Below are 72089 nucleotides of genomic sequence, written 5' to 3'. Positions count from 1 at the left end.
TGCCCCCTTCTGGCCTCCTTAGGAAACTGCACTCGTGTGTGTGTGTGTGTGTGTGTGTGTGTGTGTGTGTGTGTGTGTGTGTGTGTGTGTTGAGCCTAGTGCCTGATACCTGTAATCCTAGTCCTAGGGCAGGAAGATGGGGAGTTTGAGGTGGCCTGAGCTACATAGTTAAGACTCTGTCAAAAAGAAAAAAAACCCCACTATGTATCTTTATGTACATGCACATACACAACATACAGCTGAGCAATGGTGCTCAGAATACCCTCATTACTAATCCCTTAAAAGAGAAGGAATATTTCATGTATTTCATGGATATTTAGTAGGGTCCATTGTACTTAACGTTTGTTTGAGTTCTGTGTGTATATAAATTTAATAAATAACATACATATACTTAGTGTTTTAAACTAATATTTCAAATAATAAAAGAGCAAGGTTTTTTTTTAAGATTCATTCATTTATTATATATAAGTACACTGTAGCTGTCTTCAGACACACCAGAAGAGGGCATCAGATCCCATTACAGATGGTTGTGAGCCACCATGTGGTTGCTGGGAATTGAACTCAGGACCTCTGGAAGAGCAGTCGGGGCTCTTAACCACTGAGCCATCTCTCCAGCCCCAAAAGAGCAAGTTTTGATCAAAAGGTACTGAGTTCCTAAAAATACTATTTTAGCAATGTAACTTCATGCTACTGGATAGTTAACATTTACATTATACAATATAATCAAATTTAGATTTAACACAAATATTCTCAGAAAATATCTTACCCAATCATGGCCAAGGGCATGTCATTGTTACTGATGACAGTTCCTAAAAGTGGGACCTTCCCTGTCATTTCTCAGGTACTTGTTTATTAGTTACCCTCAAATGGCAGCCTGCTACAAGACTGGCCCCCTACAAGTTTAGTGTCCATTCTTCCAACCCTTGAGTCCCTTCCATTACTCAGCCACTATTCCACTCACCACACTCTCAAGAGGGGCTCTTCGTGCTTTCACAGGATCTCCTCAAGTATAACTAGCATGAGAGAATGACAAGACGGAAAGGAACAATTCCAACACAATACCCAGTGAGTGTGAATATCCAGTGTTCCACATGATACTGCCGCCGTTCTCAGAATATTTCTGTCCACATGGATGCGAAACCAGACGGCAAGCCTGTGGAGCGCCACTCTGGTACCCGGCCTGAGCACAGCAAGGCTCACAATGCCCGTCATTACTACCAGGTCCTTATTACATGTGTTTCATGGGGATTCATGTGCATAGATCATTAGTGGGGTTCACTGGAATTAATGTTTCACTTAGCTTACACTGTAAAATAGAAAGCAAATTCAATGGTAAAGAAACAAAGAACATAGTTAACCCCACATTACTCACTTGGAGTACTCAAAGAGTGAACGTGCACACACACACACATGCACACACACACACACACACACACACACACACACACAGTTTCTGTGGACCCGTCTTTTTGTCATTTAAAATGTTAATGAAATGTAAATTTTTGGTACAAGATTCATGAATGTTCATCCTTCAGCTGTTTTGTGCCCAACATGGTAGGAGCCCCTTTAGTCATTTTTGTTAGCCCCCCAGTGTCTCCTGTGCTTCCCTTTGGTCTCAGCATCTCCAAAGAAGATACAGTCAACACCTACCATCAGAACAGGAGCAACAAAACACAATTTCAGTTTGGAAAACAAAACACCCCTTGCATTTTTTATAATGAACTCAGGGTTTTTTGGGGGGTGCCAAGCTATTCATGGTGAACAGAGTGTGTTTAATCTGATGTGAAGCTGGTTACCCAGCCTCTACTCATGCTGCAGAATGTTTAACTCTGGGTCGGTAGGCTGCCAGCCATTCGAAATGTTTTCACAGCACAATCGAGAATTAATTAAATCTCTAAGTCACAGCTGATAGGGCTGTACAGAGGACTGATCTCACCGCTCACAGAGCCAAGCAAGCGGCCTTTGGAGGGAAAAGCCACACTCTACCTCGGGTTTCTCCTGGGGTGAAATGGCCTTTCAGTCAACTGTCAACTCTTTATAATTGAATGAATTTAAAAAAAGAAGGGAGGGAGGGAGGGGGAGAGGAAGGGAGGGAGGGATGGAGGGAGGGACGGAGGCCAGCAACATGGGTAAGCTTGTCACTGGCCTGACCACCAGAGTTTAATCCCTGGGTTCACATGGTAGATGGAGGGCATGGTCCTCTGACTTCTGACCTTCACTGCCAGGCTCACATACACCCACAAATAATGTGATTTAAACTATGGAATACGTGAGCCCCACACTAAGGAAACTACAAACAATCTTGCAGAGTTAGTTCTCTTCCTCCTCTACTTCCGGAGATCAAACTCATTCTTAGGCTTCTGAGGTAACTGTCTTCACCCACTTAGCCATCTTGTAGGTCCCAAAGAAAAGATGTGGCTCAGGCAGACCTCAGACTTGTAATCCTCCTGTCTCTGCCTTCTCTGCATAACCTGCCACCACACTGCTGAGACTGTACACTGTTTTGCTGTTTTAAGGTTGCTCGGGGGTTGGGCCACTCACTCTTGCCAACTCTGTAGTCAGCTCTCTCCTACTACCTATATGAGGTTCTGGGGGCCAACTCAGCTCACTAGGCTTATGCATAAGCACCTTACCCAGTAAGGTGGCCCAAGGCTCTGCACCCACCACTCCAAGAGATAACTTTTGCAATTTTTTAACTTTCTCGGTCTAACTAGGTTAGAATGGGAGAGAAAAAAATTATCATACTTGAGAAAAATATACATCTCTCCTTCCTCTCCTTTAAGTTTTCTTACACATCTAAGGTAGATGGGGGGGGGGGAGGCTGAGGTGATGTACTGCTATGTAGCCCATGACAATGCCTAGCTGTGGCCTTCTTTCTCCTTCAGCCTCCCAAGCCCTATGCACAAACAACTACCACCAGCTACTAAAACATATTTGTGTGTATCACAAAGACAAATGAATAGATACAATGCTGCACTGGGCTGACACAGCCTTCAGGGTTGATCCTCTTTCCTCTGTGCATTCTGTGAATAGAATTGTGGGGTGTCAGGCTTGGTGGCAGGTGCCCTAACCCACTCAGCTATCTCATCGACCCTTTAAAAAAATTTATGTATTTGAGTACACTGTCGCTCTCTTCAGCCACACCAGCAGAGGGCATCAGATCTCATTGCAGATGGTTGTGAGCCACCATGTGGTTGCTGGGAATTGAACTCAGGACCTCTGGAAGAGCAGTCAGTGCTCTTAACCACTGAGCCGTCTCTCCAGTCTTCACTTTTTAATAATGAGGATTATGGCTGAAGAGACAATGCTGACAGAACTGGGCAACAAGATAATGCTTTCTCCACATATGCTTTCCCTGGACTAATATCAGGGTGCTAATTATTGGTAGTTCTGACAAAAGCGATCATTTGTGCTTCCTGAGGGTCTATTCCACCCTTGCCCCATGTAAGGAATGCTCTCTTTCTGAGGGTCTATTCCACCCTTGCCCCATGTAAGGAATGCTCTCTTTCTGAGGGTCTATTCCACCCTTGCCCCATGTAAGGAATGCTCTCTTTCTGAGGGTCTATTCCACCCTTGCCCCATGTAAGGAATGCTCTCTTTGGGATCCTGAGCATCCCACAAAGGCCCACATGTGGGCATGTTCCCAGAGTGGTGCTCTGGAGAGACGGCGGACTTGGAAGCGGTGAGAGGATTTTCAGTCACTGAGGGAGGAGGTGGGCGCTGGCTTCTTCCTCTTTCTTCTCCAGTCACATGCAAGTGGCTCCACCTGCCCCACCAGGTCCTCTCTGCCAGCGAGCGCTTTCTCACCACAGACAATGGAGCCTCCCAACGCTGAGCCTCAGTAATTCTTTCCTAGGGTTTGTGTTATGGTGACGCGAGACTAGCATTTGCAGAAAGTAACACTTGTAAGACAATCGAGGCAGAGTGGTTGATTTCCTACTCCTACTTTAGTTCGAAAGTCTTAGCAGAATTGGGGTACGCAGCTCTGTGGGGTACTTGCTTAGTCAGCAAGCACGAAGGCCTCAGCTTGATCCCCGGGTGCAGCCTCTACCCAGAAAAATTATCAGGAGTGTGTTGCACACAGGAGACTGAAATGCTGGCTTTGCAGAGCTCAAAAACCTTGGAATATGTCTGTTACAATTCTACATTATCTTTGTGAAATGGGTTTTTTGTTTCATTGGTTGTGTGGAATAACCCATGCTGTGCACATTTTATGGCCCTGGAGATGTAGGTTTCCCTGTGCAGGCCAGACTCTCCCAGAATAATCTTAATCTTTTTTAATACACCTATCTTTATTAGCAAATTTCACCTATAATCCTTAGCTGTTATTCCAGCTTCAGAATTCTTTTTTTTTTTTTTTTTTTTTTTTTTTTTGAGCTGGGGACCGAACCCAGGGCCTTGCGCTTCCTAGGTAAGCGCTCTACCACTGAGCTAAATCCCCAGCCCCCAGCTTCAGAATTCTTAACTTCAGCTTTATTTTCTGAGACAGGGTCTCCAGCCTAGGCTGGCTCTGAGCCCCGTGGAGCTGTGGATGACACTGAACTTCTGTCTCCACATCCCCAGGGCTCTGGTTACACGGATACCAACGTGCTTGTTTCATGCAGTGCTGAGGCCTCAATCCAAGGCCTTCTACTTGGTGAGCGAGAGGGCTGAGCTATACTCCCCAACCTCGACTTCAGCTTTATACAACAGAAGGTGGTCCTGTGACTCTACAAATCATCGACAGGTATTACCAGAACTACCATGTTAGAAAACGAGCTAAATGTACAAATATTACAAGGGAAAAAACCCAAACCACAGCATTTCTTGACAACTGACAAAACTATTTTGTCTGGAAAATTGGACTTTAGGCACAGTGGTCAACAAGCATCTTGGATGTCGGAAAATGCACTAAAAAGGTATGGTGAAGAAAGGAATTTCTATTTCCCAGTGACAACAGGACGCCTCTAATTATCTTGCCAGATTACTTGTTACTGAAGAACCAAATTTATGCTTTTCTTTTGCAAATTAACACACTATTAGAACTTTCATCTCCCAATAATTCAGAAAATACGTGGAGTGTTTCCTTTATGACCAATGGCTATAGCAATTTTTTCACCATGTTTCCACTACGTTTGACTTTGGTCTCATGAACTCCAGGCTGGCCTTGAACTTACCATAGAGCTGTGGAATACCTTGACCTTCTGGTCCTCCTGCTTCCCCCTCCCCTATGCTGGGATTACGAACGTCATTTGTGTGGTGCCAGTGGTTAAGCAGGCCCTACTGCACACTAGGCAAGCCCTCTAGCATCTGAGCCACATAGCTACACCTAAACGTTACAGACAGTTAACGTTAAAACATGATTCATGTTACCATGCTAATGGGGTCTGAACGAGTCCAGGTAAACACGTCCTCCACAGAGGTTCTCTGGGCTTTCATGTACTGTGCAGCTTACAAACAGCTCAGCCTGGTGTCACCTGCTCACAGAGCTCCTGAGTGTTGTAATGAAAAAAGGGCTTTGGTGTCTGGGATGGGGTACAAAGGAATAGAAGACTAAACCTAATGTCTTTTTCCAAGGTTTGAGTACGTCGGTCCTGAGGACCAGAACTCACTCATGGAGGACTTCATTACAACGTAAGGTCCAAAGGTACACGAAGGCGGTCTGGCCTACATAAGCTCTCTTGTCTGCTTGGGAGCCTTGCTCACTTTTAAGTGGTCCTGTGTGGTGAGGTAATCTATGGAGTGTCGGTCTGGGCTCCAAAAGTGGGTGGTCTTTGCAGAGGGAAGTACTGCCTCCCTCCACCTCTGGCTGGAGCCAGTTCCTGCAGCTGGCCTGAAGGCAGCCCACAGACTGCACTGGCACATTTCTTCATTTCTCACTTGAGTGCCCTTCTTTGGGTCCCTTTCAACTGCCCACTTTAGATCGGCTTCATTACACCACCGCTCCATTTGTCATGTAAATTGGGGGACTCGGGGAAGTTTTTCTTTTGGCCTTGTCTACTGAAGAATACCAAGAGGTATTCAAAACGTATTAACACAAATCAATGGCACCAATAAAAGCGAAATCTCCTTAGCAACATAGTCTTGATTGCAAAAGGAGAACGGAGAGCATTTAGTAGAACACTGGCCCACATGGAAGACGCATTTGTCTGGAAGAATCCAGCAACAAAGCCTAAAAGAGAGATTTTGAAAAAATCCAAAATTAACTCACAGGGAACAGTTACTCTTTTTTCAAAAGTCCACAATTGGCTACATTAAATCTATCGTGTGCTCTTGGCTCAGCAACATTGTATCTCAGCGCTTTGCAAACTGAAATTACAACACCCTGCATGCTTCACATGAGTTACAGGGTGTTTTTTGTTTGTTTTGTTTTTTGAGTTTTTTTTTTCCTCGGTTGATTTCTTTGGTAGAGCAAACAAAAAGTCTTAAGAAATATTCATCTCACACATAATGTGAAGAAAACTGAATGGCTATTTAACAATATCTAAGACTGTAGGTACAAAAGGTTGGGCTATCTTAGGCTTTCTGCAGCGGATTCTAAGATACTAAGCCCACCGCAGACAGCAGTGGCATTTTGCTGCAGTCTCCATTTGTGAATGAAGACGTGGAACACGATTCCGAGAAAGCGCTCACTTCTGTTAGGATGAAAACAGTAAAAAGAACAGAAATTCAGAAAATAAGGTAGCAATTTAACAAAAAAAGACCCCCAAAGCCCCTCTAATAGAGATGTTTCAGCAAAACAAATAAAAAAAATTCAAAAAATTAAGCTTCTTTCTTAAAATGTTTCGTGTAGCATTTCATTTTATATCTTAAGTAAAACAATTCAGGCAAGGGAGGCAAAAACATCTTCAGTGCACACTACAGAATCCTGAAGTGAATGAAGATGGGTGTTTTTGTCAGAACCATACCTCTGTGTGGCTTATCTATGTGTACACACATGTGCACAGCTGAAAACAAAAACTGACTTTCTTATGGCTGTGAACTGACTAGAGGCGGGGGGGGGGGGGGGTCAATGTCAGAGCCTAATTACAATTTCTCTTGGACTCCCTCTATCACTAGCCGTTTAGTGGCCGTTTCTCACACTCTCGTAACAGGTACAACCTTTCAAGTGTATTAACACAGCACTGGCTTCCACCAACTAAAAGGCTAAGAACGTCATCAGACAGCGTCTGAGACCCACACCTGACTGCTGCATTCCACCTACCTGGTATTTCCCCCAATGTGTCTGACAACTCTGTTGTGTTACTGTGAAATGATGAGAGGCTGCCACATTAAATCGCACACTTTGGAGTAAGTCGCACCTACGCTCCCAGGCCATGGCTGCTTATATTTGGCTACAGAAGAAATTTAGTCTCTTTGAGGTAGAAATTGCTTTTGCATCGGATGTGTAGGCATGTACATGTCCTGGAATCTCTATGTTCTGAGTCACTAGATACAATGCAACGGACAGGCACTGCTATGTTCACAGTGTGTGGCTAGACTTATTGCTGACTTCGCCTGAAAACCTGAGAGCCCAACAGGGCAACTGACAGTGTAAGGACAGCCGAGAGACCTCTGCAGCACGGGGTAAGATACAAACGACAATGGTCCATTTTCCCTTTCTTTCATAGCAGAAGTCAGGGCCTCAAGCACGCTAGCCAGCTAACTTCCTCACCACGACGTGGAAAGTTCACAAGTGCCTACTGCAAAATTTTCAAGTTCACCATGCCAAGCCCTGAACTCAAATTCATACGGTTGTCAATTTGTGCTATTCCCAGTCGTTTTCGAGAGTGCTGTCCACTGTAGGTGTTCGCATGGATGCGGACTTACTCAGTCATGAGTTTCCTTTGAAATGATTGTGATGAACTCATTGTTTTACTTCATCGCCTATGTAAGCTCTGCAAGGATAAATGCTTTAGTTTAATTTGGTCACAGTATTACCTGTTGAAACCACATGCTACAATTGATTCTGCTAAAAACAGCACTTTCCCACAGGTGTGGCAGTACACGTCCATACCCCTAACTTAGGAGGCTGAGGCAGGAAGAGCATGAGTTTGTGGCCAGTTTAGACTTCAGAGTCTGTCTTCAGAAAACCAGACAAAGTCTTCAGATGACCAGTCAGAGTAAGCAAATGCACACAGCATACATTTGTAATTCTCCAGTTCACACTAGATCCCTGTTTGAGTGTGACTCTTGTTATTTAGTTATTCAGTCTTGTTATTTAGTCCAGAACTCATTTTGTAGCCCACGCCGGGGCTACCTTTGAATTTGAAATCCTCATGGCTTAGCCTTTCAAATGTGGGCATGACAGGTGTGCGTTTCCACCCCTGATTTGAAGAGTTAATTTTATCAGAAAAGTTTATAGTTTATAACATTTAATTTTATTAAAATATTTATACATTTTACTATAACCTACAAGAGATGATAAACCATGCCACCATAACTATAATCCAGCAGCATAACCCTCTACATGTCTACTTAATCATGGATCAAAGTCTTAACTACCCAAAAGGAGAGTTTCTAAAGAAAAACAGACTGTGTTTGTTCAGCGGCTTTGTTAGGGATGACAGTAAAATATATGTGGTTTTGAAATTCACCTTTGTCCTTTGTCAACTTTGAGAAATGTTACCAGCCTTCCTTCCACGCATAGGTTACCTGAATGCTCAAGCAGAAGGGCCCCTTTACTCAGCAGGACGGTCTGCTCAGCAGAGTTCTGAAGACTACCTGCCACTTAAACATCTAGAAAGATTTTCCTACAATCTGCCGAGTTTTTCTGTAAGTTATCACATTAAAAAATACACAATAGGGGTTGGGGATTTAGCTCAGTGGTAGAGCGCTTGCCTAGGAAGCGCAAGGCCCTGGGTTCGGTCCCCAGCTCCGAAAAAAAAGAACCAAAAAAAAAAAAAAATACACAATAAAAAGAAGTAGTCTGTTTCCAAGGTGGCCTCCTGCTACCCTCTCAAAGGGTATCAAGGGGAGGGAAGCTCCATCTGCAGTAGTGTGGTTTCAGATAATTCCTCTTAGGAGACTGTATACAAGAAAGCAAAAGGCTCTGTGCACTCCTGGCCACCCTGGTAAGCCAGCCCAGGGTAACAGTGCAGTGTCTTCTCTGGGTGGGAAGAGGATTTTACCATCTTGTCTTCTGGTTCTGCCTAGCTTATTCCTATTGCCACTACTAGTAAGTTCATAACACCAGAGTTTTTGTTGTTGTTTTGTGTTTGAGTTGGAACCCACCATGTGGACCAGGGTGGTAGAACGCCTTATCCTCCTGCCTAAGTCAGACGACTCAATGCGGGACTCTAGACATTTGCCTGGCAATGGTTAACTCTTCTGTGAAGCCATAACACTAAGAGCTTCAGCAAATGAAAAGAAACAGAATTTAAGGGGTTTTGATAATGTGAGAGAAGGCAAGTTCTTTTGATGAAGACTCCATCCATAGCAATGTTATTATCTAGTTAAATCAACTTAAATGGAGGGAATTTTAGATTTTTTTGTGGGGTTAATAAGAACCTAAGGCAGGTTCTCACTTTGGAGCCTTGGCTGGCCTAGACGGAGCTCATTACGTAGACCAGGCTAACCTCTAAATCACAGAGAACTTCCTGCTTCTGCCTACTGAGCTACAGCATTAAAAGGCATCACCACCATACTCAGCTTTTCCTTCTGACTTTTAAGTCTGTTTACATCAACAGAAAAAACCAGACACGTTTCACTAAACTAAGAACCAGGAGGAAGTAGCACTCTATTCTCTCTTACTGCTGTTGGTGACTGTCTAGTTTCAAATACACCAACTAGCCAAGCCTGCAGAGCGCTGGTCTCCCAGACCTGCACCAGGTCCCAAGGGAGGGAATCTTCTGTTGGAGGTTGGTGATACAGTTTCTTGACACAGCATTAACAGAGCAAAAGACAGCTAATTCACCAACACCAAAATACTTGGGTGTTCAGTTCATTAAAATATTTGAAACACAAAGCTAAGAAGACATATTATTTTCAAAAACAAAAAAAGAACAGATAACTTTCAAATTAAGAACATTGTTTCTAGGAGGGAGTGCAAAGGGAGAACATAGGTCTGTGTATCTCAGATGTACCTACATTTCCTTTCAATATTATAGCCAATACTTTCCCAATCTGTAAACACACAAAACCTTGTAAGTTCATATGGGGAGTACCCAACCTCTTTTTAAACACACAATTTAACAATAGTATGCTGACATTGTTAAGTACATCCAAATCATTACCACTGAACGTCTAAGTAAGCACTCACACATAAAACTTAAGGGAAAAAAAAAAGCAACAGCCGAAGAAAGATTACATCATGAGGTAGTCATAGCACCATCCTGTTCTGGCAAAGAAAGTAAAAATAAGGAGGCCAACTAATTTCATGACCTTGTAGAACATCAGAAACGTCCTGAAATCAAGACGGGCATCTTTGTTGGCGTCATGGCTGATGCCTGTGATCCTTAGTTCCATAAAAGGTTTCAGGCCACCCTGAACTTCAGAACCCATTTCAAAACAAGACAGAACACAAAAAACATGACCAGCATCTTGAAATCTTGTTTTCAGGGCTATCAAAATAATGGAAATCTTAGCCTAGCAAAGCCTGTGAGCTCGGTACCTGGTAGGGTAGAAAAGGGGACTAAGAGGAGAAGGCTAGCTCAGGTTGCACAGTAAGACTCTAAGAACAGAGCAGAACAAGAGTAAAAAAGAACTGACATTTTCAATGTTTTCAAGAATGAAGATAAAAGGCTATTCTTAACTACTCCCAGGTCGAGGTGAAAATTCTAGCTCACCAAGAGGACAGCAGTGCTTGAGAATATGGTTCAGTAACAGTGCTGCGAAATCACCAACCAGGCCTCAGAACACACCCAGCTCAAGTTTTGTGAAGACAGAAGGGCTGTGACTAGATGCTGGTGTAGTGCCAATAGCAAGTGAAAGCAAATGTGTACAGTAAAGTATCAGGCATGCAGCTAAACTTCACAGCGCCAACTGTGAAGCCGAATACCATGGGAAAGTCAGAAGTCTGACTATGGACAGAGCCACATACAAACCCAGTGTAACTGAACTCCGCAGACACAGGTCCAACTGCATATCTAAGTCAGAACTGCATAAGTCACCACCTTACATGTGACTGCAGCAGGAGTCCTCCAAAGCCTGTATGGCTAGCCTGCATCTACAAGGAAACAATCAGATACATCCATAACTACCACACAAACAACCACAAGGATGTGGTTCCAACTGACTGAAAATTGTTCACTTAGAAAACTATCCTAATAATTAATGAAAATCATTGTTTACTATCATTCAAGGTTTTGTTAAATTTATTTTGTGGATTTTAAGATAAAATTACATGGTCTATATTCTACATGACTGGAATCTAGTCATTAAAGAGTGTGGTACAGTATCTGCTGGTAATTTGGATACATACAGTGAGCCCTTCATGAGGAAAGAGCAACAGTCACCTCAAAGCTAAAAATGTCACATCAGTTTTACCACTGCTACTGGACTCTGGAACAGCCATTTTAACCCAAATATCCACAGTTGTTTGGAAAATACATTGTCTAAGAAAAGAGTTTATATAGAGTAATAGTGACTACCTGTAAAAAGCCAGTGATATACAATAAAAGACCATAGGTAATTTATTAGCTTATAAATAAACATTGGAATTTCTGGACAGTAATCCATGATTTTTGGCCAGTCTAAAAACTACATGTGGTTCATGACTTAACAAACCTAAAATCAGAAACAGGAGGAGCTAAGGAACATCTTAAATATTTCCTTGGACATGTAACAAGGTCACTGTAACAAGTGTGCCTCAGACGTGATTTCCAGTACATGGGCACTTGGATTCTTGATTTAAGATGAGGTACTGTAAGCTATTAACTGAAGCTCTAAGTCCTGGAGGCATGGCTGGCTGGCACACGGTGATGCATATATAATGCACCCTAGCTCCTCTGTGTGTGTTTGCAGTATGGGAATGCGCATTTCTAAAGAATTGTTTCAGCACTGAACACATTTTTAATTATAGTTATAAAAGTTTTTAAAGTCTTATACTTAATATTAATTGTGAAAATATTCTGACAATATAATTTTGAAACTATAATTGACCAAAAATAAGGGGAAAGTGACCTCTTGGCTAGGCCAGTTTCCTCTCAAGCGCATAGCTGTGGCATTCTGCAGACTGACAGCTATCTACAGAGCCCTGGCATGGTCTACATGGTCATCGTTGATTTCCGCCCGTTCTGACGCCTGAGGCTAATTCAGTACGGTGTGAATATACAATCAGTTCACACTCCAACACAGACAACACTGCATTTTGGACCGGCACTACTCTGAACTGCACTAATGGTGGCAGGACACACCCACCCTGGCTAGACAAATGTTAAATGAAGGTGTAAAACCATTAAAACCCTTTGTACGGGGCTGGGGATGTAGCTCAGTGGTAGAGCGCTTGCCTAGGAAGCGCAAGGCCCTGGGTTCGGTCCCCAGCTCCGGAAAAAAAAGAACCAAAAAAAACAAAAAACCAAAAAAAAAAAACCAAAAAAAAAAACAAAAAAACCCTTTGTACACCGAGTGTGTCACAGAAAAGTGTTCTATGGACTCAAGCTGTTAGTTCCTGTGGTGTGCGAAAGACTGGGGGTGGGCACAGACAGGAGACTGCATTGCGTCAAAGTTTTTAAGACAATTTCGAATGTCCCATATAGGATATGAGATACTGGCATTTAGGTATTAAATGTGCGTGTGTGTAACACAGTACTTCAGAGAAGTACAAAGCAACACTTTTAAAAAACATAGGTATATAAATTAACAAAATTGGTATTTAAAAGGTTTAATACAAGGAGAGTACCAATTCTTTTTACAAATTATTAAGCATAGTTTATATAATTTCAAATGTTATTCACATTATTGCTCTATACCACAACTGTATGGAACGAGTTCTTGACACACATTAAAATGTGTGTAATTTTAGGCTTATAAAACCAAAGTCTACACATAGGCCACTCAGAAACATACAGTGTGGAGCTATGTACAACCAGACAGGAAAAATGCATGTATGTGCACATGTAAATCAACACACTAACCTGATCAATCCAAACAGCACATAACTAGATTGAAAGTGAATGGGAGACTGGAAATAGTGCTAAAGTGCCCTCCGTTTCTTAGTAACGATCTGCTCTATACCCATATACCAGTGGGGTCTCAAATATCAGATGATTTTTAATTCTAGAACTTTGTTTCCTTTCCAAAGTATTCAGAAACATATCTGTTCTACAATTATGTTAGATTGGGAAACATGTTTAACTTCGAATTTTAAAAAGGACAATTCTCTACTCCTGTAGGTAAGATCTGCAGAACAACAGACAGTAACTGGAGCACAGCTTCCTCACTGCCCTGCCCACTGGTACTCGGGAAACTGATGCCACTCTACACTGAGCCTGAACTCTAGCGGACTGTAGGTCCGTGCACACCATTGTGTCTTAGTCTAGAGAAATTAACCACTTTTGAAGACAGGTATTTTCAAAAGGGCAGCCAGTTCTTCATAAGGCTAAGTTGTATCTACTGAGACATCACATCAGGAACTGCGGGGTTCCTGGGAAAGGTCAGCTCAGGGCCCAAAGACTATGTATGTGAGAAAACTTAGTTTTCAAATAACTATTGTGGCAAATTCTAAAGGGAAGAAAAAAAAAAAAAAAACAGCACAGGAGCATGTTATAACAGATAATAATATGTTTTTCTATATTAAGGAATTGACAAAGAACTATGTATGTGAAACTTGTTGACAAAATAACAAAGGCTGGCCATTTTTATGCTAAGTTCAAATGTATTTTTTTTTGAGAATACAAAAAGTAATCCTTGAAAATCAGAATATATAACAGAAAAGAGCACAATAACTTAAGTATTAAACATCTGTATGAAATAACTTGCAAAGTTTGACAACTATGCACACATAGAACATGCGGTTATTTAAAAAACAGAACAAACAAAAACACCACCCGATTCTGTAGAACCAGCATCATTTCACCAGCAGGAGAGCACCAAGCAAGGCACCATTGGAAAGACAACACACTTGGAAAGTCTCTATAAATAAAGCAAATGCTAATCTGGTCGAAAAATCGGTGTCTTTGGTAAAAATTCTATGAGGATGACCTGTAAAAGGAGAAGAAAAAGATGTTTTAAACAACTTAATACACACACACACACACACAGACACACAGACACAGACACACACACACACACACACACACACACACACATATTTTAGGGGAAAAAAAAGACCTAAGGCTAGAAGGAGCTTCTGGGAAGACCTGGGAAGAGTGAGAAGGGCAGGAGGCACGGTGTGAGCAGGAGGGCACAGGAAGGTATGGAGGAGTGCAGATACATTATATACAATAGAAAGGTCAGAGGGAAGCTCAGACACAGCTGATACAAGCTGACAAAACACAAAGTGTTCTTTTGGAATCCATGCATATTTCAACTTTAATTTTATCTTTTTTAATGACAGGTTACTATGTGATCCTGACTGGCCTACAGCCCCTATGTAGGCCACATTGTTTTCTTCCCCAGTGCTAGGATTAAACATATGTGCCAGCATGTCCACCCAGATTTTATCGTTATTAAAACAGACGTTTATCTGATAACCCAGAACCTCATCAATGAAATGATTTTTGGGGCAGAGGCAGGCATTTCTTTGAGTTTGAGGGTAGTCTGATCAGCACAACCAGTTCCAGTTTAGTCTCACCACCAGTACCCCAACCAAAGGAAAAAAAAATCTTTGACAAAAAGGGAAAACATTTTATTGTATTTGATGTGAATAATTTGAATAATTTCTAAGGTTGGGAACTCATTTTTCTCACAGACTTGTTTTGACAAGGGGAATCTGATTGTACGCTTAGTTAACCTTTTGGGCCGGGAACTTGCATTTTCTATTGGCTTGCTGGTTTGTCTCAGAAAAGAACACTTCCATTCTTGGTTAAAAATACTTTTCTTTCTCTAGTTACCCTACAGGAAGCCTTAGGTGTCAGCCAAGCCACTTTCCTGATCTACTGTGTACTGGGAAGACACCCTTAGCCTAGTACAATAGTTCTCACTGAGGCTGAGGCCTGCTGAGTGCTCGGCCCTAAGCAGAGCATCTCCAGTGTAAGGAAGAGCCCCGTCCTCTGGACACCATGCTGCTGTACTCCTGAACTCACAGCAGCTGTGGTGACCTGCACTCGCTTTGACAGGTCCAGATTCCAGGGCACACGTGGAACAGGGCTCACATAGCCTCACCCACCCCTTACTGAGGAGTTCCTGCAAAGCTGCTGGGAGAGGAAGCATCTCGGAGTCTCTGCTAAGTTGCCCAATACCCAGTAAATGATCTGTACCAAAGCACAGGCCAGCAGCCTGACTAAACCCAACAGGTTATTTTTAAAAACAAAGAAACGGTAAGTACACACAAACGGGAGGAAGCAGTGCTGGGAAGAAAGGTTACAGAGGAGTTGGGAGTGGAAGAAGACAAGGAAACTGAGAGAGAAGGGTGACAAACACATCATACACGTTTGAAATTGTCCAATTATTAACATTTTTCCTCAGGGCTGGAAAGAGAGCTTAGTAGTTAAGAGCATTGGCTGCTCCTACCGAGGACCTGCGTTAGGTTCCCAGCACCCACATGGGAGCTCACAACTCCCAACTCCAGTCCTAGTGAATCCGATGCCCTCTTTTGGCCTTCAATGGCACCAGGCATGAATCTGGTACACAAACATACATGCAGCCCAAACACTCCTACATATAAAATAAAAGTATATCTCTTCAGAAAGTACTTTTTCCTTAACCCTGCGTCTTTGTGCTCCTCTTCCCTGTATCTCATGGTGTTCACCTATAATAGATTGGACCGGATGAAAAGGTTCTTTGAAGCTCTGAAAGTTAGTATTTACTACTTAAATGCTTGCAGGCTCACAATGAATTCATACTTTGGTATCAAACACATCTTCTACTGTAGTGTTCTTAAATTCCAGGCTCCAGGGGTGAGCATATTATTTTACAGTATAAACTTAAAAAATGTAAAACAGTGGCTATTTTTCATTATATTATGTGTATTTGTGTTTTGTCTGCGAGAACACATACACACACACACACACACACACACACACACACACACACTCTCTCTCTCTCTCTCTCTCTCTCTCTCTCTCTCTCTCTAAGAGAATTGAACCTGAGTTCTCTGTAAAGGTAACAAGGACTCTAAACTGGGGAACCAACTCTCCAGCCCAATTGAGCCTGTCTGAGTCTGCCTTAGTTTTAAAGAACAGTCTCCTGAAAATGGTTTGGTTCACAAACCCCACAAGTACTTCATACCCAAGTAACAACAACAAAAATAATAGTTTTTCATTGGTACTTTTGTAGATTACTTCTAACAGTCAAAACATAACCAAGGGGAAGCACTTTAACAAAAAGTTGTATAAGCTATAGGCAAAAGTGCATGCATGGTAGAGAAGTTCAAAGTAATTGGGAAGGAGGCATGCTCTCCTTACTAGACTGTGACTACAATGCTCACAGGCTTCAGAGCTTTCCAAGCTTTGCTTATTCCTATGTTCAAGTACCACAAATATTCACATCCTAATATCTTTTTTAAAAATCACTTTAAAATTAATTTTAAGCCGAGAATGACGGTGCATGCCTTTAGTTCCAGTATTTGGGAGGCAGAGGCAGGAGAATCTCTCTGTGAATTCAAGGCTAGCCTGGTCTACAGAGCAAGTTCCCAGGCAGCCAGGGCTCCACAGACACTGTCTCAGAAGAAAAAAAAAAAAGACAGAGAAAGAAAAAAATTACTTTTTGTATACCTTCTATGATTATGTGAAATACAATTCATTTAAAAGCACTTAATTATATAAAAATTCAAGGTAAATTAAAATTTTTCAGGAAGTATACAGTTCAGAATGTTTTAAAGAGCTACTAATTTAATTGTAATGAAAGAATTTCATAAAGATTAAAAAAAGTTCAGTGCATATAATGTATGAACGAACATTTTTCATACAGCTCCACTTAGAAGTCACAGAATTTAGATTTTTCTTATACCAATACAAGAGATCCAACCCCTTGTGTGTAGACACATGCTCTACCATTGGACTATATCCAATATGGGACTAGCTTTTTTTTCTCCTTTCCAAAGTAAATTTAGAAACATCAAAAGGTAATTAAAGCTTCCTGTTTAAGCTTGGTGTTTTGGTTTATAAATACATAATAACAAATTATTATTTCATGAAACCCTGGAAATGTCCCAAACAGCTACTGCTGCCCTGTCCCTCCATAGGTAGCGGGCGTCTTCCCACCAGGGATGAAGTGACAGCACCTGCCAGGTCAGTCGCACAGGAGGCTCTCAGTTGTGCCTTTTTATGTTATAAAGAAGCCGCATGTGTCTCTCTCCGGTGAACCCTGAATTCCTTAGTTTGTAAACAAATAGTTTGGAGGTTGCAGAGAGAATGCATAAAATCTCTCTTCATGTTTTAGAAGAGAAAGATTTGGCTATTTGGTAATGAAAGAGCCAAGAAATGGTTTCAGGGTCATTTCCAACGACGTGAACACTTTTAACACACACACACACACTCACACACACACTCACACACACACACTCACACACACACACACACGCGCGCTCACACACACACACACGCGCGCTCACACACACAGAGCGCACACAGTGAGAGTTATTTTCAAAGAACAGAGAAAATTCCTCAAAAATATAACAGTGGGTCTTTCACAAAGACTGGTTTTAGTTTCAACAATTAACTCCTTTCTTCAATCATCTTTCTTTAATCTAATAACCTCTTCATGTTTTAAAGTAAAACACTCAAGCTCAAGGGAGAATTAGTAAATTCATAATTTCTTAAAGCATTCTGTTCCCAAAAAGAACAATTATTCAAATTAAGTCAGGGCATCAATAAATGTCTAAAATAACTGTGTGTATACTATGTACGTGTAGGCAAAGTGAGCCACCTTTTAAAGGACAAGACAGGTTGGTCAACATCTGTTTACATTTAAGGTAACTGTACAAAGCAATGTTCTAGTAGCATTTTGCAAAGCTCACTGCAGCCCTGAGGAACAGACAGCCACTCACTCTATAAAGGCGTCTCAGGCTCCAGCGGCTTGGCTGAAAGGTTCTCCTCCATACTTGGAAACTCATTAGCATTATACAAAACGCCATATCTGACGTGCTGCGTAACCAAGGTTGTGGTTATTCTTTATACAGCATCTAAAATTTCACACTCCATCAACACATGTTCAGGCCATTTTATCTTGGCAATTAATTTATTATTTTTCAGAACACAGTGAAGCCTTGTTTTCAAGTCATTCATAACTTTATAAATCAGTCCTGCACATGAAACCCAGGCATCTGTGAACCGTAGAAAATCCTTGCACCAGGGAGATTAAGCTCCTGACACCTTTGCTGATTAATAATCATGGAAAGAATAAGATCAGAAACAAAATAAATGATCATTTAATAGAGAAACTCACAAAACAGCCCTTTAACTTACATATTCCATCATGTTGTTCGTTTCACATTTCCTTTTGCTCAGTCTCCAGTGCAAGCACAGCTAGACATGAGGATGGCAAAAGAAGAGAAATGAGCTCCATTTTCCTGGGCACAAGGCTCACCCATTCGTCCACCTCTCATATTTTCAGTCCAACAAAAGCATCTGTTTCCAGACTGTGCGATTCAGACCCAACAGTACCAAGCTGCTCCCCGCAGGACTCACCTTGTGGTATAACCTATTGTTTTCCCATTCTAATAACTTCTCAATCGATCTTCGTGTCTGGAAGACAAATGAGGAGAGTTCACTCGTGACTGGTTTTAGAAAAGCTGTTTTGCAGCTGCTTTTTGTGTGAAAGGGGAAGAAGTAAAAACCCACGACAGGCAAGCGTGGTCTGCACGCCATGGTCTAGCACTAAGCAGCAACCTCATCAGAAACACTAGTTTGTAAATAAACATGAATTTTCTTGGAAATATATATCAAATATTTTAAAAGTTTTTATTTTGCACTTCTGACTTAAAACTATTAGTCTTAAAAGCAAATGTCATTTGTCAAATTTAAACTTAACCCCTCACTTCTTTAGAAAACACTTTACAGTATTTAAATAGTAATGAACATTCCTTAATCTCTATTTTAAAACAATAATAATTTAAATATTAACTAACAAAACAAATGGCCTTTAGGTTAAGTCTAAAAAAACTAATAATGAAGGTTAATAAAGCTACCAAACCAAACTAATTTTAGGACCATATGAGAAAACCACTATGCTGGTTAGTGCAGTTTTCAAACAGAGCCCAATTTTTATTTAAGCAACATAAAAGTCATATCTGAGAGTAAGATCCCATTCTTAATGCAGCAGTCCTTTCAGGACTCAGCCGAGCCACTGATCTCCCTAGGTGCTGCAGTGCAGCCTCAGGGCACGCACATGATGCTTCTTGCTTGAGTGTGAATAAGGAGCTAATGTGTGGAGCCAGGTGACTAACACTGCAGGTGTGGAAGGGACAGCACCACCACGTGATCAACAGGATGCAGCCCTGGCTTGAAGGAAGCGAGGTCCACTGATTTTAAATGTAAGTAAGTAAATAACAGTACGTTATATATGTGTATGTTATAAATAGGTAAGTCGGTAAGTACTGATAACCACATAAAATCTGCATGCCAACCAAGGAGTGAGGCGAAAACCCGGAGGGACAAGCTGGTTCTGAAGACTGTGAGATAAAAACATTAGGATTTACTTGAAGTCTCTACTGAGTCCAGTCCAGCATGACGTACGCTTCAGCACGCTCAGCAACTACAGGCACTGAAGTCACACAGACGCCAATTATAACTCGGAGCTACCAACAAATCACCACGAGTGCTTATACATTCCAATCTTATGTCACGAAAATAGGAAAATCAGCTACTTTCTGACAATAATATGTCAATGACTAATTTATTACAGTTTTTGAGCAGTCTTTTTTGGCAAGAATTTTGAAGAAAAAGTGCCCTTGTTAGCAATGATCAGCAGCCCTCACTTGTTTCTTTGTAAGATAGCCTTTTAGAGGCAGCTCTCCTTTTAAATGAAAATAGGGCAGCAGTTATGGTCACACTTTTTGTTAATTTAGTTGCCAGTCAGCCCCAAATCAAAAGAAAATAAGGCTGCAGAGTGTAATTAACATTCAGTTCAGTCCTTTTGTCCCTTGTCTAGCCCCCAAGCTTTGTTAAAATTGCCATCTGAATGCTGAAGGCTGCAGGGAAATCGATTTGATTCTAATCGCACCATGAAAAGAACATGATCTAACTGCTTTCAGCCCTCCGTAAATCTGTACTAGGTCTTTAGCACAATGCAACTTCCAATTTAAAAAGCACTGAATGTCTCGTCAATGACTTTGTGAGGAAAGAAGAACAAGGAGCAGACATAAAAATTCCAATAGTTGTTTAAGCATTAAAGTTCATTTGCATCACAGCGGACCTGAAAAGGGCTGACCTCTCAAACCGCCTCTCAGGTCTATGAAGTTGTAGCCTTGACAAGCTCACATTGACAGAGCTCATTGACTCTGAAAGGCTACTCTATCAATGGTGAAAATGGCAATAGGCTCTCCTATGAGCAGGCATCTGCCTGCCCACCCGCTGCTAAACCAATGGTAAAACCATTTCAAAACCTGAATCCACCTTGTAATCTTCCTTTCTAGGATCTTTTAATAATAGATTAAGATTACTATACAATTTGAGGTTTTACTTTTTCTGATGGTTTAAAAGGGGATGGGGGAAGTTAAAGAAATAGGGTAGGAAGAAGTAGCTTTTGAAGTTTGTTAATAATAAAATTATATAAAAATAGTCCCTAGAAACAACTACATTCTGCAAGTTTTATTACTCAGAGTGGTTTTTTTTTTTATTATGCCAGCAAGTTATCAGAAATTTAAGTGATGCTATGCGGTGAAAACATCCAATTATCATGCATACGTAAACACCATACATATACACATACACATGGCATTTACCAATTTAAAAACATTAACTTTTACTTATATCAACTGCTATACCAATATTTGTGTAAAAAATAATTGCAAAGTATGAATCTGAAATTCTAAAATATTTATGTACAAACTTGGAATTTACTCTTTGTCTCTAATTAGGAGCTTAATGATAGGGTTGGGTATAATAATTGTATCCAACAATATTACCAATTCTAAAGCAAACAACTTTAGATAGGCCATATTCTGTATAATCATCTAAATATTCAATATTTCTACACTGTTGGAGTCTGAAGCAAAGCTGTGAATTAGCACTTGTGCAAGACTTCTCTCCTGCGTGACAGGTGACAAAGGCCGTTGCACGTGCAGCTCAATCCATCCACTTGACATGTCGGGTGACTTACAGTGAGGAGGAGCAGGTGAGAACACACAAAGACAGAAAGGACCCTTGGTCTGAGTACAACATTTCTAGCACACTAAGGTGACAAGCAGAGTGATTCTGGTAATGATTTTTTAAAAAGTAAAAAGGAAACTGCCACAAATTATTTGTTAGTAACAACAAAAGATCAAATTAAATGGAAGAAAAAAGGTTTAACCATAGAGAATGTTTCATACTATGCAATTATTTTTAGTTCACAAAAATCAAAATATATTTTCAGGATGAAGTACAATACCAATTTGGCAGATAGTGGGGAAAATATGACTTTTCAGCATTATAAAAGCTATTTCAAAGCTTTTAAACTTCAGTGAAAAGAAAGAACATTTTAATTATAGTCATCTAGAAATAAAAGTTAAGAGTTTATGTCCACAGGGTTGTCAGATAGCTATTCTAAAGAAATATAAAATTCACAAAGCTAAATCTGTTATCTATTAAGTAGACCAGCAAATCTAATCATATAAATAAATACTTGTCATTTAGCTTTAAGTGATTATACTGCTTTGCAAATTCAAAATATTTTAAGTTAATATGGATCAGAAAAAATATACAAATCGAATATGAAATACCAACAAAACATTATCCTTCTAGGCCAACTTCTAAAAATAAGTCATATTAGCTTTCTTAAAAGAATGCAGTGCTTGAGAAAAACACCAGATTGATAGCCATGGGAACTAAAAATCTTCTGTTTAGCTGAAAGAACAGGAGAAAGGGCAGTGCAGGCAGGCTTCAGGACAAGCTCCCTACAGTGGCCTTAATCCCTTTCAGTACTCACCCCTGGGGTGGAAAGACAGGTTAGTAGTTCTTTACCATGAATCCCCAGTCCTTTTTGCTTAGGCTACCAACAAGAAACCTACTTTTATTACATGCAGTCCTGAGTTAAAAGGACCAAGACCACCAGCTTACACCATGTAAGCAAAACACGTCTTTGTGAGATGCTATCATGCAGTGGACCTGATTGAGAATGCCAGCTCCAAGCATCTAGACCCCATCAACCTTCCTCATCAGAGTTATTCTGAATGACAATTTTACACAATAATACTAACATATTTTTCATTTCAATATCTTTACAGTTATATATTTTCTCACTATTAGCTAGTTCTAATATAGTTGCTTGGCTGTACAAGAGTGACTAAAATTCAAAACTACTTCAACTACTGAACAGGCAGTGCAGACTTAAACTAAGCATTTGGCTTTATTTTTGTTGCCTTTGGTACAAATTTTTGATAGAACTGTGGAAAAGAGTCAGAACGTAAAAATTACAAAGCAAACTAAAAGATTAGAGTTCATGAGATGGTTAAGAAGATGATTAATCAGCAATATTGAATATGGCATACAGTTTTAACTCTAAAGAAGAATTGAGAAGCAAATAAAAGTAAGCCTAAAAGAGTAAAACCTCAACTACTAAAACAGAAAATTAGGATTAAATTTTGCTTTACTATAAGGCCTTTTTGTAACTGCCCCAAAACATTCTACCTTCCTAAGGAATAAAGTAATACTGCCATCCCAAGTTCACATTCTGAGCCACTAAACATAAGTAAGTTTTACAGGACAAGGACAGTTAGACACACTCACAATCAGTTGTTTGAAAAAAATAAGTTTTTCAAATTTTTACAAACATTTATTAAGTTCAACAACTTAAACCTGCAATTAAAATTTACTTGAACTAGAAGTGTCCATTGTACTAAACAACGTCGGAGTCAAATGCTCCAGTTCTTGTTCAAACTGCTAAGTTTGTAACTCATCAGTTAGGGTGTAACTAGAATGACACCTCTAAAGCATTGGGATTCTATTTTTAATCCTGACATGTTCTTCAAAGAAAGGATCCATGCTTATGCATTTACAAAAATGAAAACTGTAGAAATAAGTGGGACAACAGTGGTTTTGAGGCTTTCAGGAGGAAACTGTATATAATCTAGAGTGCATTTCAATTTAAAGAGACAATTACAGTGATTCACTTCCGTTTGTTCTGGATTAATGTTAAATCCCACATTCCAGTGAGCTAAAATTCAAAAAGTGTATCTCAGTATAGTTAGACATACCAAACCGGGAATTTGCCAAGATAAACAGAAATATGAACCGGTTCCTCAAAGGAATGTCTTTCCTCTATGTAAAACCTAAACATCAGCGTGTGGACACTGCGCTCAGACCGAGCAGCCCAGCCGGGCACAGGGCAGCCGGGCACAGGGCAGCCGGGCACACGGCAGCCGGGCCAGCCTTCAGACGTGCCTGCCGCTAGTGGAGCAATTAGGTGGGGAGCCCTCTGCCCAGCAGGAGCACTTGGGTGACTTTTAAGGAGCTCAGCCAGGCACAAGGGCGTGACACTTCATCAGGCTAGCAAGTGAATCTTAATTTTTTAGAGGTTATTCTGGTACTTTAAGAATAATGAACATGGGGTTGGGGATTTAGCTCAGTGGTAGAGCGCTTGCCTAGCAAGTCCAAGGCCCTGGGTTCGGTCCCCAGCTCCGAAAAAAAAGAAAAGAAAAAAAAAAAAAGAATAATGAACATTTTCAACTTTTTCCAGAAAAGGACACATGAACACATATATAAAATACTGCTAAGAAAATTGATATCTGAGAAGAATATTTGAAAAAATTCCTTGAAAAGATTTTTTAAACTAAAATTTAATTTCAAATAACAGCAGAAAATTAGAAAAACTTGGTAAGTCAAGTAACTTTCATTAAGATAAAAAAGTCATTAGGGAGTTGTAAGTTTTGTTTGTCTTAGAACTGGCAGTGAGGAAAGGCCCACAGACTAAGGCACCTGCTAACTGCAGTAAACAATGGGAGAAACAAGAATAAGAGCAACAGGCATGTGCGGCTGCCACTCAGACTCTGACCATGCTAGGTGCTTTCCTCCCAACAAGACCATTAGGCAGCTTGAATTACTTTCATTTTACATATGAAAATGGAATCTTCTAGGACAAGAAACTTAAAGCTACAGTTGGACACAGTGGGGCTGTGATCTGAAACCAAGGTTATACTTGAGAGCTACCAACCTCATGTCCTTCCCACCACAGGACAGAACTATGAATACGCAAAGAATACATTTCTGAAGCTATCCTAACAGAAATGTCAGCTATTACATGTAAGTTACCTAAGCTACTAACCAGGTTATCTGCCTTAAATAACCAACTCAAACTAAAAATATGATTAATATAGTCAAGAAAACAGAAGAGAAAAAATAATGAAAACAGAACTTCAGAAGAAAATAGAAATGTAGAAAACATAGAGACATCCTAGGACTATAATATACAGTATTTGATAGTAAAACTGTACTGGTTATCAGCCAACTGAACACAAAAGAGAGACCACATCTTTCTACGAGCCATCACACATCAACGATATCACACTGAAACACATGTTTAAATTGCAAATGTTGAGTTTTAAACATTCAATAGTGTTCCTGGGACTTCACACATGAATTTGAATCTGAGGGCTGAGAAAATGGTTCAGTCAGCAAAGTGCTGTAAGATCCCAATAACACTATTAAACATTTGCAATATTTTTATTTAATTAAAAATAGATATCAAACTGGACATGATAATATGAGTACTAAAAATTCCAGAACTGAGGAGGCTGAGGCAGAAGACTAGGCCATCCTGGACTCTATAATAAAACCCTATCACAAAACATCAGCAATATCCACATGAATACCTTCATTTATGTTAAGAGCCACTTCCTTTAAAATGAAGCAACAGTAAATAAATACACTGTTCAGATACAAACAGTTTTTTATGAGAATACTTTTCTGGAGTTACAAATTTAAAACTTCAAAAAAATCTCAAATAAGATTTTAAAACTACTATTTTCCTTGTATTTTATGCTGAGAAGACAATGACAAAAGAGCAGAAAACCCCCAGATCCCACGCCTAGAGTTAGACAAAGAGCACTCAGTCCCTTCAGTTCGGTCTCCTGGTTCTTCTGCACTGCATCACCTCTCTTTGAGATGGCGTTCATGATCTGTAACTGTGTGTAAATGGGAGTATCTGTACCTGGGTATGTGCACACAAGTGCAGGTGCCTGAAGAGACCAGAGTCATTGCAATCCCTAGTACTAAAGTTACAGACGGCTTCACTAATGGGTGATGGGAACTGAACTGAAGTTCTTTTGGAGGAGCACAAGCGCTTTTAATGGCTGAGCCATCTCTCCAGCTCACACTCACCTCTGTTTGAATAAATCCGCAAGGTTTGTTTTGTTTTATTTTTAAAAATTTACAAGTTTTTTTAAAAGACAGAATGGGGGGGGGGGAGGTTCACTAGAAACCATGTGTACTTACACTGGTAAGACCCTGCGGTGGTTTGAGGGTGGTTTGAGTAAGAATGGCCACCGTAGGCTCATATATTTGAGTGCTTAGTGACTTTGGAGTGGCCTTGTTTGAGAAGGATTAGGATTAGGAGGTATAACTTTGTGGAGGTAAGTGTGATCTTGTTGGAAAAAGTGTATAGCTAGGGGTAGACATAGAGGTTTCAAAAGGCCACACCAGGTCCAGTCAGTCTCAGTCTCAATCAGTCATTTCCATCATGCCTTGGGCAACACACACACACTTCAGATGAGAGGTAGCTCTCAGCTACTTCTCCAGCTCCTCACTTCCTGGCCACCAGGCTCCCAGCCATGATGACAATGGACTAAGCCTCTGAAACCTGCTAGCCCCTTAAGTAAATGCTTTCTTTTACAAGAGTTGCTTTGGTCATGGTGTCTCTTTACAGAAATGGAACAGTAACTAAGACAGAACCCGAGTTCCTAAACCAAGTCTTATAAAGTAAAGCAAAGCCAGGTAAAATGGTACTCATCCATAATCTCAGCATTTAGGAAGTAAAGACACAAAGATTGGAAATTCAAGGCCAATCTGTATTATCTGAACTATACAAGGCTATTTATTTATTTAAAACAAAGTTGTAGCTTATTGTCCTGCAAAAATAAAAAATAAAAGCAAGCATTAAAAAAAATGGCAGAAGCAAAAGCCACGACTCTCAGTTGTCTGTACACTCTAGATCATACTCTATCATTGAGAGAAGTCAGGGCAGGACTCGGAGGTGGGAAGAGTGAGGGCCATGGAGAAGTGCTACTTCCTGGCTTATTCCCCATGGCCTGCTCAGCCAAGACTCCCTGTCTAGTGGTAAAGCAGCCCCCAGTGACCTGAACCCTCTCATATCAATTATCAATAAAGAAGATTGCCCTCACAGACTCACCAACAGGAAAATCTTATTACAGAGAGATTCTCAGTTGGGGCCTAATCCCAAACGACTCTAGCCTGTGTCAAGTTAACATTGTCTCAAAAAGAAAAGAAAATATCTGTAGGTTGCTCTCACCACTCCAGGCGAGAGCTAATGGGAGAGGACCAGGGATAGACTTTCTGCCTGATAGACGGAGGTAGAGACCAGGAAGAAAAGGTGGGGGACGTGGGAGGAGGAGACTAGAGGCACGCTTTTGTCTTCCTGTTATAACAGCATACTGGCATACAGAACTGCGTCTGTGGGTGTGAGTGTGCTTTATTTCTTCCTCTGTTACTCAAAAATGATCTTTCTAGCACACCTACTCTTTCCGGACTCCACCACTGTCAAACCTCCAAGTCCAAGTCTTTGGTTGTGGTTACTAGTTTCTCTTTGGAGACCATGTACAAAGTGTCCAGTGTTGAGTTTTGAGTGATACAAGAGAAGGAGAAGAGAAAGCACATGGAGTTGGGTGGGTAGAGAGATGGGAGGAGGTAGAGAGTTGGGGGAGAGTAAAAACATGATCAAAATACATTGTATAAAAAATTTAAATAAGAAATCTTTTAAAATTTTGTTTTTCATTATGGGAGAGGTGGCACATGAATGTATGCATGCTGAGTGTGGTGCCAGTGAAGGCCACAAAGGGGCCATCAGATCCCCTGGAGTTATTAGCGGCTGTAAGCTGCCTGACAGGTGTTGCGAACCAAATTCAGGTCCTCTGCTCTTAACCACTGAGCCATCTCTCCAGCTTCTAAAAGCCGTTCTTCCTTAATGAAAAATGGTCCTATGCTATTCTCTCCACAACTAGGCTTTGAGATATGGTTTGTCTTTACACTGAGAACTCCAGTTCTAGACTGGACTCTTCTCCAAGTATCAATAAAGTTCAGGGCCTTCACAGGATCAAGGGTACTGACACTGTTGCAGGGGAGCCTTCTCTTTACAGGACATGATACACAAACATTCATGCAGGCAAAACTTTACTCATATACATAAAACCTCAAAAGTCATTAGTTGGTGTAGCTGTTAACAAGCTGAACTTAAAATTTACATGGAAAAACTAATCATCAAAAAAAAAAAAATCTTGAAAAAGAAAAAAATTCCAGGGCTAAAAATGTCGCTCAGTTGATACAGCCCCGCCGCAATTGCAAGCACAAAGCAGAGTTGGCTCCCAGCCCCTAATAAACACATGCTCAATTCCTGCACTTATGAAGCAGAGGCAAGAAGATCAGAGTTTTGGTCTTCTGCTCAAGACTAGTCTGGGCCACATGAGATCCCAACTCAAGGGGGTGGGGATGACACACAAATTTGCAAGACTCACATCACTGAACATTTTGTTAAAATAAATAAGCACAGTAAATAAGAAAGTGTGAGAGTCAGGTTAAGGCCAACACCAATGGAACTTAATGAAATCCAGAAAGGGATTCATACAAATACGATTTATAAAGCCTAGAGAGTCATATGTCAAAACATGAACTTTGACCTCCTCTCCTTGTGATACCTATACACAAAATACAGGAGAGATCAAAATCTTCACAACTTTGCTTTAGGCAAAATAGTAGACATGAGAGTAAAGGCACTATTTTATTTCTCTCTCTCTCTTTTTTTTTTCTTTTTTTTTTTTTCTCTTTTTGGAGACAAAGTTTGACTATGCAGCCCTGGCTGGCTTGGAACTCACAGAGATGCAAGCCTCTGCCTCCTACAAGCTGGGATTTGTGAGCCCAGCATAAGAGCACATTTTTTTTTTTTTTTCGGAGCTGGGGACCGAACCCAGGGCCTTGCGCTTCCTAGGCAAGCGCTCTACCACTGAGCTAAATCCCCAACCGAGAGCACATTTTTTTAAGTGATAAACTAGACCACCAAAATCAAAACTTCAGCTCTGCCAAACATTGCTAAGAAAAGAGAAAAGCCAGGCTATATACTAGAATAACAATACTGACATACACCTAGCAAGGTGCTTACACTAGATATTCTCAGGCCCGGCACAACACCGCATGCTTTGTACTCCAACACTCCAGGATGACACAGAGTTCAAGCCGCTATACAGGTTACATAATGAGACCCTGTCCAACTCAACAAAGAAAACAACCATCTTACAAAGTCAGAGATTTGAAGTTGGAGAGATGGCTCAGAGGACTGGGGTTCAATTCCCAGTACCCACACGAGGCTCACAACCACCTCTAACTTTGTCTTCAGAAGATGTGACACCCTCTTCCTGCCTCCATAGGCTCATGCATGCAGTTGTACACATGATTCGCACAGACAGGCACACAAACACAAAAATAATAAAAGAGCCTTTCAAAATACTCTTTTATATTCTTCACCCTGCCTCTCTTCAGTGCTGGGGTTCAAAGACAGGTCATTCTGAAAGCTAAGTAAGCACTCCATCACTTAAAAAAAAATCTCACACCGACAAATAACTAGTTTTAAACAGCAAGACGTCCTCTCCTCCATCTTGAAGTCATGAGGTCTGCTGAGAAAAGCACTTATAAAGGTGAATATGTCTAGAAGTCTTTGAGGCCATTTATTTGTTATCTGTAGGTATGGGGTCTCTAAAACCAAAGGGACCACACAGCTGGTCTAAAATCAAAAGTATTTATGTCCAAGGTGAAATCAAATTCTTCTTGGGTAAGAAGAGATCTAATTGGTTCAAAGCAAGTGATAGCATAATCCTTCTGGTGACAAACTGAGCAAAACCAGTATAATTTGGGATTATCAGTGCCCAACAATGGCATAGCTTGTGTCAAATTCCAAAGCAACCCTCCTGCTTTCTGCTATGGACATTGGACGAGAATATGTGGATGCTACATCCCTCATGGATTTAAACTAATGACAAGTAAATAATAAAAGTAGGTTTGTGCTAAACAAACAAACAAACAAACAAATAAATAAATAAATAAGAAGGCTAAGTGTGATGGCATTGCCTTTAATCTCATGTGCTGCCATGGGAGTTGAATCTAAAGCAGGTAGATCTTTCTGAAACTGAGGCCAGCCAGAGTTACACTGTGAGACCCCATGCTAAAAACAGGAGAAGAGGGCAATTTGCTTCAACTCTTTCATTTCTTACTTTGTAGTACTACAGGCTGAAAACCTTGCACATAGTAGGAAAGCACTCTACCACTGAGAAACATTTCACAGCCCTCAAATACTAAAAGGGAAGCTGTATTAGTGGCAAATAAACACAGTGTCACTACTCACAAGGGCAAGGCAACTAGAAGTAGAGAACATATCCACCAGAACGACTGCCAGTTCCAAACACTGCCACGCCCTGGCAGGGACCCTGAGCAACTGCAACCCCACACAATGCTTGTGTGGATGCAAAATTACTTGACACTTTGGAAAGGAGGGTTTTTAAAAAGAAGTTTCTCTTCAAATAAAGCGCACAACTACTACGTGACCCAGTAATCCCACATTTATATGCACATGAAAATAAAGTAAGCCTTACTCAGAATCACTCAAACCACACACGGTCCAATGTCTTCCAGCTGTCAATGGATAAACAAACTGTGAAAGACCCCTCCACACACTGGAGAAGACATGATAAAACTGCTCACAATGGAAAAGGAGTAAACCATAGTGTATAAAACAGAATAGATACATCTCAAATGTGCTGAGCGAAAACAAAGGAGTCAGGACGAAAAGGCTACACAAACTAGATAATTTCACTGATACCAAAACTCTAGAAAAGACAAAGACTATTCGGACAGATGGAGCAATGACCATCAGTACAAGAAAGGCTTTTGGGGAAAAAAAAAAAGCTATGTACCTTGACTATGAGTAGCTCTGTAGCATTGCATTCATAAACACTGTAAAGCATTATACTGAAATTTTATTTTTAAATTATAAAAGATAATTCTCAAAAACTAAGGTAGTATTAAAAGAAAGGCAATCTAGAAGGCATAAATACAATAACTAATAATAACATCATAGACAGACTCTCTGGAACAAGATGGAGACAGGGATTTGTTTTTTGAGGTTGTTGCTGATGTTCTGTTTGAGACAAAGTATCACAGTGTAGCCCTATGGGGCCAGGCTGGCCTCAAGCTCGGAGATCCAGCTGCCTCTGCCTCCTGAGTGCTAGGATGAAAGATGTGCATCACCAGCTGACATCAAGTTTTAAAGGCAAAGCAATCTAACTACCTAAATTAGGGATTACTGTGAGGAAGATGGTGAGCTTTTTTTTTTTTTAAATTTTATTTATATGAGTACACTGTCACCATTACAGATGGTTGTGAGCCACCATGTGGTTGCTGGGAATTGAACTCAGGACCTCTGGAAGAGCAGTCAGTGCTCTTAACCGCTGAGCCATCTCTCCAGCCCGATGGTGAGCTTTAAATTGCATAATAAAGTATATTTTGGGTCCTGACTTATACTGAAGTCAGAGACAATCACAGCCATGTAAAAAGATTCTGGTCACAAATAAGAGGGGTTCCCAAGCTAAAGATCGGGCTGCACTTTAGCCCACTTTTAAAATACTAATGCCAAGTAGGTGTGTAGGTATATAAGTATGTGTGTGTCTGTGTGTCATGTTGGGGATCAAACAATGGATCTTGCAATCTTGGGCAAGTGTCTTACAACTGAGCTACACCTCTACCCCTTCAAGGCCTCTTAATAAGGAATGCCTAGACAAATTGTCAGAGTCCACAAAACCAACAAGAATAAAAATGCATCTTGATATTGATGGACTTATTGATTTATTTTATGTATGTGAGTATACTGTCGCTGTCTTCAGACACACTAGAAGAGGGCATCAGATCCCATTACAGATGGTTGTGAGCCACCATGTATGTGGTTGCTGGGATTTGAACTCAGGACCTCTGGAAGAACAGTCAGTGCCCTTAAAGGCTGAGCCATCTCTCCAACCCTGCATCTTGATTTTTACCTCTAGTTGAAATGCATCTTCTTCAGCTATCAATGTGAACATTAACTGTAGTGACCAAACAGGAATGGTGCTTTGAACACTTGTAAAAATCATAGATTATTTCCATCAGACCAGATCACCATGGATCTGCGACCTTATTTCATATGTTAATGAAGATTTGATAATTGCCTTAAAGCACTTTAGAGGTTTCTTGGTTGTTTTGAGGCACTTTGTTTTGTTTTGTTTTAGAACAAAGTCTATTTTTATCTGGCAGGAAGGTACTCACTTAGCGTAAACATGAATAAGCTATAGTATTATTAGACTACCAAAGTGGTCCATGACAATGAAGGGTTGGAAATTCCTGATATCCTATCTCCCATCTTACAAAGGTGCTAGTACTCTCCATATATATTCATGTTATAGAGTTTATACTCAAGGCAGGGAAATGTATAGAGAACTGAGGTATTCACTTTTGTTTTTTAAATAAACCATCCACATATTAAAATATCTTGTATTATTCATTTAAAAAGTAAAAAAAAAAGGGGGGGGGGAGATAAGATCAGATCAGATCTCAAAACCAAGGCCAGATCCAAAAGGCAAAGCTACCACAGTAGTACATGAGCTGGAGCCACAGATAACAGCAACGCCTGAACGGAGGAAGGCAGAGAGAGAGAGAGAGAGAGAGAGAGAGAGAGAGAGAGAGAGAGAGAGAGAGAGAGAGAGAGAGAGAGACAGACAGACCTGAAGAAGATCAGAAAATTCAACTGTCTATCCAAAGACTGGTAGTAGGGAATTTTTGAGGCTTAGAGACAATCTGGCAAGAATTATGGGGTAAAAATCTTAAAAGAAAGTAGGGCCAGCAAAAAACTTCAGTCATACAACCTCAATGACCTGAGATCAACTTTAAAACCTACTTAAAGGTAGAAGAGAACTGACTCCACAATGTTGTCCTCTGGCCTTTATACACTTGTTACAGTACCTGCAGTAGAATATACCTCTGACTTTGTAATAGAAATCAAGTAACAAATTAAATGTGGCTTCCTTCATTTCCTTGCCATTATTTAGCACAAAAATTAAACATTTCCATAGAAAAACATTCACAGCAACCTGGTTGACACCTGCTCCCCCACCCTTCCATTCTCCCCGCTGGCCTTAACTTACTTTGTAGCGTCTCAGCCTGAGTACTAGAATTTCATACCTGAGTCACCACACATGGCTGAATAGTACATCAATTTCACACATGTAAATATAATATGCAAGAAAACAAAAACAATGGTGCTGTGTTGGGCATGGTGGCACAAACCTAGAGAACTTGGGAGGCAGAGACAGGCAGATCTCTTAGTTCAAGGCTAACCTGTTACCTACAGCGAGTTTCAGGCCTGTCAAGTTCAAGGAGTAAGACAATGTCTTCAAAAATACAAAAACTAAAACAACCGAACAAAAAACCAACTTTTGATTTACATTATTTTGGCATATCTTGGAACTAACATCTTGGAACTTTTTCATTAAAAGCAGCGAAAATTAGGTCTTCAGATTAGTTTTCCTAATCACAGAGTCAGTGTATATTCATTATAGAGAAAATGGAAAGTGCAAAAATAAAATAATCTGTATGATTTTACTGTAAACATTTTATCTCCTCTATGGGTACTTTCACAGTACTAGTAATAATATTACTCCTTACTGACAACTTCTGTTACAGGTTGGATTTGAAGCAACCCCTCCAAGAACTTGTATGTTAGGAGAGGTAATTCTGTGGTTGGGGTTACTGGCTGCTCTTGCAGAGAACCAGGGCTCAATTCCCAGCACCCACATGGCAGCTCACTAGCATCCATAACTACTTCCAGGGAATCTGACACCCTCTTCTAATCTGGACAGACGGCAGAGACTCTTGTGATGACCATGAGTGCGCATGGACACTGAAGCACACGACACTGAAAAGTAAAGGAAGCTGTGCTGTAGCTTAGCTGCCAGCAGAGCACTTGGTAGGGGGGCTGCACTGGACAGTGACTCGGACCACAAGGAGTACAACTGCCTCAACAGGAGATCGCTCCAGGACTCCTACATGACGGGGTGTTGGAAAGCACTCAAATGTCCAGAGACAGGCCCTAGTGGAACAGGTAGGAAGGACTCTCCGTTCTCAGGGTCTACATCTTGTTCCAATCTCCTTCCTCCCTCTCTGACTCCTGGTGACTGAGGCACACAGCTCTGCTCAGACATTAGATACTTTTGTTTGGACAGGCAGAGAAGGAATGGAGCCAGCATAAAAGCCCATGGACTAAAACCTCTAAAACCACGAGCCAAAGTGCATGGTTCTTCCTCTAGACTGTTTCCCTTGTACTTAAAACAGCATGGAAGCTGACAGTGTCTCATGAGCTGTTGAGCCAGAGCTTTATAAATACTCTTCCACTGTATCCTTACAGCAACTGTATTCACACCAGAGGTGACGATCATCATCTCATAGCTGTATCGACCAGATTTAAAGAGCTAAGAAGTGTGTCCATGGACACAGAAACAAGGTCCCATCCCAGTCCATGGCCAACGTACACTGACATAGCGCTGCACTGTCACTACAGCTTCCTAATGCATGACAACTAGGAAATGTTACATGGCTTTTTATAATATTTGAATATATAATTTACTCAATTAATCTTGCTTTACCATATCAGATTATTTCTATATAATATTCAGAACAGTGTGGTTCATTTAACAGAAAAAAAGGTAAAAATAAGACTTGTTTCACACTTCTAAATGTAAATTAAAAGATATAATTCAACTTACTCTTTTACTGAGGCAAATAACTGGCCACATACTGCACCCCAATGTGCAGCAGCAGCACAGGCAGCCACAAAGCAGCCACCGCACGTTAACAGGGAGGTTCTTCCTAAGACAGCTGTTAACTCTGTTGATGCTGGCTTTAAATTCTTCAGGCGCTACCTAAAAGAAGGTAAGAAATGTGACACTGAGACGCTGAGTGACAAGAAGTGGGTTTCAACACACATTTTTCTCATTTTTAGGAGAAACTAATTTGAGATATATAAACAGTAGATCAATAAGAGAGACACTCACTTTTCCAGTTAATGAAGAAGGGAATTCTGATTCAAATTTGTTGCTCAGTCCAAATCTGTTTTCAAAAAGGAAAAAAATATGTTATTATATGTCACTGTGCCAACAGCACAGAAGCTTAAACTGTCTAACTTAAGGGTGGAATGAACAGAATATGGATCCCTCCTCAGAGTGTCTGAGACGGAATGAAGGTCTAAGACGCAAGCTAATCCTAACAAACACCTTACAAAGTGTAGCATACAGAGTTTCCCAGTAGAAGCGAGCCGTCATAGAATGATGAGGCACAGTGTTCAACAAGCAGCTGTATGTGAGTAAAAAGACGGTTTGTCTCATGAGCTACCGTAGCATCAAGGCATATTTTAATCAGATGGCAAGTTTTCTAGCTTTCACTGTTGTGAATTCATACTGCATTTTGTCTTTTAAATACCAAATTACCAGTATCCACTTGCTTCAATTTATTTCACTCTGAACCAAAAATACTTGTTCAATGTTTCCCTTGATTCTGAGTTGCAGTGCTATTTTTAAGAATGAAAATTTTAAAATAGAAACATTTTACAATGATATTAATTACAATTATTATATAATCAATGTATTACAGGTAAAAGCACATACACTGGATAAGAAAGCCCATTAGCCCATTACCTGAACAACTAACTAGGACCTCTACTCTGGAGAGTGAGCCCACACGCATCACAGGACAGGCTAGCCACAAGGGAGGGCAGGACACAAGGCTGCCTCAGACACAGGTTGCTTTTTTTCTCTTGACATATATGAATATAAGGTATTAATAAATAGATGGTATTGTGGGTAAGTGCTGAAATATGCAAAAAGGGGTTAAATTCAAGTCAAGATACAGTCAAATTTCGAAGCCTGAAAGTCAAAACTGCACAGTAGACAGGAGGAAGCAGAGACTGTCCAGTGAAGGAGAGGTAGTCAGCAGTTCCCACTGCAGAAGCTGGGAGGACTAAGTACGCAGGTCACCGTGAGAAGCATTAGAGCAGGGAGCAGAGAAAATGTGAGGCCCTGAAGTGCAGCTGCACAATGGGAGAGTCCTGTCTCTTACGCCCCCTTGAGTACTTTTGTTCTCTATAATCTAACAGAGTCTCGACATTCGCATTGTTAAGATCCCATAATGATAAGGTGAATACTCACAATATAACCCTTAATGAAAAATGCAAAAAACTAAAATATTATTGCCTAAATTGTCGTGTAATTATTTACATATGAAAACAAAAATCAAATCCGATAGTTAACCCTAGAGAATAAAGACATGAATGACATTTTTTTATTTTCATGTTTTCATGACTTCTCTAATAAAATCTATTAGTATTTAAGATTAAATTTAAAGACTAAGGATAGAACTGTGGAGATCAGCCTGAGCCTGCACTTGGATCCCTACAATACACATTAAAAGCCAGGCACAGCACCTGCAAACCCAGCACTGAGACAAAGAGACAGGAAGAAAAGTGTATGAGCTTCAGATTCTATGAGTTCACATCTCAGAAGGTAAAGGTAGAGTGACAGCAATACAGGAAAAGACAACCCATGTCTACCACACACATGCACACACCATTAAAAAAAACACACAACACACATGCATGCACACATACACCCAAATGCATACTCATACACATTTTAAAAGCATATATAACACACACCAACACATACATGCACATCAAAAATTAGAAAAAAAAACTAGGAACAATTACACAAAAAAACATGAGCCCTTTTGTATCTTAGTGATCTTAAGTTTCATTTTCTACTTCATCGGGAAATACATCTTTCCAATTTGTAAGTAGTCTTTATGCCTTTCTTTATAATTATATAAAGACGTAAGATATGAAGAAAGTAAGCTTTGCCTTTAGGAAATGTATGGACAGAGGCATACCAATATGCAGAGGCAACTCAACTAGCTTGGGAGTAAAAGCTACCTGAGAACCTGTCTTAAGCAATAACAACAAACACCAACCAAAAACAAACAAGAGTGGGCGTCTGAAAGCACTGTTGTTATCTCGTTGGGGTTTATATGTATTTGTCTGTCTCTGCGTGTGCATCCACAGAAGCCGAAACAGGCAGTTGATTAGGTATCCTCCTTGACCACTCTAACTAATCTGCAGACACAGGGTCTTTCTTCCTGAGCTTGGGGTTGGCCATCTCTGCTAGCCTGGCACCAGACAGTTCCCATATTGTCCAGTCTGCTCCCCTTGCAGTCTGACTCGCAAGCATTTTCCTAGGTGCCGAGGTCCCATCTAGCTTCCATACGTCTCCACTGTTTTGTGGTTTTATGGGTTTTCTAAAATTATTTATTTCTATTCTATGTACATTGGTGTTTTGACTGCATCAGTGTGTGAGGGTATCAGATTCCCTCAAACAGGAGTTACAGACAGTTGTGAGCTGCCATGTGGATGCTTCGAGTTGAATCTGGGTCCTCTGAAAGAGCAGTCAGTGCTCCTAACCACTGAGCCATCTCTCGGTGATTTTGTGTTTTTAATAAGATTTACTTATTTTGTTTCTGAGTGTTTTGCCTGCATGTATGTCTGTGTACCATGTGTGTACAGGGTATCTAAGGAGTTCTGAAGAGGGTGTCAGATCACCTGGGCCTGGAGCAAGGGACAGTTGTGAGCCACCATGTGGGTGTTGGGAACTGAGCCCAGGTCTTTTATAAGAACAAGTTCTCTTAACTGAGAAGCCCTTCCTCCCCCTCCAATTCTCATGCACCTCAAAATTTCCCAACTTTTTAACCAACCAAGGCCATGAGGTAGACTGTGGACAACAAGGTAAGGAAAGCATGCTGATTTCAAGAGAGCTAGGCAGTGACAGCAGCAGGTTTCAACTGAAATGGCAAGCATGCAGTCGAAGTCCAATTAGGCGAAACAAAAATTGGAAAGTACAGAAATCCAATGTGGTGCAGCTGGAAGAGCAATACAATTCAGAGGGAATGCCTAAAGTCTAGTCCTGGTTTAAACATCAATTCAGTACAGTATAGAAAAGTAAATCTTCCCTGCGTTGTCTTTGTCTCAGATAAGACAGCAGACCAAAGAGCAAACGCTGTGCTGTCCTCCTGAGTTTCTAGTTTTACAGTGCCAAGGATCACACCCAGAGCCCTGGCAACTGCTCTCACAAAAGCTTCATCCCAGTGCCAGCTCCATTTTATTTATTTCCTTACTGATTTATTTTTGGGGGCTTGGTCTTACTGTATAGACCAGAGTGGCACAGAGCTAGTAAGCTTCCTGTCTTAATCCCTCATCCTCATTTTTAAACTTTATGCCTGAGTGCGTGCATTTATTTTTGGTATTTCGGCCTGGCTGGACACAAGCTAGAGTTATCTAAAAGGAGAGAATCTCGATTGAGAAAATGCTTCTATAAGATCTGGCTGTAGGGCACTTTCTTAGTGAACGAATGATGGGAGAAGGCCAGCCCGCTGAGAGTGGTGGTCCTGGGTTCTATAGGAAAGCAGGCTGAGGAAAACACGATGAGCAAGCCAGTAAGCAGCACCCTCCATGGCCTCTGCATCAGCTCCTGCCTCCAGGATCCTGCCCTGCTGAGTTCCTGTCCCCACTTGTCAATGATGACATGGATATCACAATATATGGAAATGTAACTGAATAAACCCTTTTCTCCCTAGACTGCTTTGCTCATGGTATTTCAAAAGAACAACAAAAACCCAAACTAAGATAGTGTCCATTCTTGGACATATCCATGCAGCAGAGCACATGTGGAGGTCAAGGGACACCTTGGTGGAACTGGATCTCTCCTTTCACCTTTACATGGGTTCTCGGGAGCAAACTCAGGTTGCCAGGCTTGGGTGACAATCGTGTTTATACACTGAGCCATCTCATGAGCCCAACTTTCCCCAGTGTGTTTTGTTTTTTTGAGCAAGTCTCTCTGGGTAAGCTTGGTAGTCTTGGAGTCTGCTATGTAGATGAGGAAGGCTTTGGACTCACAAAGATTCTCCTGCCTCTGCCTCTGCCCCTCTGCCCCTCTGCCTCTGCCTCTCTGCCTCTGCCCCTCTGCCTCTGCCCCTCTGCCTCTGCCCCTCTGCCTCTCTGCCTCTGCCCCTCTGCCTCTCTGCCTCTGCCCCTCTGCTTCTCTGCCTCTGCCCCTCTGCCTCTGCCTCTCTGCCTCTCTGCCTCTGCCCCTCTGCCTCTGCCTCTCTGTCTCTGCCCCTCTGCCTCTGCCCCTCTGCCTCTCTGCCTCTGCCCCTCTGCCTCTCTGCCTCTGCCCCTCTGCTTCTCTGCCTCTGCCCCTCTGCCTCTGCCTCTCTGCCTCTCTGCCTCTGCCCCTCTGCCTCTGCCCCTCTGCCTCTCTGCCTCTGCCCCTCTGCCTCTCTGCCTCTGCCCCTCTGCTTCTCTGCCTCTGCCCCTCTGCTTCTCTGCCTCTCTGCCTCTGCCCCTCTGCCCCTCTGCCTCTCTGCCTCTGCCCCTCTGCCTCCCAAGTGCTGAAATTAAAGGAGTGCCTCACCAGACCCAGCTCCTTGAATTAAAAACAAAACAAAACAAAACAAAACCCTGAGTTGGGCTTCACTTTACATATACGACAGTTGCTATACAAGAGTAAATACTTTAAGAATTTATTCTTATAAAAAAAGCTTACTGAGGTTTCTCTCTTTATAAGAAGTTTGTCTCAAGTTTATATTCTAGGATAAGGTGTAAAGGTGCATGCCTACTGTACACCCATGATTAAGAAGGATGAAGTAAGAGGATTTGAAGTTTAAGGCCAGCCACAGTTACATAGTAAATCCTAATTGCATATAAAATAAGTAAATAAAGAAATACGAGTTTGTGCTCTAACATGTCAGGCTAATTCTTGTTCTGACAGAATACAATTATGAAAAAAGAAAGCTGTTGTACTTGGTAAGAAGAGGGAGAGTTCTGACGTAAGTAGGAGGATAAGCTCCTCACTGGCAGAGGTCTGAAGAGAAGGACCGAGCTTCTGGATGTTGGAAACAAGTACTCATAAAAAGGAGCAGGACAGTACCCGGGGCCTAGGTCAGAAATGTGCCCGGACTAATTCAGAAACGGAAAAGAAGGCAGGAAGTAAGTAGAGCAGAAATAAGAAGTCAGAGACATGTTCACTCCGTAGGTAGGCAGGGCAGGTCAGGGAGAATGCTGCAGACTACTCAAAGGACTCTGGGAGATGTGGTTCCAGGAAACTAACTGCTGATACAGAAGAGATGCAGCTGAATTACATTTCACAAGCATTTTCGTGGCAGATGTGCCAGTGAGGCTATAAAGAGAAAAAGTCAAGAGTGTAAAAGGAAAAAGTAAGTCAGTCTGGGTCCTGGGGTGTGTAAGAAAGCAGACTGAGCAAGTCATGGGGAGCAAGTCAGTAAACCTCCATGGTCTCTGCTTCAATGTCTGCCTTAAGGTTCCTGCCTCAGCTCCCCTAGAAGACAGACTGTAACTTATAAAACAAGTAAGTCTTTTCCCTACAAGATGTTCTGGTCATGGTTTTCACCCATCAACAGAGACAAACTAGGACAAGTGCCTACACCAGTGGCTATTAACTACTACTCAGAGAATCCACCAACCGCTTCTAACATTCAGGGAGACACTCATACACACACACACATATTCACACAAAATCTTTCAAGGACTCTTTTTGTCTAAATAATGTTAAATTTACCATCAACTAAAAACAGAAAAGCTACACTTGAAGCTGCTTTAAAGAGAGATTACGTATTGAGTTTTGGATAGAAGAAACTCCAGCCTAGCACTCCTCTCAGACAACCTGTAAACCCAAACTCACAGATTTACCTTCCATCACTATGACAAGACCTATGCACAAATGAACTAAAAATTTCAGACTCAAACTAAACACATGGGTTATACAGACAGTAAATGAAGAAAGAACAGATTTCCTAATGTTGGACTTTGAGCTTAGTGGAATCAGATTTTTTTTCTATTTTTGGAGATGAAATCATAACCATGGAAGAAATTAACAGACTTTGATGTTTATAAACCATGCTCTAAACACCAGCCATCTCATATGTGTTTGAATATCAATACAGCTCAACAAGGACGGAAAGAAGATGCAAACTCTGCAGTTGGACAGACACTGACACAGCACGCACACACACGCACACGCACACACACAGAGAGAGAGAGAGAGAGAGAGAGAGAGAGAGAGAACGCCCTCTACCAGAAGACACAAGCCTCTGCAGTTGTACACTAGTCTAACTTTAACTTTGTGCCCACATTCTGAACCATGTTTAGGCTCATCTGAGATACCAGATTCTCTGAGACCCGAGTTACAGCCAGTGGTGAGCTGCCTTGTAGGTGCTGGGAACCCAGCCCCTGTCCTCTGAAAAGCAGTAAGAGGATGCTGGTAGAAAGTACACTTTTAGTGTCAGCCAAACTATAACTAAGTTAATTACCCTAGGCATTTTGTTACAGTAATGGAGAGCTTACTAGCACAACAGACCACCAAACCAGTAACTACGAATAACATTTGCTCCTATAAAAAGGCAGGCAAAGAAGGCTGAATGTATAAGAATTCCTTCATCCAGAACTGATTCATCAAAAGAAAGACAGAAGGCTTTGGCCAGACAGTGTAGCACACACCTACAGTTCCAGCACTCAGGAGGGATGCTACAGGTTTAAGGCCAGCTGGGATTACAATGAATTCCAGGCAGGGGAACTTTGTGACATACTTGTGATCAACAATAGGGAAAAAAGGAAATTATGAGTCTAGCCATCTCTACCATAAGTAAGCTACATCAAAGAACTTAAAAAAATAAGGGGGAAAAAAGTGAACTGGAGAGATGGCTCTGTAGTTAACAGCCCTGGCTGCTCTTCCAGAGGACCTGAATTCAATTCCTAAGACCCACATGACAGCTCACACCTGTAACTCCAGTTCCAGGGCTTCTGACACCCTCACATAGACATCCAAGCAGGCAAAACAAAAAAAATAAAATACAAATAAATAAACAAGAAAAAGATACTTTGTTCAGGACACATCAGAACATTTCAGCCCTTGGGACTCCAAATCAGCTTTAAATGTAGATCTTTCCCTGCAGTCTAAGAAATAGCCATCAAACATCACACATACGGTAGTGAAGAGTATCATTCCACAAACATCCTTACTTCAAAATTATGAGGGGCCTCCTCTGGCATATTAGCACCCATGGCAACAGGAGACCCAAATGTCACTAAAAATGTCCCAAATCAGCTTATTAAGGGCAGACTCAGTTCTTTGACTTCATCCATCACAGAGCCAAAATCCAATCAAATGAATCACATATACACGAGTGGAAAGGTGACGGAAGTCGCTGCTATGTTTTTCTCTATCTTACAGGAAAGAGTTGTGAAATTTGATGGTTTATACCCAAAACTGCAATACCTTCTTTACCTATTGACCACAAACCCCGCCAGGCACTATCATGGTTCACCCAGATTGCTGCAGCAGCCTCTTCAATTTAACACTAACATTTTCCTCAGTAGCAGGACTGCTACAGTACACTGAGTGTTGTGTGCTCCTATAGATGGCCTTTCATTCATAGCCCCAGAAGTGACCCTAATTCTGTCACCATCTCTCTGTCTCTCTGTGCCCATCTCTGCTTCTTTCTCTCGGTCTCTCTGTCTGCCTATCTCTGCCTCTCTCTCTGTCTCTCCCCCCCCCCTCTCTCATACACACACACACACACACACACACACACACACACACACACACACACCCTTGTGGGGGAGTAACCTTTCAAACCATTTTACATCCTCTCTGTCCCATAGTGAACTCTCCAATCTCATTTCAAGACACAATCCTGTTTTCTTTAAGTTCTAGCTATAATGTAACTCTTCTCCAGACTTTTTGAGTTTATATCTCAGCATCTTCTAGACTCAGGGTGTCCTTCAGAGGAATGCTGTATCCTCAACACCATTCGCCCCAACCACCTGCTAACTGTAAACTACATTACAGGAACCTCTCCATGTCTTTGGAAGCTTGGATAACCCCTGGCATGGAATGGGGATTTTAGGAGTACCTGTGGAGCTGCAGACACAGTTCAATTTGTTGTGCTTGTCTAGGGTACAAAATGAAGCCCAAGGCAGGCAGGCAGGCAGGCAGGCAGGCAGGCAGGCAGGCAGGCAGGCAGGCAGGCCGGCCCTCTAGTCCAGGCCAGTTCCAAGCTCTCCCTATTTCCCTTGGAATTATATACATCAATCACTACATGTGAATTAAAAGATTCCTGAGCTGATCTCTGACTCAACTCAGGGTCTGTAACCTAGTAACAATATGAACTCAAGATGTCTCTCAAATTTTTAGAGCAGTATTATCTAAGTTATTGTTTGGAGTACTATTTATCAACATAAATCAGTATGCACAATTTACTTTTCACTACTTAGTACCTGTATTCTTCTTAGCTAGTCATAGAAAAATTAAAGTACTTATCAATTCCACATCTCTAGATGAGCTCAAATCTAACTAAAACTCTGAATTCAAACCATATGTAAATTTTCAAGTTCAAATACAGTAAAACGTTGAAACCTCAGCTCATTACCATATATCTCATTTATTTTATTTTCACCGGGGGAAATGTATACTACAGTGTACATGTGGAATCAGAGGGCAATTCTGTGGAGTCAGTTCTTTCCCTCTACATTTGAATGGTCCCAGGGATCCAGGGCCCCATTCTGGTCACCAGGCCTGTGCAATAAGGGCTTTCACCCACTGAGTCCCTAACTGGCTCTGTTCTCATTTCTTCAACACAGTTCACCCATTAAAGCTTAGTAGTTGTCCTATCAAAACACATGCATAGCTTGTCTTCCTTCATATTCATCAAACTAATTTCCTCTATAATTTATTTTGCTTGAGTTTATTTACTTATTTTTTCATAAGCTAGGATTTCTCTTTGTAAGCAGAGCTGGTCTGGTACTCACTAAAATAGACCAATCTGGCCTCAAACACACAGAGATCGATCGGCCTGCCTCTGCCTGAGTGCTGGGATTAAAGGCGGTTTAATTTTACTTAACAAATAAACGAGATGACTTAAGTTAAAAATCAAAGATGACGCCCACTCTAGGAGAGCCTCAAGTTTGGTTCAGATATGAGTCTGAAACAAGATAACAATAAGCTAACATAGGTTTTGGATTACTTTTAAATTCATTTCCTCAACTTTAAAAAATTCTTTTATACTAACACATCCCTTAAGAGTTATTCTTAAAGATGGCTCAGTAGGCAAAGGTACTTGCTGTCAGCCTGACAAGAAAGAGTCCACAGGAAAGACGCCCTCACCTCCACAAGATCACATGCCCACACATACATAAAGTAATATAGTTAAAAAAAAAAAAAAACAAAACAAAACTTGAAATCTGTGATACGGATCTACACAAACTAAAATTATAAAGTAGTGTCATCAGGCACACCATTTGCACGTCCCTTTCACAGTTTCTGGGCCTGACCCCCCGGCCAAACTCTTCAACATGGTCAGAGTGGCCACCAACTTCTAACCCTAACTCGCTGGGAGCTGGCTAACCTTGGGCACCATGGCTGTCCTGTGGTTCTAGCCCATCAAGCAACATATTAAAGGTGGTTTAGGGCATAAAAGAAGTGGGTTGCAGTAAACTCAGTACGTACTGACATATTATGTGGTAGGTCTTACAATGCTCACACTGGCTCCTCTAGACCCAGCAATCTGTTGAGTTGTGACTGTACGTACCAAATCAGTATGTCAGTGTGTTTCACATTATTACTTATGCCCTTCCAATGAAAAGAGTATCAGTCAGCATGGACAACAGTACCTAGTGAGTCTGTCACTTCTTCCAGTGTTCCCAGTCACATGTATGCACATGCTGTAAAACCATGGGAATTTATCATTTTCTTTTCCCATACAGAATTTTTCTTCAATATGTTTCTACAAAAGATTTCTCCTATTGCATGCAAATCAAACAATAGAAAATGTCACTCATCTAGAATATCAAGAAAGAACATATCACAAAAGAACAAAATGATTTCTCAAATTAGAGTAATAATAAGTTTATTAAGAAAAACTAGAAATACTCAACTGCAAAAGCAAGTATACAAGTTGACCTGAATCTTTTCAGTCTGACCTGGACTACAGATGATACTGTAACTGTTTTTTTTGTTGTTGTTGTTGTTGTTGTTGTTGTTGTTGTTGTTTTTCCCCCCTCCGGAGCTGGGGACTGAACCACTCTACCACTGAGCTAAATCCCCAACCCCTTTTTTTAATTTTTTTTTTTACTGTAATTGTTTATAATAGCATTTCTTTCAAAGTGACAAGGGAAGAGTGCTTCAACAGACTCCTTAGCAAAAAGGAAGTAAGCTTATGTGGTTTACTACAATTTTAATGTTTTTAAAGATGTATTTTATTTTATCTTTGTGTGTGAGTGTTTTGATGGACCTGCTGGAACTGGAGTTACAGATGGTTGCAAACTACCATGTGGGTGCTGGGAACCAAACCTGGTCCTCTGTAAGAGTAGCAAGTACTGAGCCATCTCTCCAGCCCACAGTTACTATAATTATTCATCCCTTCTCCTGTTTATACTGGAAAGGAAAATAAAGCACAGTTATAACAACATACGAGCACGAATTTCAAAACTGGCTATACCGTCTAGTATGCCTAACATGCACGAAGGTCATACATAAGCTTTACATTATTATATAAATCTGTATCACCACAAAACACGAGTGGGCTTTCACTCAGCAAAGAGTCTTATATATGTATATACAAGTTGGTCCAGAATAAAAAAAGAAAAAAAAAAAAACAAAAACAAAAACGAATCACTGTTTGTTTTTAAAAATGTCAATGCTGAATTCTTTTTTTTTTTTTTTTTTTTTTTGGTTCTTTTTTTTCCGGAGCTGGGGACCGAACCCAGGGCCTTGCGCTTCCTAGGTAAGCGCTCTACCACTGAGCTAAATCCCCCAACCCCCAATGCTGAATTCTTAATCTACATTTTACACAAATGTTTCTCAAAGTAGAGAACCACCTGAGGAGGGTAATAACTAATAAAGGCTAGTGTTTCCTGAGCACGGCAAAACACTCATGTATTCTCTGCATATATTATGTCACTCCTTAATCTGGGAAGGGATGGACTAAAGCTGTCATCCTGTGAACTGAGGAGACACAGATGAGTAATTTACATAAAAGTGGCAGAGGAAGGTTACTACCTATCAGAAGTGTCTGAGGAAGATCACAAACACATTAAGGCTTCCCGCTACAGTGGCAAACACCACCATCACCAGTGTCTGCAGCAGAATCCTTGATGCAAATCAAAACCACCTACAAGATCCTCCTCTGACCCCATCAAAACCTACTCCTAAACCACAGCTTCATTCATATGGGGGCCACTGGCCTGGAGACGAGGGGGTGGGGGAATGCAAAAGCTGGGGCGCCCCAGATGATTCTAATGAGCAGATAAACTAAATGACTGTTAGTCTTGCAAATGGACGTGCTTATTTCTAATGTTGATAATAATAAAGGCTAGTATTTCCTGAGCACAATGCCAGGTGATTCTGACAGACAAGAGGAAAACCCACTAATAATTGCTTCACACTGTTAACTACTCCAAAGAGTCACCTGCAATCCCAGCGAAGGGTTTAGCTTTTCTTCTTCTTGAACAGAAGAGACATTACAACTGCACATTACAACTGCACTTGAACTGCACTTTTTATTTGGCTGCTCTGACCGCAGGGCAAGCACTCTACCTCTGAGCTACATCTCCAGCCCTGGCTGAACCTCTGTAAATAAAATTCTGCCAGCTTTGATTCGACAGGAGGAGTTTAAGGACCCCACAGACAACATGAGAAAGTTGGCTGGCTGGTAACTTGCTATGAAGACCTGCAGAGCCTGCAATCACAGCTCCATTTGCCTCTGTCTGCCTCATGAAGACTGGGTTTAAAGATATATACCACTGTGTCCTTTGTTTGTTTGTTTGAAATTGCCTCTAAAAGCGCCCGTAGTCCTTAGGTTTAAAATAAGAAAAAAGTCCTCAGAGTTAAACTAAAAATTAAATAGCAGGTTATGACACTAAAAGCATTATGATGTCCATTTAAACTGTATTATAGTTGGCTATATTCCTTAATTTGTGTTGACAGTTGAAACAGAGCTGTTATTATGGTGTGAAGTCCCATCTCCTTATCCAAGTACTGGGACAATGATTATGCAGTGTTTTTACCCTGTTAAGTCACCTAAATACACACGTTAACAGGTGCTAAGAAGCCAAAGTATTACGTAAGCACAACCAAACACCAACATGGCTAGCCAGGATGACTGCTCTCAACTACACAGGAAAATGCAAGGTCTCTGCTGACAATCTTGTGAGAAGCCTCACTGTTTCACTGCCTTGCTCGCAGCACACCCCACTCACCCTACACCGAAACACAATGAAAAACGCACCAGACATCCTCAGACTCGCTGCCCTTTTATATCAGTGATAAAGTGATATGCAAGTACAGGAAGTTTGAGCTACGACTTTTTAACCGGAGATAGCAGCTGCAAAGAGTATCAATACCCTAAGTTGTACAAACTCCGGATTTTATCAGGGAAATGTTACAAAACTTCCTTCTTCCGGACAGCTCATTATTTGCCCCAAGTCTACATTCCTTTATTAGTCATGACCTTTCAGAATGTTTTTATCCCTTATTGTCTGAAAAATATTGGACTTTCGATGTCGCTAATAAACCTTAACAGGAGTCTTTATCAAAGAAGCCAACCGGGTCTGTGCCCCAAAGCAGAACGATTACAGGAAACTTAGTACTTGTAATTCATTGTAAACGAAAGTTATCTTCCTACTTTTACGTTCACCTGTATATTTCTATCATACATAACTGACAGGAACTTTATAATCAGTTTTGCAGAAATTTACTCTTGAGGAACTGGGAAGCCCTGTGTATTGTGTGTGACAGACACACGACAGTGAACCTCACTGACCAATGGCCACTGGGATCTTACACCTCAGATCTGACCTCTGAGCCATATATGTCAATAGGCTGTAAGTCAGGCAGAGTCCCAAAGAATAACTGGGGTTTGCTATAAAGATGGATCCTAAAAGACATATATGCACGTCCACCTCTAGCCTGTATGGATAGCCCATAAGAACCATCATCCCGGCTGGGATCCCACACGTCCCACGGGCCGTGGGGCCTGCTCCGGGGCTGTGGGAGGGAGGGGAGGCAGTGTCTGTCCCCACTTGGGAGTCCTAAACAAATGGAAACACAGCAAGTTCTCACTTCCTGATCACCGGAGCTTCCCGAAGGCCCCCGTGCGGCGCCAGTCACCAGAGACCGGGGTTCAAGGAAGGAGAACCGGGAGGGGTCCTGGGGCCCACCCAACCCGCGCCTCCCCGTCCTCGTCCTAGCTCTCGCAGGGCCTTACACGGTGACGTGACCGGAGCCGCGGACCACCACCGGGTCGGGCGAGTACTTGAGCAGCTGTTCCTCCAGGGCCCGCTCCTCGTCCTCCTCCTCCTCGTAGATTTCATCGAAATCCGCCATCCCGCGCCGGCGAGCCCCCCGCCTGGGGCCCTGGCTCTAGGGCGGCCGCGGGGAACGGCTGGTGAGGCGGCGGGCGCGGAGGCCGCGGAGCTGGAGCTCGGCAGTATCGGCTCTGGCTATTGAGAAGACCTGGTCCCGGCCGCCGCCGCCGCCGCCATTACCGTGGGCAGGAACAACAACACAATGTCAACATCCGCCGGGGCCGCCACCCCCGCCAGCGCCGCCGCCGCCAGCGCCGCCGCCGTCGCCGCCGCAACTCCGGCAACCACAGCAACAGCCGGAGCCACCCGCAGCAGGAGCAGCCGGCTACCGCATCGCGAGACTTCCCGGGAGCGCGGGCGGGCGGGCGGGCGGGCGCGGGCGTGGGCACGCGGGCGAGCGGGCGGGCGCGAGGGGGTGGGCGGGCGCGCGCACGCGGAAGGCCTCGCGCGCTCCCCGGACGCCGGCCTCTTCCTCCGCTTGCACCCGGCGCGGCCCCGCCCTCCGGCTCCAGGGTCACCGACCCGGAAGGCGGCGTCTGTGAGGACGGGGGTGTTGACCCTGACTCGATTCTGAAAGCCAAGCTGAAGTAATCTCTAGCCCAAACAACGACCGAGGACCAAGCTCCTGGCTGGACGAGAGACTCTGACTGCCAGTTTAGCAATCCGTTTTTAGTCCACGATGCGAAGCAGAGTTGGTTGACTTTGCCAACTTGAGACCAACAAAGCAATGCATTCTTGTCTGCTAATATCGCCAAAGCCAAATATCTTGTCCTTTTGGTCTCTCAAGTAGTCCCAGGTTGTTTGTTTGTTTGTTTGTTTGTTTGTTTAAAGAAGAAATCTCACCATCATACTATCAAACGAAGTTGACAAGTTCTCTGGGTTCCAATTAGGAAGGTGCAGTTGTATGCTTCCCCTCTCTAGTGAGAGATAATCTGTTTTCTCCCATAAACCTTACCAGGTTCCTCCACAGGAGAGGTGGGTGGGAAAGACAAGAGGGGAGAGCAGTGGACTTAATGGATGGGTCACCTTGAACTTGGTTTCATAATCAAGAGTCCAGACGCCAGGCATCCAAACAGCATAGGAACAGGACTGGACTCCTGAGGACCATCTGGACAATGGAGGAACAAGAGTTTCTCATTGTACTGGGAAGGAAAGAATAGTGTCTGCAGTCAGTTCTCCACATAGAGTTCACATCCTTGAAGTTCATTTACAGGCCTTTGTCCAAACAGAAAATGCACAAAGGTTAACGTGGAGGGTGGGAAGGAGTTGAAGAAAACGGGCAGTGAGCTAGGAACGGAAAAATAGTCAATGTGTCAGATGTATGCCTTCCCAGATGTTTTCATTCAATAAACACTGAGCCTGCTATATGGTGAGCTGTGTGTGTGTGTGTGTGTGTGTGTGTGTGTGTGTGTGTGTGTGTTACAGTCTCTGGCAGTAACTTAGCTGTCATTAAGACAAGCAATTGTAATTTTCTACTGGGGGTTCAGAGGGTATACCGAAATCTCCAATGGAGAATACACACAGGAGGCGGCTTAGCTTGGTAGCTCTGAAGGCTGACTTTGAATCCCCCTCCTATCACTTCCTATGGGACCGTGGACAAGTTGTTTGACCTCTTGGTCTTTGACCTGTAACAGGAAGTCGGAAGTGGGGCCCCTAGCAGGTAGGAGAAGGAAGCAGGAATGTTGGGAACTGAAAGCCACTCTATGGCGCTGTAATAGACCCTTGTCTCTAAAATAAAACAAGATACTATTATCTATCCCTGGGCTCCTTGGCAGATTGTCTTGATGTATGTGGAATGCCATAAGAGGGCCTGGCACATGGTGACTGCATAGTCACAACAGGAAACATTCCTGATTCTCCCCAGCTTCTCTACCACGAAGATCACCACGTTCCCTCTGCGTTGTGTAATGTTTTGATGTCTGTGATGTGTCATTAGTTTCAGAGACCCTGTGTGAACTTGCTCTTGGTCCTGTGTGTATGTGTGTATTTAATACTCTCATTCACAACTTCAACGTCAACATATTGGTTGCAGAAAGCTCCTGAAGCTCCTCCTGGACAGTAACCAAGAGACCAGTGGCCGCACTCAAAGAATGCAGAAAGGATCGGGGAGGAGGGGAAGAGGAGGAGGAAAATGGGCCTGTTCCGGTCACAGGCCACAACCTGCATGCTGTGTGTGACCCAGAATTCACCTTTCAGTAAAGACAGCCGCTGATCATCACACACCTGACCACCTTCCAAGGATGGAGGAAACTGGAACAGCCCCTTCCTTCTCCAGCACCCTTCACAGATCCGGCTTCAGAGGAGAACCTCCATGAGTACTTTCTGAGTGGAGATGGATCATGGCTGGCACTGCCTGCAGAGCATTGGGAGCTAATTAGGCATCGGAGGACTTGCAAGAACCTCTCTCTCAGCACTGCCATGTGTGGGAGAAGCATTCTTGTTGGACTGGACAGAGAGATCATTCTAACTCCCACTGCCAAGGTGTAAAGAGGAATCGTTGTTTTTTGTTTTTTGTTTTTTTCTTTTTGACTCTTCTTCCTGTTAAAGGGGCGCGAGACCTGGGAATAAGGCCAAGAGGGTGAGGAAAGATGAGTCAAACATTTCTCTATAATAGTTGACATCATAGTTTCAAACTCCACCCCCAACGCTCCAGGATTGTTTCCTGCCAAATGGCTTCCTCCACCTTTCCTGAGGATGAACCAACCGCTTCTGAGGTTTTCCCCTCTACCTCAAGAGTTCTTCCGAGCTCACAGCACACACCCCTGCCAACATGGCTCTTCTTTTGTGTACCTCTTCATGCTACTCACAGCCACATTTTCCTTCAGACCAACTGACTTAAAACAAACAGGACAAGCTCAGCAATCCCCCAGGAGGCAAGGCTTTAGTTGCTATTTGAGGCAGGGAGGGAGATCTTTGTGTGTTCAAAGCCAAGTTGATCTACAGTTCCAGGGCAGCCAAGGGTAGGCAAAGTAACCCTGTCTTGAAACACCCCCCCCCCCGTGCACATTGTTGTTTATTTTTTTGTGTATGTGTGCATTGGTGGTTTGCCTGTATATATGTTTGTGTGAGGGTGTTGGACCCCCTGGGACTGGAGTTACAGACAACTGTGAGCTACCATATGGGTGTTGGGAATTGAACTCAGGTCCTCTGGAAGAACAGCCAGTGCTTTTTAATTGCTGTCTCTCCAGCCCCCACATCTATCTTTCCGAGCTTCTTCACCCTCACTGGAACCTTTGCCATAGAGTTATAAGGGATCACACGAGATAGCACATGTCCTGTGGCCTTAACTCTACCCTTCCCTAAAATTCATACATTAGCTGTAACACTCCGTGTCATGACGGTCTTTGGACATGGGGCTTTGGGATAGCTAAATGGGTTTAAAATACAACATCAAAGGTTTCAGAAGAAGAGCCATACCTCGATAGAGACAGCAGAGACCCTGCACTCTTCCTGTCTACCTTGGAGGAAGACAGCAAGGAGAAGGCTATCTAGGGCTGGAGAGATGGCTCAGTGGTTAAAAGCACTGACTGCTCTTCCAGAGGTCCTGAGTTCAAATCCCAGCAACTACATGGTGGCTCACAACCATCTGTAACAGGATCTGATGCCCTCTTCTGGTGTGTCTAAAGATAACTACAGTGTACTTATATATGATTAATAAATAAATCTTTAAAAAAAAAAAAAGCATTCAGCAGGAGAAGGCTATCTGAGAGTCAGGAGGAAACCCTCGACAGGCTGGCACCTGGCTCTTGGATTTTCTCTCTCTAGACTTTTAGATAACTCCCACTTATTTGAGCCACTCTCAATCTAGGTGGGCAGCCTCCTTGCCCTTCCCACAACATAGAGCCCCAGGATTTCTCCCACACCCATTCTGGGCCTCACCGCTGGTGATTAGAAAGCAGCCTTGGACTACTCGCTAGAAGACCATGATCAATAAGGAGTACAAAATGTGGAAAAGGAACACCCTTTCCTTTATAATTTTGTGGTGACCCATGACCTGGAGTAGCCCAGCTTTACTGCCCAGTGACTTCCAGACGTAACCAGACCGGACATGAAGGGAATGATTTCAACATTCATTGTCATGCCCTGGGGACACATACATCAGATAAACAATGCGATCACCTTGTGATCGCCAGTGTCCAGCTCCCTACTGATGATGCTCAGTTTGCAATGGGAAGGAAGGAGAATTTGGAAGTCTGGGCTCTGTCAGTGAGAAACTGAGTTAGAAATCAGGATCAACCATGAAGAAGTAAACAGGGCTTGTTATATTCCCCGGAGCCCTTGCTTGAATTGTTGCAACAAAGACTCTCTCCAGTGACGTTCTTGATTTTGACTGCACAAGCAGCCTTCTAAACCAGACACCCTTGGAGAGTGCAACTCTTCGGAAGGGAGGCAAACCTTAGCGCGTTCTTAGTTCTCCAGATGACAGGAGCGTCTGCCTGTGGGACAGCTTTCAGCTTCAAAGGAAAGAAAAGTGATGGATGCAGAGCCCATCCTGACAGGACACACAACCGTAATCCACGTTTCCTGGCATCTGTCTTGGTCAGTTGTGGGTGATCATAAACATAAGACTCATGATAGCCTTTCAAAGAATACTTCCAAACCAAGCCGCTCAGAAGATGCTGGCACTGCTGAGGTAGGGTTTTCAATCCTTAGAGTGAGCTCATTCTTGCCACGGGATCCGCTGATAACACCACTGCCTCAGGGAATCTGAGCAATCCGAAACTCAAGCTGTAATCACATAAGGACAAAATAGTTCAAGCTCACACGTCACCTCACAATGGCACTACCTACCTTGGCTTCTGGTGGGTTCTGATCGTAGATGGGGTGCCTGGGGTTTAAATATAACTGGGGAGGAACAGGCCACAAGATGCAGAAGATAGCCCACCAGGGAGGTCACACAGGCAAGATCTCTGAATTCTCCAGGAATCCCGGTGAACCCAGGCTGATTTGTTCCGTATCAGGAAACCATATCATGCAAGTGAGACAGATGGACAAATAACCGAGAGCATTTACAGCGATGGATGCCTGAAGGCAGCATGGATCCAGAGGGCAAGGACCCTAGACATGTCTGCCTCTGTGATTTTTAGATTCCCCCTTTCCCTTTGAACCTTGAGGTCATTTTAGCACCGGCTTTGAGACTCAGACTTTATTCATCTCCACCTTTAATATCGGTGCCGTCAAAAATGATTAACCCAAACAGAGTGTTCTCTAATCTTTTCTGAAATTCCCTCTAGATTTTACTTATCTTTTGTCCGTGAATGTTTTCCTGCATGTGTATCTGTGCACCATGCATATACAGTGCTCTCAGAGACCAAAGAAGGCATCAATTCCTGGAAGACTAGAGTTAGACTGTTGTAGACCACCATGTGGGTGCTGGGAACTGAACCCCTGTGCTCTGTCTGGACCCCTGTTTTCTAGCTCTTACCTGGGGGCCTTTAAGTACAAGCCACAGACTTACATTTAAATTTTCTAGTAACAAAGCCAGGTCTAAAGAACATAGTATGAGGAATGGAGCTAAGTAAGGTAGGTTTTCAAGTTGTTCTTATTCATGAACTAGGGGGCTTCAAGTCATCTAGATCCCTACTTAAAGTTCCTTCAGTTGACTCTCCCAGATGTACTTTCCCGTGTAGACCAGTCTCCACTTGGTTTCTTCACTAAGACTGCAGGTTTTCCCTCCTCAGGGATTTTTTTTTCTGCCCCTTCATGTATTTCTTGAGCTGTTTTCACATTGTTCTTTTCCTTTCTGTGAAACATTGTTCTTGTTGTGATTTTTCCTTTCTTTAAAATTTGGGACTACCAAGTTTTAACGATGCATGCTTTTATCTGGCAGTTGCACCACAGGGAAGCTGCCATTGAGAAATGTGAACTGACTGTTGTATTTTTTTTCACCTTATATTAATCCTTGATAAGAGTTTATTTCTCTTGGCCAGTGGAGTCTTTGACCATTATAGCTTGGTAGCATCTTCATGTTGGTTGGCTTACCTCGCTATCAGGCCTGTTAGTCCCTGTGACTAACATAAGTTCTTATAATGGAAATAAATTGCCTTTCTACATTAAAAAAAAAGTCACCAATCCCAAGGACTGCATGTTTGTACCCCACAAAACTTATATATAGGTCCAGATGTGGTGCCTTTCACCATGTAATCCCAGAATTTAGGAAGCTGAGGCAGGAGGATCAATGGTTCTAAACCATCCTGGGTTACATAGTGAGGCTGCAGCAAACCTGTACCCCAAATCCCCAACTCAAAAAGTGTGTCCTTAGATCATAGCCCTCAGAGAACCGACCTGTCCTTCTGTTGCAGGAGGACACAGACAGAAGACAGGAGGTACCAACTCTCTGAGATACTTTTCCATAGCCATGACAAAACGTCATGACCGAGACATCTTCAAAGACTTTAAGTCGGGGCTCACCATCCCAGAGAGACAGACTCCATGACTATCATGGAGGGGAGCATGGCAGCAGGCAAGTAGTCCTGAGAACTTGCATCTGATCTACAAGCAAGAGGCAGAGAGAGAGAGAGACTGCGAATCAGTATGGGCTTTGTAAACCTCAAAGCTCGTCTTCCAATGACACACCTCTAACAAGCCCACACTTCCTAACGCTGCCCAAATAACTCAACCAACTGGGGACCAAGTATTCAAACGTATGAGCCTATGGAGGCCATTCTCATTCAAACCACCACACCGTACTTGTGATCCTGGGCATCCCAGCTCCCAGAACTACAAGGAGAAGAAACATATATTTGTTGTTTATAAGCCATCCAGCTTATCATATTTTGTTACAGTAGCCCAAACAAGTTAAGATATCATGTATGTCATCTTTTCTCAGACCGAGTCAAATACTAGGCAGTATATCAGACCCTGATTTGTTCACTTTTCATTCATTCATTCATTCACTCATTCACAAATACACACTGAATGACTGTCATGTCCCAGAAACTGTGCCTGAACTATGGCATTAACATTAAAGTAGTAAGCAAAATGCAGTCCCTGTCTTCACGAGCATGGCATTCCACTCGAGAGGGCTGACACAATTACATACATAATTGTTAAAACCATGATTGGTCCTGTGGTTAAAGACAGAGGCTCATGAGAGTGATCCGGAGACCTAGGTCACTCTGAGATGTTGAGAATTCTCTGGGGGAAAAGACATTTAAGCAGCAGACAAGATGCTAAAGAAAAGTATGGGGTGGGAAAGGGGAAGAATAGTTTTGGATTTTTGGGTTTTTTTACAAAAAAAAAAAAAGAGGAAGCTCCAGTCAGTGGGAAAATCACAATCAAAGCCTCTGAGGTTGAAAAGAAGCTAGCCAAGGCCAGGGAATGGGTCACAACAAGAAGAGCCAAATCTGACATCAGGTCAACCAAGTTGGTAGAAATTTGGCCTTTGAAACAAGTCTGAAGGTCACCTTGGAATAAGGATGAAGAGGGTGTGGACCCAGGCAGTGACACTGTCAGCTGTGCACTTGTGAACCCCCAGAGAGGAAGTGCAGAGGCCCCACCTACCCTGCAAGTATCACTCTCACCCACCACCACCAGGACACTACGACTTTTGGTAATTCATGTTCTCCATTTTCTTTTTTTTAAAAAAAGATTTGTTTGTTTGTTTGTTTATTATATATGGGTACACTGTAGCTGTTCAGATACACCAAAAGAGGGCATCAGATCCCATTACAGATGGTTGTGAGCCACCATGTGGTTGCTGGGATTTGAACTCAGGACCTCTGGAAGAGCAGTCAGTGCTCTTAACCACTGACCCATCCCTCCAACCCCACGTTCTCCATTTTCAAGGACAGCTGTTGGATCAAGCTGATTGTATTCCGACTTGCGCTAATATACATGTGGCCTAAAATCTGAAGTATATTCCCCAAGCCCAGAGTTTTGGCACCTACTGTATAAACTGGAAAATAACAAAGACCCTTTGGCGTCCCCGGACTGAGAAGGGCAAACCAGACGTGTATGGAAAGACCCTTTGGATTGGAATAGAAATCTTCCTCGTTGTCCACCGCGATGGTGACTAGGGCAGAGGAAGGAATATCAATCTGAAGTAGACTGGGAGTCCAGTACGGTGGCGCCTGTCTGGAATCCTAGCATTCGGCCTGTTGAGGGAGGGTCAGGAGTTTGAAGCTGGCCTGAGCTACACAGGAAGATACCATACTTCCTTATTACATATTCGTTTATATGGGGTACATTTTAGAAATAAATCAGAGTTGGAGCTTCCTGAGAGCAGAACTTTTAGTAAGCATTTTATCACATTTACTTATGTATTTGTATTCTCCTGTACATGGGTGGAGGCTAAGAAGACTTTCCGGAGTTCTCCTTCTACCACAAAGACTCCTTGGAAATGAGATCACCAGGCTTCACAAGGGCCTTTACCCGATGAGCCATCTCAACAGCCCCACACCTTATTTAGTTGGACCAAAGTAAACACATAAAATATTCTGGGCATTGCTCCTTTTTTCTCCTTTTAAAAAACTTTTTGATTTTTAAATGAGCAAAGTCTTAGGTTTAATTTTGACATTTTCCAAATACAATTTGGTTTTCTCATGGGTTTTTTTATTGATTTGTTCAAGACTTTTTATTATGTGCTCATAATTTACGTATGTGCCTGTGTCTGTGAATGTATGTGGCAGGCCTACAGGTGCCACACAGGCCAGAGTAAGGCATAAGACCCCCTGGGGCTGGAATTAATGCAGTTGTGAGTCACCCTCCATGGTGCTGTGTATTGAACTATGGTCCTTTAGAAGACCAACAAGCTCTTTTAACCACAGAGCCATCTCTCTAGTCCTTCTGTTTTTATGTTTTTAAGATAAGAGCTCGTATACTGGGACTGGTTGAACTTTCCATGTAGTTAGTGATAACCTTGATCCCCCTGCCTTAGCTTCCCAAATACAGAATTATGAACCACCAAAACCATACCAGGAAGGCATTATTTTAAGCACTTTAGCCATTATACAGTACCAAAACCATCGGTTCCATTGACCTAGCATGCAGGAAGTTGCTGGGTCTGTTTCTGAAGTACAGCATAAACCCCAATAGGATGGCCTCAGTGTTTCAAGATAGAGCGGGAAGTGGCTCTGGAATTCATGGTCATCCTTGGCTGCATAGGAACTTGAAGGCTAGCCTAGGCTACAAAAGACTACCTAAAGAAAAGGAGATGGTGGAGGTGATGGTGGTGGTAGTGGTAGTGATGGTGGTGGTGGAGGTGGTGGTGGAGGTGATAATGGTGGTGGTAGTGATGGTGGTGGTAATTGTGGTGGAGGTAAGATTAGAACCAGGACTTGGATCTAAATAGTATATTTCCTCATCATATGGTCTAGATACCAGTAGAAGCCAGCCAGGTGTGGGGGTACATATGTGTGATTCCAGCACTTGGAAAATAGGGGCCAGAGGACTACAAGTTCCAGGCTAGCCCAGGAGGTATAGCAAGTTCCAGGCCAGTCAGAGAGGCACAGCAAGTTCCAGGTCAACCAGGAGTGCACAGCAAGACTATCTCAAAATAACAAACAAGTGAAACACCAGACAAATATGTGGGTTGCCTACACCTCTCTCTTCCCAACACCAACAGGATAATTAACTAGATTAATAAAATAAAAGGTGGCTGTGTGTATGAAGCCATTTGCTTTCCTTTTTTTCTAGGTCATCTCACACTATGAATCCGTATTTAATTCAGATCCTGTCTCCAAGATATTTTCATCACAAATCCAATAAAACCCAAAGGGTTCTCTTGTAGTCCTTCAATACTGCCTGATTTAATATCATCTGATTTAAACTCAACACTATAAACATGAAGTACAAGTTGTATTCAGTCCTCTTCTCTGCAGTCTTTTAAGTTCACAGAATAGTTTCCCATGAAGCAGAGTTGAGCCAGAAGCCATTTGGTCCACACTGTCCCTCCAGACCATAGAACAGAGCTAGATGTAGCTACATCAGAAGTGGGGGCAGGAGGATTTCTCCTTTGAGGCTAGTCTGAACTACAGATTCCCTATTTCAAAAGAGTAAACAAAACAGGGAGCTGGGTTTGCAGCTCCATTGGCCTAGCATGCATGAAGCTATGGGTCTGACCTCCAGCATTACATAAATACAGCAGATAAACCCGGCACTCCAGAGGAAGAGGCAGGGGGATCAATTCAAGGGAATCCACAGTAAGTTTGAGGCCAGCCTGAGCTACAAGAAACTTTGAAAACCAGAATGAGGAAAAGAAAACCAAGCATAAATGTATTGCTCTGTGTGATTCTTCTGTAACTAAACACTTTAATTATGATGTCAAACATCATGTGTAGTTGAGTATATACAAAAGTAGTGTCTGTTCTGCCACAGGAAAAGCTAGATTCTTGAAGGTGAAGACTGTTGTTGTTGTTGTTGTTGTTAGCCTTGGAATATTGTTGTTGTTGTTGTTGTTGTTGTTGTTGTTGTTGTCGTTGTTATTTGCAGCCTTGGAATACTCCCTGGATCTGGAGTCAGTCAATACTTGTTCATCTGTTACTTCTCAATCTCTGAGATACAAAACTATTGCATTCCTGTCTGAGCCCAACATTGTAAAGACATCCCTATCCAAAGTCTTCATTGAGCCAAATATTGCCCATATATCTCAATCATATTTCCTCCACGTAAGTAAACTGAGGTGCCTGCCTCTTTGCAGAGGCCGCATCCGATTCCCTTCAGCTGTATGGCCTAGATCCTTCAGTATGTTTGGACTCCCAAGCAGACACACCTTGATATGAGGAGTTTGATGGGCCTCCAAAATGGTCCCTAATGACATCCTTCCAAGTGATGGGACTGTAGGCCTGTGACAGATGGACCAATTCTTGAACATGACTTAAAATAAAGAAATGGGGTCAAGCGAGAGGGCTCAGTGACTAAAGGGACTTGCTGCCAAGACTGATAACCCTTGGCTCCCACATGATGGAGAATCAACTCTCCTCTGACCTACACACACACACACACACAGAGAGAGAGAGAGAGAGAGAGAGAGAGAGAGAGAGAGAGAGAGAAAGAGAGAGAGGAAAGGCAGGAGTCTGAAGTACAACTAAAATCCAAAACTGCGAATGTGTCTATAATTTAAAATTTTTATGGAAGGGAGAGAAAAGATAGAAAGGGAAAAATAAGTGCATGTAATGAAAAGAGGAAGTCACCCATTTGCCTTGGTAAAATGAGACATTGCTAAGTGGTTATAATGGAATTCGCATGCTTCCTTCCCATTGAAGTTTTGTTTCAAAAATTGTTTTAAAAAATCTTGAAATCCAGGTGTAACAGAGCACTCCTTTAATCCCAGCACTTTCAGAGACCAAGGAAGGTGGATCAGGTTCGAGGTCAGCCTTGTCTACAAATCAAGTTCCAGGACAGCCAGGGCTGTACAGAGAAACCCTGTCTCACAATAAACAAACAAACGAACAAAGTGAAATTTAAAAATATTAAAAATATGTGAAAAAAAGAAAACTTGGAGGATAGTTGAGTGAACTCCCTCTGTCACTCATCTGTGCTCAGAGCTAACTAAACAGTCCTCACTCAGAGGTGTCACAAGGGTGGGGCGAGCTGACTCGTGTAAGGAATGAGGAGCACTCCATACACGTTAGTTATCACTAATGATGTTGTTTTTAATCTGAGTGGATAGGGTACTAGAGAGAGAGGAAGACATAGGTGTCTCCATGGCAACCTTCTGACTCTGAGTTCCTTTCCTTCAATTCTCTCATCTAAACAGTGAAGACAATGTTGCCAACTCCTCCTTCCCAGAAACAACTCACCGTGATGGGTCCTCCTCCAAGCACCTACAGAGATTTGTAGAAATGCAAGATGTCCAGCAGAGGCGATGGCTCAGCCGTTGAAGGCTCTTGCTGCTTTTGTGGCAAAGCCAGGTTCAGTACCCAGCACCCACATGTTGGCTGTCACTGTCATGTAACTTGAGCTTTAGAGGGTCTGATGCCCTCTTCTGACGTCTGTGGGTACCATGGTGCACATACATAGATGTAAGCAAAACATTCGTACACAGGAAATGATAAGAGAAAAGATCTTTATTTTAAAATGGAAAAAGTAAGCTCCTGCAACATTATTTCCCTTCCTGTCTTTTCCTGTACAGAGTAGAACCATGGTGGGTGGGGGGTGCAGTAGGAGGGTGGACACGAGGCCACCAATTCAGACCTGTGCAGTAGTCTGACAGTCTTGAATAGGAAAGAATAGTGAAACCTGGCTTTATCATTTTTCCACGACTCAAGTAAGCAGCTCACGCTGTATATGATAGCTTCACTCAGGTAACAATGTCCTGGTCATCTAAGAAATGTCTAGGGTATTATTTAGCTGCTGGTTTCCATGGTGATTAGCCTGTAAAAGTGTCCTCTGAAGATGCACTGTCTGAAGGTACTCTGAAGTCTGATGAGAATGCTGCTCACCCTGCACATGACCCCGATGTGGCCCAAAGATCCCACGCTACCGGTGGTTTATCATATTGGAAACCCCCTTGACACCCTACTGCCAACACAAGGGCAGTGCTTCAAGGACACGAGTAACTAGTTATCTGTGCTGAGAAGGTGGTACCACTGGGACCTACCACACCTTGGGACATCAGAACGTGGCTCTATCCTGACCTATCTGATTTGAGATGCTTTAGGAATAATGTTATTTAGCAAATCAGAACATTTTTGGATGATAATCTGTGATTAACTCAATCCCAGTTTTTTCCCCATCAATCCGTGTTTTCCCACATTGATTCATTTAGAGGATTTTGTTTTTGTTTTGTTTGTTTGTTGCTGTTTTTTTTTAATTCCCATATTACTGCAACGAGTTGATAGACCCATGTCATTCATGACCCTACCACAGACAGGAGTGTCTGTTGACAGACATCAGAGCAGAAGAACAGGCATTAATTTCTCTTCTCATTGCAAGGTGATCAAACCCACAGTTTGATGGCTGGGCTGATCAGGACAGCTGAGTCTAATTTAATTCAGTCAGATTAGTTCGTGCCACTAGGGATAATTCTATGATGACTCCAAATCCCTCATTTGTTTTGGAATTATAATGAGAATAATATGGGAAGAATCTTATTAACATAGTCTGAAATGTTTATCTATATCGAGATTTACATTTTACTTTCCATCAAATCTCTTTTTCCTTTTTTGAAATAAAGAGCCTCACGTCGCCCCAGCTGGCTTTAAATTACTTAGTAGCTAAGGATGCCCTTGAACTCCTGCCTCCACAGGGCTGGGATTACTGGCCTGTGTCTTCAGACTTGCTTATCCACTCAAAAGTAAGAGAACATTTGTGACTTTTTATTGCTTTTATATTTCTCTTATGCAACATCACAAGTCTCAAGCTCTACCAACTAAGCTAGTTGGATAATATCTTTGTGACATTAAATGATACAATCTTGGGAATTTTACTGGATACTTTTCTTTTCCAGGTAGGGCTTAAAACTTCCCCTCGACTTTTATTTGTCCTTTCTGGGTTTTTTTCACCTTTTTCTTTATTTTCTTTTCTCTGATATATTTCTTCTCTTTGACTGCTATCGTGATACCTTTCTACTTTCTCTTCTTTTCCTTTACTGATATAACCAAAGGTGTTTTAATTGCTCGCAGAAAATGACCTTAAAACTTTAAACCACGTGCCATTTTTGAGGATTAATATTCAAGAAGGTTTCTATTTGCACAATGATAGATATTAAATATTTATTAAAAACAGGATTAAAAAGATCCTGGCCAATTTGAGCACCTTTCTCTTTTCTGGGATATTGGCTGTAAGTCATCAGCTGACAAAATGAGCGTACATGAGGTGATATATGTGCTAAGTAGCTTTACGACGTTGATCATTCATGTACACATATGTCAAATCAGTGGTGTGGTTTAAGTGTGTCTACCCAAGAGGCGGGTGTCAGAATCCTGACCCCTAGCTGATGATGTAGCCTCCACCAAGAGGTGGAGCTTTGTGGCACTGCCACACTTGAAGGTAATGAACGTAATTAATGTAATTAATTCTCCTGGGGACCCTGGAGACCACCTCACACACTTGGCCCTCCTGCACACGGCTGATTTGCTTCCTGCTTTTCAGCATGCTATAATTCACTGTACTGAGGTCAGTGCTCTTTAGGACCCTCAAACATGCATATCAAACGAAGCCTCTTTTTGTTGTTTTTGAGATAAGGTCTCACCATGTAGCCCTGGCTGGCCCAGAACTCTCTATGTAGACCAGGCTGGCCTCAAACGCTGAGATTCCCCCACAGGTGCACACTATCACATCCAGCTCTAAATAAGCCTCTTCATTTGATTGGCAATCAAATGCTCCACTGAACAATCTCTCCTCCTCGAGATGGTTAGTTACAAACATTTTCTTTTGTTTTGATTATATTCGTATTTATTTGGGAATGGGGTGGGGCATGTGGAGAGGTCAGAGGACAACTTTCAGGAGTCTGTTCTCTCTTCCAACCATGAGTCCTGGAGATTGAACCCAGATCGTCAGGCTTGGCCGCAATGGCTTTTATCCTCTCAGCCTTGGAGCTGGCCCGGCCTTGGGTATTTCGATGTGGCAACAAAAAATGAAAAGGCAGAACTTAAACACATACCATTTTTGTCATTCGTGCCTCAATAAAGCTAGAAAAAAGGACACATGTTTGAATCTAGTCAGGGCCTCTTAAACAAATGATCTTTCAATGTAAGAGCTTCTTCAGTCTTGTTGGTGGCAATCAAACTTAGTAACATAAATACATGCTTACTGCAGTGTTTATCAGTGTTGTTCTGATCTCAGAATCAGGATTTGGCATAATAAAATGGTCCGTTCAACTCTCCCATCTCTGTAAGTGAAGGTGAGGACCCGTCTGAAAGGAATGCCCTAGGCACATACAAGTGTACCCCACTCAAGTACACTCCACTCAGGAAATGAGCAATTGATACTTCAAGATGTATTACAGAGAGAGAAACCTTACGGTCACTGATATAACCGCAGAAGAGTGTGGAATGATGGGAGGTTTTAGCATTAGAGGGGAAAATGCTGCAGCAAAGCTACAGTTTGGGGATAACACCTCAAAGATTAAAAGTGTGGGAGTGAAGAGAAGGCAGAAGCATGTTAGGTGGAAAAGGTAGCAGTAATGTTGCAGCTTGTGTGCTGCAAATACCACGGCCTAGCGGAAGTGAGGGTTGACCTACACTTGATTTTCTCTAAAGGTCATGACGAGACAGAAAGATGACCCAGAAGGCAGAGCCTTTAGGCAGTTACCCAGACAGCTGTTGACAGAATCAACAACACAGCTGAGGCGTGATATGATACTTAATCTTTCCGCGTCTCCCTCCCTCCCTCATCCACATGGGATCTCAAAGATAGCTGATTTTTCTCTCTGGAGGTGGACAGGAACAGACTATTTTGCAAGCACTTGAACTTCCTCAGAAAAAAAAATCCCTTGACCTTGAGTAGCTACTGAAGACTGACTCAGCCTGGGGTGATGTGATGATAATTAGTCAGGGGAAAGCCCTAAACACGGGTTACTCCATGCCATTAAGCCTGGCCCTAAACATGGGTTACTCCATGCCATGAAGACTGGCACGCTCAGTTGACCACAGGTGGGTCAGGTATGAAGTTGACCCAGTCAGGAAATGTGTAACGAACACACAGACAGGGAATCTCTTGGCAAGAGAAGAAGGCAAGGAATCTGAGTAATACACTGGGGTCTCCATTCTCTGTGCTCTTCCTATAGGATGGGGTGAGGATGCCGCTGCCCTGACTTCCCAAGGCACCCGGAGGCTCTTCATAACTGATTAGCTGGCACCAGGGTGCTGTCACTCCAATCCCACATTCACACTGATCTGTCCTACAGTTAGTTGGTAACCCACTCTATTCCAGGCCCCCTGTCAAGTGGTCAATACTGGATTAACCCTAGACAGACTCACGGACAGATCACACAATTCCTGGAATCAAAGGAAAACCAGAATGGACTCAATACCCTCTCTTATTTTAACTAAAAATTTTGGTTAGCACACAAAACAGTGGGTCTCAATATAATGTCTTCATATAAATATAATTGTACCACATTCACATTCAGCCCCAAACCCAGATCTCAATAAATATGTTATATACTATGTGTCCACTATTGAACAGGTAGTGAGGCATGTCACTTTAAGGCCTGCTGTCATATTTATTGCCAAATCCCAATGTCCCTTAAGGTCAAATCTCTATTTCCAACTGCTAACATTTAAAACCAAAACCACCCTACACTCCTCTTTTAAGGAAATTGCTAGTTTTGTAATTAAGCGTATGTGTGTCTGTCTCTGCGTGAGTGTGTGCACATGCATGTAGGTGCCCACAGAGACTTAAGGCCTTGGATCCCTCGGGAGCCTCATGATGCAGGGACTAGGGATAAGACCTGTGTCTTCTGCAAAAGCAGTATGCATTCTTAACCAGTGAGCCATCTCTCCGGCCCTATCCTCGGCTCTTCTTACATTTCCAAAAGCTTAAAACCAAATAACTTTGGGGCCAACAAGATGCCTCAGGAGGTAAAGGCACTTGTCACCAAGCCTGACAAACGTAAATTCAATCCCTGGGAGCCATGTGATGGCTATCCTTCAACTTCCACACCCCTGCTATGGCACATTCATACTCTCCCATAACATGCATTAAGTGAAATCAAACAAACAAATAAACAAAACCCAACACTTGACCTTCCTCCTGTTCTTCCAAGTCTCATCTGGAATGAAGGAAACAGGCTCAGCTTCCACGCAGAGCCAGAGTGTTTAGTGCCAACGTGGTTTCTGAGCTAGAAGCCCCAAGCCCCACTGCACACATGCGCATATCCCTTCTGCACTCCCGTTCCATCCCATCGGCAGCCAACACACACTGATGCCTACGATAGGCTCTTGATTTATCCTCCCCTCTTTGTGTCCCCACCGCTGATGAATGGACATCTTACCTTCTCAGGTCTGGACTCCCGTATTGTCTCCAGCCTTTACAATGACCAAGGTTCACAGACATGCCTCACGTTCAGTGGTCTGATTTACCTTTGAATTTTTGTATTTGATATAGCCGTGTGCATGTACCAGAGAGCACCTGCGGAAGTCAGAAGAGGAATCGGTGTCCTCTGCGTACTTTTCTTCAACCTGTGTTCCAACAATTAAACTCATGTCCTCGGGCTTGTCCCTTTAAATGAACCTTTTAAGACTGTCTCTTGGAGCCCTAGTAGAATTCAAATACAGTATGTAGCTGAGGATGGCCTTGAACTCCTGATCCTCCTGCCTCTACCTCCTAAGTGCTGGCATTACAGGCAAGCCCCACATCCAGCCTGCTTTCAAACACTTTCCACTTAATATGGAAATCCTTCCTATGCCAGTCAAATGCTTTGCTTCTGGAAATCGAACAGCTCCCACTCCTTCCCCCTTCTGCATGCAAATAGTCATCCTCTGGGTCTGTGTTCACTCTGGACCTTTGGCCTACGATCTTCTGCTGTTCCTCATTGTTTTTAATCTGGGCAGTTCCTGTTCAAAACCCAGTGTCAAAATCCCTGAAGCCCGCAGGAAGAGGAAATTGCACTTTCTCCCTTGGTTTCATAAACTGTTGCCTTCCACTAAGACAGCCTGTTAAAACCCACTGATAGCTAAGATTAATCTGTAATCATCTGGCAAAGTTGATTCCAGCTAAGGCTGGAAGATCTCAAGTTCAAGACCTGCCTAGACTACAGGGGAAGTTCAAGGCTAGCCTGCAACTTAGGGAGACCCTGTCTGAAAATAAACAAAGCCAAGGGGGCACTTGAGGTTGTAGTTCAGTGGTCAAGCGTTTGCCTTGCACACTGTAAGCCTAAGTTAGATGCCTTAAAAAAGAAACAGGTGCTGGTCATCTTTGCAGCTCCAGTGCCTACCATGTGTAGGAACTCTCAAATAATGCTGAACTGAATTTCAGTAACAACTGCCTTCCACTTTCATTTCTTCAGACCATAGGAGTCGGGCCTTAAAATATGCATTATTGTGAAATATTTTGTCTTTTGTTGACAACTAAACACACTTTTGGGGCCAAAGTTATTCTGCAGCCAACATATATGTAAAGGGACATGGTGACCAGCGTCAGCTGCATTGTGTGGAATGTCACTGATGTGTTTGATCTCAAGCAAACAACAGAAAGAAAAAAGAAACTCCAAGGTGACAAGGTGAATGAATGGTGACCAGTCACTGAACCTTCTTCTCTTTCCCGAGATAAGCCCACTTTTCTTCATTATTGCTGCCTCTGAAGTATTAGAAGACAGAAAACAGAAAAGAACTATCTATAACCAAGGTAAGCAGCAGACTATAGTGACAATCGATTACCAAACACTGAATACAACTTCAACAAATAATGATCAATAAACATTTATCTTAAAATTTCTAAATGTTGTACTTCCTGGTTCATATAAAAATGTAGCCATTTGAGCTAGGCATGTGGCTCGGTGACAGAGCGCAGGGAGACAATATGTCACTTAGATGATAATGGCAAAATAATTGTTCTGTTTTGCTGTATATGAGTTTCCTTGAGAACTTGTCCCGAGTCCTGTGTAGATGGATGAGGTAACAGTGCTGCTGCATGAACCTTATGACCTGAGTTAAGATATACAGAATCCCCTGTAAAGGTGGATGGTGTGAAGTGACCCCCAAAAGTTGTTCTCTGACCTCCATACACACTGTAGCATGCATGCATATACACATACACATACACACACACCTGTATATACAATAAGGCTTTCAAACTGTGTCCAGAATTATTTTAAATTTACATTGAGTTACTTAAAAATTGTTACTAAGATGTGAGTGCGTGCGCATGGTGTTTTGGAGGCCATAGGAATCAGATCCCCTGCCACCGGACTTAGAGGTGGTTGTGAATTCCCGCCACGGAGGACCAAATCTGGGTCCTCCACAAGAGCAGTATAAGCTCTCAAAGGCCCTCTTTCCAGGCCCTGACTTACTCCTTAAAACTCCTTTTGCAGTTTACTATGATAAAATTCTGCCCTGTCGACAGCTATTGACTGAAGTCTATTGAGACACCAATGCTCTCTGAAGGGATGCCAATGATTTCCAAGCATCTGCAGAGGATAATGCTGCTGCTGTGTGTGCCCGGAGAATCAGGGCCATTGTCTTGCTCAGTCAGTCTGCAGTCACTGAGCTCATCAGCTACCTCCAATGGACTGACAGAGAGCTCAAACATGAGGAAGGAATGGTAATGTACTAAGGAAGGCAGGGACTGGTTTGCCCAGAGCAGTCAGAGGCAGGAAGGCATCCAATAGAGTTACAACATTCAGGGCGGACTCCAAGTCAGCTCTAGAAAACAAAACAGCAGCTCTTGTTTTCAATCTAGTGTAAATGATAGAAACAAGAAGATGTGACTGGGGGTTGGGGATTTAGCTCAGTGGTAGAGCGCTTGCCTAGGAAGCGCAAGGCCCTGGGTTCGGTCCCCAGCTCCGAAAAAAAAAGAACCAAAAAAAAAAAAAAAAAAAAAAAAAAAAGAAGATGTGACTGCCACAGTACTGTGCTTTCTGGGCATCTACCATATCTCTGTAGCTTAAGCAGCTGTGTGCTTTCATAGGCAGACAGAAGATGGAAGAACCCCCCACCCCCAGCACCATTGATCAAGCCAGCCCAGTCAGTCAACAGTCAAGAGGCCTAAAATGATGCCCAGACTCTGAACTCTGGCTCAGGATCAGGACAGGTCCTCTAACTTCCCAATTCCTCACTGTAGAAAATAACCATTCTCAGAACTGTACTGTCGTGAATATGAATGTGCAAATCGGGACTCTAAGTGGGAAGGGATTCAAAGTTAGGAAGAGGAACAACAGAAAATGGGAGGGGAAAGGCAAAGTGTTAGATATTTTCCTCATATTTACAATCTAAAAATATATGTATGTGAGCATGCCGTGTGACAAGACTTCTCCTAGGGAGATGTAACTACATATGTACTAACCCAAGACAGGGAACCCACAAAGTAGAGATACCACCAAAGTCCAACTTGGTGAACCAGTGAGTTTTATTGGGGTTACTTACAGGAGCATGGGTAAATGATTACCTCCAGAAGCAGAAATGGCTCAAAGACAGCTACGTCACCAAGGCCCAAACCAGCAGGGGTGACAGCTCACACAGCTGTGAACCTGGAGCACACTGCACAGCCTGCAGGCAGCTCAAGAGGTTGGAGAGTGTCCTTTCCAAGTTCAGCTGCTTCTAGACACCTAGCCTGGTCTCAGAGTCTTCTTTGCAGCTCAGCTTCCTCCTATGAGAAGGACTCTCAGCTTTTATGGCTTACTCTGGCAGGGAGGGGCCTAGTGAATCTGGTCAGTTTCAGGGACTTCCTGAATGTGTTTTGAGTTATTTACCTTCTTGCTTAAGGAACTTCCCAGCAGGGTGGAATGTTTCAGTCTTAGAGGAAACTGTTATACAAGAACAACATTCTCTCTCTCTCTCTCTCTCTCTCTCTCTCTCTCTCTCTCTCTCCCCTCCCCGAGACAGGTGGTTGTGGGGGGGGGGGTTTGGTGTGTGTGGCATCACCCTCAAAGGGGACTGTATACACATACAGTCCTCAGCATGAAAACATTTGGTGGAAGTGACCAAATAGTACAGAGACAGGTGATACTTTTTTGTTTCCTTCTGAGATTGCATTTTAGTTACATTTCTCCCCTTCCTTTTCCTCCCTCCAAACACTCTCTCCTCCTCTGATTTTATACTGTTAATACTGTTTTTCTTTTACGATGGAAAGTCTCTGTCTATCAAAGTACAGGTTGCTGCTGTAGTGCCTAGCTGCTACAATTTGGTCACATTTGGAACCAGCAGGAAGTAGAAAGAATGTCTGTGGGAGAACAGCAGAGGAAGAGATGATCGAGACACACTGATAAATGTCTGAAAATTCCATGATGAAATCCCTTATTTTATACCCTACGTAAGTTTAATGTAACCGTACTTTTGGCTAATTTGTTGGGTTCTTATATCTACCGTCCTTCTCTTCCCCAATCCCTTCCAACGCCCCCAAGAAGGTTAGAGGGAAAGGGAAAGTAGACCTCTTTAGACTACTTCCTACTGATTAAGTGTCCAGTTCCTTGGAGCAAGCTTGATCTTCACCATCCAGATATGTGATTTCTTCCTCCCATCGCTTTGAGCAAAACCTCTTGACAAAGGGCAGCACAGAACCAGCAGCAGGGGAAGCAGAAGGTGTCTCCTCTCTCAGGGCTCTGGCACTTATACACCCTCTGAAGGGTCCCCAGAATTCCAAATGTAAACCACCTTCAGTTGGCAAAATCATGCCCCAGCCGGAGCACGAGACAAATAACAGTAAGATGCTGTGAACGCTCTGAAGCAGCCCCATGTCCCACACCTAGAATCTAAAACAAACAAAAAACACATTCCCATAACATAACCGGGTTTTACAAGGAACTAAAATTGTTACGATGGTTTAGGAGGTGGAGAGATAGCCCAGTGGTTAAGAGTACTTGCTGCTGGCAGAAGACATGAGCTTGATTGCCAGCACCCACACGGTAGCTCACAGTAATACTTTCCAGGTGATCACACAGCCCCTCCTCTGGCCTCTGAAGAACACTGAACCCACGTGGTACACAGGAACTCATGTAGAAACACTTAAGAATCCATTAAAAAAAATTTAATTTAGAAGTCAAAAACAAAGAGAACCGTAGCAAATTTAAAAGTCTCAGCAGAGTATTGTGACCTAATTCCATAACCTCAGCCCTTGGGAAGTAGAAGCAGGAGGATCAAGGGTTCAAGGCCAGCCTCAAGTACAGAGTAATTTCCAGGCCAGGATGGAGTACATGATAAATTGTTGAAAATAAGAGGTCCCGGGGCTGGGGATTTAGCTCAGTGGTAGAGTGCTTACCTAGGAAGCGCAAGGCCCTGGGTTCGGTCCCCAGCTCCGAAAAAAAAGAACCAAAAAAAAAAAAAAAAAAAAAAAAAAGAGGTCCTGGGGCTGGAGAGATGGCTCAGCAGTTAAGAGCACCAGGTGCTCTTCTAGGAGACCCGAGTTCAATTCCCAGCACCCACAGTCCAGGGCCTCTGACTCCTTCACACAGTCACACAAAACGCCAATGCGCCTTTAAAAAAAGAAAAATATATACAATTTATGTAATTGTTCAGATTAGATAATATAAATTTTTGGGAGTCCTTGTGCACTGCAAAATGCTATAGAAAGGTAAGATAGAATTTTGCCTCAGCAGGAGCTGTTGAGAGCACCTTCTCCTTCCTTTCTCCATCATTGAGTGGGTGGCCCACGGGCAAGGCTGTTCACAGTGGCCCTAAGTGGCCCTTCATCTCAAACACATCACACAGTATGGAGTAGAAAGAAATAAACTGTCTTAAGAGAAAGACTTCCTGAATGGTAAGACTATATATAGTACAGAAGGTAGCCTATGGATTTTGATCTAAAAAACAAAACAAAAACAAAAGCACGTGGGAAAGTGATGTCTGGGGCAAGACCTGAAGCTGAGGAAGAAAAGAGGAGACAGCTACGCCAGAAAGAAGCTAAAGGGGCCAATAGGCCTACAGTTGGAATGGTCAGGGGTCAGGAAGGTCTTGTTATGGAGGGCCTTTATGTGTAGAGTCTCTGGTCTTCAAGATACTTCACGATCCTTTATTTATAGGCAGAGGGCCACTTTTCTGCGTTATCACTGACATCTTGCAAAGCAGTCACACACAAACAGGAAACCCCAAATTTCCAGTGTATGCAGATGATTCATGAGATGTAAGCTATTTAATTCTGGCTTCCTCCAGCGCCTAACGCAGACAGTCTGGCATCTGTTGGCACGCCACCAAAGCATGTCGTCATGTAAATGAATGGAAAGATGATGTGCCAGGCAAAGAGCAAACCTGAGGCGGTGAAAGAGGTGAGCCCAAGGTTGTAATACCTCGTCCACATGGTGCATCCGGGCTTTGAGTGGAGGAGAACTCCCTTTAGATGCCAAAGTTACCAGCCCCCAAGGACTAGCCATGCCCTGGCTCACACACCGCTGCCCACCACCGCCAACCCTGCGGCGCTCACAGTGTCTGCCTCGAATTGCATCGTGAAGCACATCCGTCCCCACGAATTCCACAGTGCGGAAACGTGCACTCCCCTCACACACACTATGTTTCACCTTCACACCGATTCTCAAGGTGTGAAGCACTCACTCCTACCCTTACCCTCCAACACACAACCTGCGTACTCACGCGCTTGCCAACTAGCACAAGTTCTCCAGCCCCACACTCACGCATGCGCAGGGACTGGGTGGGTGGTGGGGAGCATGCGCACGTGCGCTGGGTCTGCGGTGCAGGCCAGACGCTCAGGTAGGTTTGGGATCGATGGTACCTTGTTTGGGGCCATGGGTCGGTGCCACCGAATGAATTCACTTGTTTTATCCCGGGAGCGTGACTAGGAAAAGGGGGAGATGAGGAAGGGCGCAGTGGGCGCGCGGGCGCAGGGGGACCCGCAGGATACTCAGCCGCTGGGACTACGGTGTGAGGCTCTCCGCCCGAACTGGGGTGAATGCGTGGACTTTCAGTACAGCTGCACAGCCTGGGTAGCCAGGCTCTATCCATTTTGATCTGGGGGCACGGTCACGGAGAGCTGTGAATTGCGTGAAAAGAGAAGAGGGACTTTCCTTGAAAGTGCAGCACTTGGGAAGCTGAGGCCAGAGGACCGCAAGTTGAGGCCATTCTTGGCTGCTGTGTGAGGTCGTCGCTCCGAAGAGGGAAGAAGAAATGGCCACGGTCAAATGCTCTCTGGCTCTGCCATTTCCAGGTGTTTCGCAGCCTCAGTTTCTCTGCCTGTGAAATGAGGAACCAGGCTTTCAGAGCACATGTGAATTCTCATCTCTACGGACCATGGACGTCTGACACTGGGAATAAAACACAGCAGACCCAGTTTCTGCTTAGGTGCAGTTTGAAGTCATCTGGGAAATGACGACGAGAAATTGAGCCCACAGAAATTCAGACTGATCGTAGTGAGCTTTTGAAATAAAATAATGAGGTTTTGGTTTCATTCAGAGCTTCCTGTGTTCTGGGCACAGGTGCATAAAATAAGGCTCCTACCCTCCTCTTAGTTCCAGTCTGTCCTTTTTGTCAGCTCATTTGGCTGAGCCTGGGAACCTTTAGTATGTTGGGTGACCACACTTATCAAGGATTAGACTATTAAAAAAAATATGAGTGCATAATAACTGTACCTTCCTCACAGCGTTATTGTGAGAGAGAAATACCGTGTGAAGTATTGGCCTCCTGCCAGGCACA

General features: G+C 42.7%; 1 protein-coding gene and 1 pseudogene across 1 annotated transcript; one reads left to right on the top strand and one right to left on the bottom strand.

The window, feature by feature from the left end:
* Positions 1 to 13634: 13634 nt before the first annotated feature.
* Chic2 (cysteine-rich hydrophobic domain 2) lies at positions 13635 to 47977 on the bottom strand. The gene is made up of 6 exons (NM_001105736.2): positions 47811 to 47977; positions 34487 to 34541; positions 34199 to 34354; positions 18687 to 18743; positions 18465 to 18524; positions 13635 to 14100 (listed from the first exon to the last, which is right to left on the bottom strand). Exons 1-6 carry the CDS (start codon positions 47927 to 47929, stop codon positions 14050 to 14052), a joined length of 498 nt encoding a protein of 165 aa, NP_001099206.1. The 5' UTR covers positions 47930 to 47977; the 3' UTR covers positions 13635 to 14049.
* A 1048-nt stretch (positions 47978 to 49025) lies between these two features.
* Rbbp4-ps3 (RB binding protein 4, chromatin remodeling factor, pseudogene 3) lies at positions 49026 to 52996 on the top strand (annotated as a pseudogene).
* The last annotated feature ends 19093 nt before the right edge of the window (positions 52997 to 72089 follow it).

Source organism: Rattus norvegicus, chromosome 14 (genome assembly GCF_036323735.1).
Source record: "Rattus norvegicus strain BN/NHsdMcwi chromosome 14, GRCr8, whole genome shotgun sequence".
Taxonomy (NCBI): Eukaryota; Metazoa; Chordata; class Mammalia; order Rodentia; family Muridae; genus Rattus; species Rattus norvegicus.
Note: the sequence above shows the minus strand (reverse complement) of the source record. Positions and strands in the feature narration are given on the sequence as shown.

Coding starts and splice junctions, on each gene's coding strand:
- Chic2 (NM_001105736.2), bottom strand. CDS start 47,929: ATGGCGGATTTCGATGAAATCTACGAGGAGGAGGAGGACGAGGAGCGG. Junction 18,744..34,198: donor TTATTTGCCTCAGTAAAAGA/GTAAGTTGAATT, acceptor TTTGTCTTCCAG/ACACGAAGATCGATTGAGAA. Junction 18,525..18,686: donor ACAATAGGTTATACCACAAG/GTGAGTCCTGCG, acceptor CCTCATGTCTAG/CTGTGCTTGCACTGGAGACT.